The 59,046-nt window shown below is 44.0% G+C and overlaps 1 protein-coding gene across 1 annotated transcript; it reads left to right on the plus strand.

The window, feature by feature from the left end:
* The first annotated feature begins 34,871 nt into the window (after window positions 1–34,871).
* NFE2L2 (NFE2 like bZIP transcription factor 2) lies at window positions 34,872–58,298 on the plus strand. The gene is made up of 5 exons (XM_082241942.1): window positions 34,872–35,093; window positions 52,535–52,804; window positions 53,379–53,471; window positions 54,034–54,231; window positions 56,405–58,298. The coding sequence occupies exons 1-5, from the start codon at window positions 35,073–35,075 to the stop codon at window positions 57,599–57,601; spliced, it is 1,779 nt and encodes a 592-aa protein (XP_082098068.1). The 5' UTR covers window positions 34,872–35,072; the 3' UTR covers window positions 57,602–58,298.
* Window positions 58,299–59,046: the final 748 nt, after the last annotated feature.

Here is a 59,046-nt window from a genome sequence, read left to right on the forward strand (position 1 = left end):
ACCTAGTTTCACTGGTATTAATGAAACTGGAGCATTGATTCCAATCTACAGCAACCTGAAAGAACACCTAATTTCATCACACAAAAAAGATTATATCAAGCCATTGCACCATCAGATGTTTCCAATAACAGTTCACAGTATTAATTTTAATGATATCAAGATAGTAACTCCTCATATACAATGCAAAGGTGTTGGCATTCAAAGGCTATGTGAGAAATACTGCTGCCATAAATAACAATATAGTGTCCGTTTGTTCTCCTTTGGTCATCCATCCTCAGCCTTTCTGAGATAAGCTCCTTTATTTGTGTCTGTTTTTCCTTCCTCAAAAAGACAACCCATTTACACTGAAGCAGAATTGTATAGGGAGCGTAGGCTCCCATGGAATCCCAATGCAACAAACTTCCGCTGGTTTTTTAAAAACAAAACAGTGAAGGGAGTCAGCAGTGACGGAAACAATGGAATGGCAGGAGTGCTGGAGAATAGAAGAACATCTTGTGTTTTAAGAATTCTAAGGTCTCAAATATAGAATAAATATTAATAAATGCTGACATATCTAAATATACTGTAAACCATGTGTCTAAAATTAGTACAGGAGAGCATTCCTTAAGCCATTTTGACTCTCCCAATGACCTCAAATATTCCTCTGCGTAAGGAAGGCAAATGGGGAAAACCTTCCCATTATATTTTCGCCTACAAATCCTGTCTTAAGGGCGTATTTGTGTATTAGTAGGGTGCTGTGGGTTAAACCACAGAGCCTAGGACTTGCCGATCAGAAGGTCGGTGGTTCAAATCCCCGCGACGGGGTGAGCTCCTGTTGCTCGGTCCCTGCTCCTGCCAACCTAGCAGTTCGAAAGCACGTCAAAGTGCAAGTAGATAAATAGGTACCGCTCTGGCAGGAAGGTAAACGGTGTTTCCGTGTGCTGTTCTGGTTCGCCAGAAGCAGCTTAGTCATGCTGGCCACATGACCCGGAAGCTATACGCCGGCTCCCTCGGCCAATAAAGCGAGATGAGCGCCGCAACTCCAGAGTCGGTCACGACTGGACCTAATGGTCAGGGGTCCCTTTACCTTTAGGGTGAGCCTGTGACCTGGATTAAGGAACTAAAGTATTAACCATCACGAAAGAATGGCCAGACTGCCCAGGTAATGCAATCGGCAACCATTATCAGGTATCCTGGCAGGCACGATTTCTGCTGTAGACCGCCTCCTATGATGTATGTATGATGAATTTGAGGTGGCTAAGGAGGTTGAGCAATGTCAAAAGTCTTTAAAAGGCTCCTGCACACTTTTGTTCAGGGTCTCTCTCTTCTTGGAATGTGGGGAGGGGACTCTGCTGCAACAGAAAAAATAAATATCTGCCTTGCTTCCCACTGCATCCTGCCTCGATCCATTCTTCCCTGACCGATCATGGACTTAGGGGACTCAGAGTCCCATGGGGAGTTGGGCAGCAAAAGCCAAACCCCAATTTTTTATATCACTTGCAAGGAGGAAGAGGAACAGGTGGTCCAGAACGAAGCCCTTAGAAATGAACATTGAAGTCAAGCTCTTTGTTATTATAGGCACCCACAATAAAAGTGTTAAGTTGTGGGCGAACATATCAGACGACACAGTGATTCTTCCAAAGCAGCTCTTTATTTGTAAGCTGGAACAGAACTGAACTGAGGAGCTCAGTCAGCCTGCTTATATAGAGCTCCAGAACAATTGTAACTGTTGCAACTTTCTAAATCTATCCAATCACTGAACGTCACTTTTCGACCCTTCATTTGCATACAAACTATCCAATCACTGAACGTCACTTTTGATCCTTCATTTGCATAACTATCTACAGTATCCCCCTGCTGTCAGTACATAACAAAAAGTGCTGTCTGGAGGGGGCCTTGGAGAAGAAGCAGGAAGGAAGTAAAGCCTGAGAGAGGACAATCTACAGGCAGCTACTCAATAAGGAATCAGTTAAGGGAAGAATAGCTTGCCTTTCTGTCTGTTGCCCCAAGCTGGTTCAGGTAAGTTATTACACTTGTTCACCTCAACAGAAGTCCCTTCAGCAGTTGGTCCCTTCAGGTGCTATAATGTATGAAGTTGCTTTCACAAGGAAATTAAGGCCCACCCTACGCATGAAGTGTGCCAGACTGTAACCTTTTCTTAAATCTGGGCCTCCCGCAATAGGTTTGTGTATACAGTGGTGCCTCGCAAGACGAAATTAATCCGTTCCATGAGTCTCTTCGTCTTGCGGTTTTTTCGTCTTGCGAAGCACGGCTATTAGCGGCTATTAACGGCTTAGCAGCTAGTAACAGCTTAGCGGCTTTAAGAAAAAGGAAACAAACTCGCAAGACATTTCGTCTTGCGAAGCAAGCCCATAGGGAAATTCGTCTTGCGGAACGACTCAAAAAACGGAAAACTCTTTCGTCTTGCGCGTTTTCCGTCTTGCGAGGCATTCGTCTTGCGAGGTACCACTGTACCGTCTCTTATGTGGCCATCTACATTAACACACCCACACATCATTAGTGTAGTGGCAAATTCAGAAGTGAGGGGCCCTTTCATGAAAGTCATGACCACATCCGTCTCAGCCATGCCCCTTCTTAGATTATACAATTTAGATTATGCCGCAAACATATAATTATACAACCTTAGATTATACAACTGTCTTACAATTGCACAATACTTCTAATTAGGGATCCATTGCAACAATCCTGGCAAATCTCCGCACATTGCCTTTCAGCTAGATCTGTTATTTTCCATGAGCCAATGATTTGGAGCGCGCCATTGTTTCCATTCCGAGTGATTTGCGCTGTGTTTTCCACAAAGTTCCACAGTACGCAACAACTTGCACACTCCTCTATTGAAGCACCTTGCATTTTCAGAGTTCCTAAAAGTCTAGCTTTGGAAAATGCAGTGGCTTAAAAAGCCCCCCTTTCATGCTGATTGGGCATGAAATAGAACCACTGCAAAAATAGTACTGGGTCTTTGATTGCCCATTACCTCACTGCCACACTCACACAGAGAGGTATGTGTAGTTCAATTCAATCAAATATTTTTTAAAAAGCAATTCTACCCCACTCTTCAGCCCAAAGTCTCAAAGAGCAGCTTACATACAATTAGATGTATTTTACAAACTAAAAAAAGGCACAAAAGCGGTGGGGGGGAGGGAAGGGGGGTAAGCAAACTCAGGTGTCAATCCTTAAAGAACAGTTTTTTAAAGAATAACTTTTTATTTGGTTTTCTACACAAGAATAATGTTATACAAATAAGTATACCAAGTTTTCTCATGTCATTTGTATATCACAAAAATCAAAATAAATGTGGAGTGATATCTACAACATGGTTTATTATTAGTGTTCAGTGTATAAGTTCTTGGTTCATGAATTGGTTTAAACAAAGAGGGAACAGGGTAGAATAGAGGTGTTTTTTTTAATTCATAAAGCATTTATTTTTATTTATTTTTTGTTAGGAAGAAAAGAGGGAAAGAGGGGGAGAGGGGAATGGTAAGTGGGATGGGTTCAGATGGTTATGCTTCTATTCTTCTCAAAGAACAGTTCTTACAATGACCATCTCAAATGGAATCAGCTGAAAGGAGAAGATACCTGATGGAGCTGGTCTTGTTATAATGACTCCTTTCCAGGAGGCAGCCTGAATTGTAGCTACCAGATGACAATTAATCATTTCCCAATGTGGGGCTCAAACCCACAAGTCTGAGATCAAGAGTCTCATGCTCTACCAACAGAGTTATCCCGTCGAGGAGGCTGGATGGAACTGGCCTTTCAGTGGAACTGATAGAATGAACCCAGCTTCCCAGTCCATCTTCTACATTTTAGTTGTATATCTGTAATTTTTACTTATTTCACCTATAGGAGGACAAGTTTACTCCCTTGTAAGAGTGTTTAGGATTGCAGCCTGAGTCATTCAACTAATTGCCCTTGGATCAATACAGTGCTAATTGGAGCATAATTGCTTGGGTCCATCCTGCTAGCTAATTTCTTCCATACTGCATGATTAATGTCAGCAGACCAGATCCTTCCTAAGGAAGTTCTACAGAGAACCCTTCAGTGTGAGATATACCGACTGAAAATGTTTCTTAGCGGGCACTAATAAGTACCCTCCCTAATTACGGCTGGATCACAAAGTAGTTAATCATCATTATATGGCATTATGAATGCATTATTCTCCCTCTTTCCAAATGAGAACGGAAATATTTATCAAACACTCCTTCCTCTCCTCTACATCGCTATTTAAATATTCATATGCCTATCTAGTAATGACCCTATACATTATTATTAGGATTTCATTTGTTCTTGGGTACACTTTGAAAAACTCCAGTCCATTTTTGGTTTTCAATCTCATTTTAAACATAAGGGTGATTATTTCAAAATGAAAGGGTTTGGTTTGGCAGGGGGGGTTGAGATATTTGTACAGTGTACACCAGGGGTCCTCAAACTATGGTCCGCGGGCTGGATCCGGCCCGCCAGCCTCCTAAATGCGGCCTGTTCGAGATGCACGAGTACTGGCGAGGAGAATGTCCACAATATTACTGATGGCGCAGCCGTGTTGTTACTGAGCTCGGGCAGTGCTTGAGTGCCCTTGTGCATGCGCAAAGCAAGGAAAAGCCACGAGGCAAAACAGGCACAATGGGCAAAAGCGGAGCTGAGCCTTTGTGGTGGGAAGAGGAGGAGGAGGAGAATATGGTGGGCTGATTGGTCCTTTTTGGTGCGTGCGCACTGCGGTGTTTGTGTATTCTGGCTGCGTGGTGGCGACAGCGCCAGTGGCTCTGGGGGAGGAGGGGAAGATGGCGGCATCCTTGCTGGAGAAGAAGGGACTGCTTGCGGTAGGCAGAGCGCAGTGGGGTGGCTGGATTAAGTCAGAAACAGGTGGAAGGCAGCAAAGGAGCAAAGGAGAGAAGCTATCAAGGCTTTTTCACTGGCTCCCTTGTCTTTGACTCTCCTTCAACTGGTTTTCGGAGATCTTCGGCTCTCCTTCTGCTGTCACTTAGTGACAACTGTGTATCATGACTTGGATCAGTGATTCTCAGTGGGTATGGCACCCCGCAGTGCTGTAGCAGTAGAGCAGGGGTCCTCAAACTACGGCCCGTCAGGGTCCTAAATCCAGCCCGCCCAGCCATTGCAGAACTCCACCACGAAGCCGCCGTGCTGCGCCGGCCCCCAACAATGTCTGAGGGACAGTGAACTGGCCCTGTTTTAAAAGTTTGAGGACCCCAGTGTACACCAACCACATAGTCTATTTGGCTTACAAGACTAATAACTGAGTGTCACCTATTGGTAGAAGACGATAATTACACTATCCAGTGATGTCATCTTATGCCAAGTCAAAACATTTGTCCATATACAGTGGTACCTTGGGTTACATACGCTTCAGGTTACAGACTCCGCTAACCCAGAAATAGTACCTTGGGTTAAGAACTTTGCTTAAGTTCTTAAGTGGCAGCAGGAGGCCCCATTAGCTAAAGTGGTGCTTCAGGTTAAGAACAGTTTCAGGTTAAGAACGGACCTCCGGAACGAATTAAGTACTTAACCCGAGGTACCACTGTATTTCAGTACTGTGTCCTCTGATTGGTGTTGTTGTTTCGTCGTTTAGTCGTGTCCGACTCTTCGTGACCCCATGGACCAGAGCACGCCAGGCACTCCTGTCCTCCACTGCCTCCCGCAATTTGGTCAGGCTCATGTTTGTAGCTTCGAGAACACTGTCCAACCATCTCGTCCTCTGTCGTCCCCTTCTCCTTGTGCCCTCCATCTTTCCCAACATCAGGGTCTTTTCCAGGGAGTCTTCTCTTCTCATGAGGTGGCCAAAGTATTGGAGCCTCAACTTCAGGATCTGTCCTTCCAGTGAGCACTCAGGGCTGATTTCCTTAAGAATGGATAGGTTTGATCTTCTTGCAGTCCACGGGACTCTCAAGAGTCTCCTCCAGCACCATAATTCAAAAGCATCAATCCTTTGGCGATCAGCCTTCTTGATGGTCCAGCTCTCACTTCCCTACATCACTACTGGGAAAACCATGGCTTTAACTATACGGACCTTTGTTGGCAAGGTGATGTCTCTGCTTTTTAAGATGCTGTCTAAGTTTGCCATCGCCTTTCTCCCAAGGAGCAGGCGTCTTTTAATTTCGTGACTGCTGTCACCATCTGCAGTGATCATGAAGCCCAAAAAAGTAAAATCTCTCACTGCATTTCTTCCCCTTCTATTTGCCAGGAGGTGATGGGACCAGTGGCCATGATCTTCGTTTTTTTGATGTTGAGCTTCAGACCATATTTTGCTCTCTCCTCCTTCACCCTCATTAAAAGGTTCTTTAATTCCTCTTCACTTTCTGCCATCAAGGTTGTGTCATCTGCATATCTGAGGTTGTTGATATTTCTTCCAGCGATCTTTATTCCGGCTTGGGATTCATCCAACCCAGCCTTTCGCATGATGAATTCTGCATATAAGTTAAATAACCAGCCTTGCCGTACTCCTTTCCCAATTTTGAACCAACCAGTTGTTCCATATCCAGTTCTAACTGTAGCTTCTTGTTCCACATAGAGATTTCTCAGGACACAGATGAGGTGATCAGGCACTCCCATTTCTTTAAGAACTTGCCATAGTTTGCTGTGGTCGACACAGTCAAAGGCTTTTGCCTAGTCAATGAAGCAGAAGTAGATGTCTTTCTGGAACTCTCTAGCTTTCTAGAGAGCTTTCTAGAACTCCAGTGTATGTTTGCAATTTGGTCTCTGGTTCCTCTGCCTCTTCTAAATCCAGCTTGCACTTCTGGGAGTTCTCAGTCCACATACTGCTTGAGCCTTCCTTGTAGAATTTTAAGCATAACCTTGCTAGCATGTGAAATGAGTGCAATTGTGCGGTAGTTGGAGCATTCTTTGGCACTGCCCTTCTTTGGGATTGGGATGTAGACTGATCTTCTCTAATCCTCTGGCCACTGCTGAGTTTTCCAAATTTGCTGGCATTTTGAGTGTAGCACCTTGACAGCATCATCGTTTAAAATTTTAAATAGTTCAGCTGGAATATCATCACTTCCACTGGCCTTGTTATTTGCAGTGCTTTCTAAGGCCCTTTTGACTTCACTCTCCAGGATGTCTGGCTCAAGGTCAGCAACCACACTACCTGGGGTGTACGAGACATCCATTTCTTTCTGGTATAATTCCTCTGTGTATTCTTGCCACCTCTTCTTGATGTCTTCTGCTTCTGTTAGGTCCTTTCCACTTTTGTCTTTTATTATGGTAAAGATATTGCACATCACCTGTTATCTTACCAGTTTTTGGAAGGGGGGGGGAGAGGAGATGCCAGGAGTTGAACCTTACACATCCTACAGGCAAAGTGTGTGGTCTACCACTGAGTTATAGTCCCTACCTTCAAAAAAGTCTTTAAGATCTATAAAGCCTTATGCAGCTCAGAACAGGATTACCTCAAAGACCACCTATCCCCACATGAACCAACTCAGACCTTGCATTTGTCATCTGAGGCCCTACTTTGGATGCTTCCTCTGAGGGAGGTGCTGCAGCTGGACACAAAAATGGGCCTTCTCAGTGGTGGCTCCCTGTTTGTGGGATGCTCTGACCAGGGAGACACAGCTGTCACCATCCCTGTCTGTTTCTAAATGCTGGCCAAAACCATTTTAATCTACCCATTCTTTTGGCCCTTATTCTGACGGGTTTATTAGGTATGTTTGTGGCCTCTTTTTGTGACCATATTTTTTAGCGTGTTGGGTTTGGATCTGCCCACTCTGCCCTTTGACATATATTTATGGATGAGCATAATCCACAACATTGCAGAAAATTGCCACCCCCATCTTCTAGGGCCAAGTTTGGCAATGATGTCTCAGGAGGTGTCTCAACCTATAGAGAACAGGTGGATAGATGGCTGGACAAACCACTTTTCAAAATATACAGCAGATTTTGCTAGCATTTTGTCAACACAAGCATTTAAGCTTTCCAGATAGAACCATCGACCTTGCTCTCACATTTGCACTAGAGGAAACCCTTGTGCGCACTCCTTGTTGAATCTGGCGCTGCATCGAAATATATATCTGAAGATAACACTTAAGTCCCACATTCTCAGATGCATTAAGTTCACACAAGTTTGAACCCAGGTTATTTTCTGTAAAAATTCATTTGTTTTCCCCCAGTTACTGTTTTCTTTGCTTTTGCAGTTGTCACAAGCAATGGGTTTGCGCAAATGTCAGAGGTGTTATGAATGATGAGCTGAGCAGCCCAGTCATCACCTGCGTGCCAGTGCCCTTGTGTGTGTGTTTGTGTGTGTGTAAAATTGTTCTGACTTAATTTTCAGAACTTGTTTTTAAAAACAAATCTCTGTGCCTAGGAGCAAATCGTTTTGAAATCCCCACAGAAATATGATCTACCCGTGACACGACTATTATGTGCAAGCAGATCACTGTAACTTAGGCGTGCCACTGTGCAATGTAACGCAACATCTGTAGGATAGCTCGGTTGGTAGAGCATGAGGCTATTAATTTCAGGGTCACAGGTTTTAGCCCCACATTGGGCAAAAAGATTTCTGCATTGCAGGGGGGTTGAACTAGATGACCCTTGTGGTCCCTTCCAACTCTACAATTCTATGATCTAACAAGGGCTTTGAGTGTATTTTGAGTGACTGTGGAGGATGATACTAAAAGCTGAAGAGCAGAGTAAGTTTCTCATTCTCCTTTTTTCTCTCCAAAATTTTAAATTGATTTTCCATACACACACACACACAAATCTTAAGTATAATAATTCCATTTTTCTTTACATTGTTGTGTGATTTCCTCAACTCCCCTAGGCTGAATTTCAATGTGTATCATTGTAACAGTTTTCCAAAACTATTTTCACATGCAATTTACTTAATCAATTAACATCTTTCTTTCTTTTCATTTTTACTTTAAACATATCATTCTGTAACATCACTTATTTAAATCCTAGGCCAATCTAGTACTTGCAAGTATTTCTATTTAAATTATCTTAGCATATTTAGCTAAACAGTCTTTAAATTTCTTCCAATCCTCCTGGTATTCCTCCTCCTTCTGGTCACGGACTCTTCCGGTCAGGTCGGCTAGCTCCGAAAAATCCATCATCTGCCATTCCTCCACTGTTGGTACTTCTTGTGATTTCCAATTTTTGGCCAGCAAAGTTCTAGCAGCAGTTGTGGCATACAAAAACAATCTAACATCTTTCTTGGGCAATTCCAAACCTATTATTCCAAGAAGAAAGTTTCTCATTCTCCTTATTGGGATCACATTTTGCATGAACCAGTCCTACTTCTTAGACAACGGTAGCTCCTTTCTGACGAATGCAACAAGATTTATGGTAGCCTGGGTCCAGGGGTGGATAAACTTTCATTCTCCAGATGTTGTTGGACTCTTAACTCCCAATAGCTCTACCACCATGGACAGTGATCAAGGAAGACGGGAGATGTAACCAACATCAGGAGATGCCACAGGTTCCACACCCCTGGCCTAAAAAGGGATGGACAATGCCTTCTAGCACACTCCTCTGCCTGTTTATTCAGAAATAACACTCACTGCATTTGATGGACTTACTTAAAATGCACGCCGGACTGCAGAATAAAAGGCACGGTGGATGCAGATCACAAATGGGGAAACTGCATAGCTCATCAAAATGTGGGTCATCATCTCTGACAATCCCACCGTTTTACTTGCAAGCTAATTTACAGTGCCTTGTTATGTAGCGATATGGCTCCCTTGTGTGTTGATAGGGGGAAGGGTTAAAACAGAAGCCCTGACATTGGACAGCAGTGCTATTGCTTTTGCAGGCTGCAGAGAAAAGGGGAAGACAGCTCCTTTTGTCTGCTGGCCACTGCAGTATCAGAAACACAGACAGAACACTTGAAAATAAATGAATAGATAGAGGAAGGCTGTACCAGGCTTCAGATGCTACTGGGGGAAAGCCATTACAGCTCTGAAAAAGGAACATTCAAAAGGTTTGCAAGGCCATTGTCCATTAACTGCATCATAATGTTTCCAACCTAAAGGCTGTTTTCCACATAATGAAAACTGGAAGTGACTTCCCGGTGCAGATATATCCTTGCTGTGATTTATGCATGTTAATTCCAATATAGAAGAGTTTTGTGTGTGTGTGTGTGTGTGTGTGTGTGTGTGTAGGGGTTGGGGGAATTCTGCAATATACAAAAACCACCTGAGGGCACTTCCAGACATCATTTTTATTGTGCATTCATTATGATTTGTGTTCATGATGTTTTCTTTTTCTAATAGAGTCACAGAATTGTAGAGGAGGAGGAGGAGTTTGGATTTGATATCCCGCTTTATCACTACCCGAAGGAGTCTCAAAGCGGCTAACATTCTCTTTTCCCTTCCTCCCCCACAACAAACACTCTGTGAGGTGAGTGAGGCTGAGAGACTTCAAAGAAGTGTGACTAGCCCAAGGTCACCCAGCAGCTGCATGTGGAGGAGCGGGGAAGCGAACCCGGTTCCCCAGATTACGAGTCTACCGCTCTTAACCTCTACACCACACTGGCAAGACCCAACCTTATGCTTCATCCCCAGTTCTCAGTCCAGCCAGACAGTTCAATATATAGAATCACAAAGCCTCATCTAGTCCAGCCTCCTCTTTGCCCAGTGTGGGTCTCAAATCCACGACCCTGAGATGAAGAGTCTCATACTCTACCTACTGTTTCCATCCACAAAGGTGTTGGGGTGGACATCCGTGCTTCCCATTACAGCATGTCCTGTTGCTTCCTGCTGAAATCCTGAAACATTCAATATCACAAATGTTCTGGGAGTTCCTCTTGACCTGCTTTTATTATAGTGTAGTGCAAGAGTGTCCCTCCAGACAACAACTGTGCAATAATGTAGGGGAAGTATCACCAAAAAACTCCTAATAAAATAGAATGGTGAGCGGACAGTTCAGGATAAACCCATCAGAAATGCACTATTAGCATGCCAATGCCATGATGCATGATAAACTCATAAAAAAAATCAGTTTGGAGGGGCTCTGAATGGGGGAAACGATCTGCTTCATCACAACGAGAAATTAGCATTATGACACACAAGAGTGTTTCGTGACATCACATACGGTAAAGACACACAAGGTAAGACACACAAACTGTTAAGTTGTGGGTGAACATATCAGACGACACAGTGATTCTTCAAACAGCTCTTGTTTATTCACAGGCCAGAACAGAACTGAACAGCAAACAGCTCAGCCGGCCTGCTTTTATAGGCAGCCGGCTGTCAACATTGTAGCAACAACAACCCAGGGTTTCCCACCTAAAGTAACTGACGTGGACCTGAATGAAAACTATATACATAATACTCCTAGTGGCCAGGGTGAGAACCTCAATACATAACACCCCTCCCCACTGAGATAAGGCATTAGTTACAATCATAGTGGTTCCATTACATACAGCAAAGTCTTTGATTAGGCCATCACCCTCTGCGTCAGAGATGAAGTTGATGCCGGTGCAGACAAGGCAGACCCAGTGTCAGTCTCCATGTCACACGGAGCTCCTTCAATGAGCACGGTGACATGTAGCTTGTGATGCGTAGGCGAGTCAGTTTGGCCAATCATGGTTCCGGACGGGCAGTGGCAGTTGGTGAGGACGAAGCAGCTTCCCTTGGCGGACCGGGGAAAGACTTGGACTTGCGATATAGCGAGGGGGGTGTTGGACGGAGCCGATCGACAGACCTTAGCGATGTGGCACCTCCTGGAACATTGCCGACAGATGGCGTCTCTGAACCAGCACTTGGCACAGGAATGGTTCCCTAGCAAGACGCGGGCTACTGGCCGTGCGGATTTCCTGGGCAGAGAGTTCAGCAGCTTCTGAGGCCATGGCCTCCTCAATGGCTTTCTGCAGCATGAGGTCTGGCTTGGCAAGGAGACGCTGTTGCAGACAGATTCGATCCATCAGGGCATCATCTACAGTGGATGGGGAACCAAATACTGAGCCATTATGGGCCATTGGCAATGCAAAACAACTGTCCCCGCAGGAGTTGGCAGGGAAAGGAGAACTGGCAAGTTGCCAAGATGATGGAGACATAACGTCATGGGAAAATTTGTCTTTTTTGAAACCTGAAATGTTTGCTGGGAAGGAGTGGGGCAGAATTCCATGGGCTGCTGTGGAGGCAAAAAGGAAGAACAAATACATGGTATGTAGGATGTCTCTGAGCGCAATTCTGGTTTGCGGAGAAGGACAAGATCCTCCGGCGATAAGAAAGCTACAAACTGTGCACTCCCTTCATCTACACCCAGATTGCACATTTATGCTAATAAATCATATTTCAAAGACGCTGCAGATTCTGCCACACCTTATTTCTCTCCAAAGAGACATAGACCCTGGTTGTTGTTTTTTTGTTTTTTTGTTTATAAAATATTTTTTATTGCAAATTTCCAACAGAAAAAAGTCACCAAACATACATCATCCCTTCACCAACCAAAAACAAACAAAAAAAAGACATACAAAAACAAAAGCATAAATCTATAATAAAAAACAACATAACAATTCATAACACATTTTTACATAACTAACTGGACTTCCTCACATCTCCCTTCCCTGCGTTCTCAATATTAAAGTTATAAACAGCAATTTATTACCTTGTTTCAGCTCTTAATTTGTACTTCTCAAATATTATGTCTCAAACTTCAAATAATTTTTATCCAATACTTATCAATATAATTCAAACATAATATTACTTCAAATTTCATCTTTTTCTTAAACATTACCGTATTTTTCGCTCTATAGGACGCACTTTTTCTCCTTCAAAAATGAAGGGGAAATGTGTGTGCGTCCTATGGAGCGAAGACGCCGTAGCCCCGCGACCCTCTCCCGGCTGGAGAGGTGAAGCGCGGCTATGGCAGGAGCCTCTACAGCCCCACGTCACCTCTCCAGCCGGGAGAGCGCATGCGGGGCTAAAGAAGCACCTGCGACCCTCTCCCGGCTGGGGAGGTGACGCGCTGCTATAGAGGCTCCTGCCATAGCTGCGTGTCACCTCTCCAGCTGGGAGAGGGTCGCGGGAGGCTGCTTTAGCCCCGCGCGCGCTCTCCCGGCTGGGGAGGTGACGCGCGGCTATGGCAGGAGCCTCTATAGCCGCGCGTCACCTCCCCAGCCAGGAGAGGGTCGCAGGTGCTTCTTTAGCCCCGCGCACGTTCTCCCGGCTGGAGAGGTGACGCGCGGCTATGGCAGGAGCCTGTCCGCTGCGCCTTTCCGCTGCTCCCTGACCTGCTCTTTGGGGCTGGTGGTGGGCTTCCCCCCGCCAGCCCCAAAGAGCAGGTCGAAAGGAGCCTGAAGCCTGGAGAGCGAGAGGGGTCAGTGCACACCGACCCCTCTCACTCTCCAGGCTTCCAAGGTAGCCGCCTGAACGACACCTTGTTTTAGAGCGGGAAAACAAGAGGGGAAAGTTCTCCCTCTCTCTGTGCAGCGCCTCCTGCCGCTTCACTGAAGGGGCGCTGGGCAGAGAGGGGGAGATTTTTTTCCCCTTGTTCTCCCCCCTCTAAAACAAAGTGCGTCCTATTGTCCGGTGCGTCCAATGGTGCGAAAAATACGGTACTTAGTCTCTAGTATCAACTAAGTTGCTGGTACCATGTTCTTTTCAATCGTGCAGTTTGTTAACATTCATACAGTTTATACTGTTTTTGTAGATAGTCCTTAAATTTTTTCCAATCCTCTTCCATCGTCTCTTCTCCCAAATCTCGAATTCTGCCAGTCATTTCGGCCAACTCTATCAGTTGCGTCTGCCATTCTTCCAGTGTGGGCAAATCTTGTGTCTTCCAGTATTTTACAATAAGTATCCTTGCTGCTGTTGTTGCATACATAAAAAACGTTCTATCTTTCTTTGACACCTTCTGGCCGACGATGCCCAAGAGGAAGGCCTCTGGTTTCTTAGGGAAGGTATACTTAAATACCTTTTTTAACTCATTGTAAATCATTTCCCAGAAAGCCTTCACTCTTGGACAGGTCCACCAGAGGTGAAAGAATGTCCCTTCAGTTTCCTTACATTTCCAACATTTATTGTCATGCAGGTGATATATTTTTGCAAGCTTGACTGGGGTCATGTACCACCTATATATCATTTTCATAATATTTTCTTCCAAGGCATTACAAGCCGTGAACTTCACACCGGTGGTCCATAACCGTTCCCAGTCCTCAAACATAATGTTGTACCCAATGTCCTGAGCCCATTTTATCATGGCTGACTTAACTGTTTCATCCTGAGTATTCCATTTTAACAGCAAGTTATACATTCTGGAAAGTACCTTAGTCTTTGGTTCCAACAGTTCTGTTTCTAATTTTGATTTTTCCACCTGAATCCTATCTTTTTGTCCAAATTAAACACCTCTTTAATCTGGGCGTAATGTAACCAATCTCGCACCTTGTCCTTTAATTTCTCCAAGCTCTGCAACCTCCAAGTATCTCCAACCTTTTCTATTATTTCCCAATATTTCGGCCATACGGCCTCCATATTGAGTCTTTTCCGGGCCTTAGCTTCCATTGGTGATAACCACCTTGGGGTCTTATTTTCTAATAAGTCTTTGTATTTTGTCCAGACATTAAACAATGCTTTCCTGACAATATGGATCTTAAACGCCTTATGAACCTTTACCTTGTCGTACCACAAATATGCATGCCATCCAAAAGTATTGTTGAACCCTTCCAGATCCAGGACATCAGTGTTCTCTAGCAGTAACCAATCTTTCATCCAACAGAAAGCTGCAACTTCATAATATAACCTTAAGTCCGGCAGGGCAAACCCCCCTCTTTCCTTTGCATCGGTTAGTATTTTAAATTTAATTCTGGGCTTTTTGCCCTGCCAGACAAACTTAGAGATATCTCTCTGCCACTTTCCAAAACATTCCACTCTGTCCACAATCTGTAGGGTTTGAAACAAAAACAACATCTTTGGCAATACATTCATCTTTATAGCAGCAATTCGGCCCAACAGGGAAAGTTTCAATCTTGACCAAGTTTCTAAATCCTTTTTGATTTCTGACCAGCATTTTACATAATTATCTTTGAATAAATTCAAATTTTTAGCAGTCAGATTAACCCCTAGGTATTTCACCTTTTTAACCACATTTAAGTCTGTCTCTTTCTGAAACCTTTCTGATTCCAAAGGTGTCAAGTTTTTCCCCAAAACCTTAGTTTTTTGCTTGTTTAATTTAAATCCCGCCACCCGACGACATAGACCCTGGTTGAAGGCCAAGACCCCTGGAATCTTGTGCACTGCTCAAGTAGAGGTGCACTGTAGAGATTAGGGCGGCTTGCAACAGTACTAATAAGTAGTACAGCTAAGTACCATACTTCAGTTTTAGATATTGTCTCTTAAACTTCTTTCTCAACTGTTAGTGGCTTTGAAAAGTATAGTCTTCCAAGTCTGAAATGAAGTTAACACTTCCACATATGGTAAAAGATTATATGCTTTAATGTTGCTAAGATATCATCATGCCCAGATTTCAAGCAACAAGAAATGAAGCTGCCCATTAATTTAGGCAAGTGCTTCCTGCGCTATGGGAGCGGTGGCGTGGGTTGCCTGTGCCCCGTGGCCGCACAGAGGAGGGGGGAATGTGCATGCACATTCAACTGCCTAATGGCGTCCATGTCACCCAGAAGATCACAGCTGCAGAGATAAGAAAACATGAGTGGCTGGGGCAACCCAGCCAGATGGGCGAAGTGTAAATAATAAAATTATTATTATATGAGTCATTCCATTGTCTGGAGACATCACTTCCTGGTTTGCATGGAGAAGCTGCCTTCAATGTAGCCCAGTGACAGAAGCATGCAGCTGTATCAAGGCAGCACTGGGGGGTTGAAATTTTGTGCCCCCTAACAATTTTGCATCCGGGGCAGCCGCCACTCCGCCCCCCCCAACACTACGCCGCTGTGTGGGAGAATTGCTCTGCCCTCTTTAGTCTCTGTCCTCACCCACCTTTTTATGTGGCCCCTGGAAGGTTGCGGAAAAGCAAATGTGGACCCAAAAGTTTTGTAGATATTTCAGCTTGTTAAGAACAGTAATTAGCATTTCTCATCCAATAGTTTTCCAAGGGAGGGGGAGAACAACCACAGTGCTTTCATTTTTTCAATATATTTAGAAGGCTGACTTAATTCTGATAACAAGACAATAAAATATAAGCAGAAGCTTGCTTGCTAACAGTTTATAGCCCCACAGATGGGAATACTAATAGGAAAGACAGCTTTGTTTACAAAACAGGACTAATTTGAATTTTAAAAACTAATTTCTTTGGTACTTCCCCCTCCCCAGGGGAAATTTCATTCTTGTTTTCCTAAAAGAGAGGGCTTGTTTAGATACAATGCATTGCAGACTGTGGTTGTAGTGAAATGTGCTTTGGTTGTAGCCCAGCCTCCCTCTGGTCCTCCACACTTAAGTTTTAAAATATAAAATAAACTTTTAGTAAGATTTTAGATCAGGGACTCTTGCCCTGTACAATTATGTAGCCTAACACACAGAGAGAGAGACAGAGAGAGAGAAAGAGCTATATGAATGTCATTGCAAAACCCTATAGGAGGATTTTGCATGAAGTAAATATTAGGTTAGGGGAGCAAAAGGGAAGGCCAGTTGCACAACAGCAGTGGCCATGGCATGGGAGCAAGAAGGGAAGGACACGGAAAGGGGGAAAGTAATGGTTTAAAATGGTAACAGAAGTTTACGTAAATCAGGGATGGAGGGAACTGAGAGGAAAATTGTGATTTTGAGTAATGGCTGAGGTTTGTGCTGGGCTAGCCCAATACATTTTTTCTAGCACACAATGGCACTTCCCCAGCCAGAGAAGGAGGATTTAGTGAAGATCTACGTCAGGAACAAGGAGGGAATAAAGATCTACATCGAGAACTTGGGGTGAGTGAAGATCTACATCAGGAACAAGGGTGGGGAAATCTAATAATAATAATTTATATTTATACCCCACCCATCTGGCTGGGTTGCCCTAACCACTCTGGGTGGCTTCCAACACACATAAAAAGAATAATAAAACTTCAAACATTGATAGTAGCAATCAGATCCTACATAAAAAGTCGCAATAATCCTAAAATAAACAACCTACATCAAACAAAGCAATACTTAACAATCCATTAGGATCCAATACTCAACAGCAAAACTAAACATCAACAAATAATAATCCAACATTCAGGTAGGTAGCCGTGTTGGTCTGATGCAGTCAAAAAAAAAATTGTCCAGTAGCACCTTAGAGACCAACTAAGTTTTTTCTGGGTATAAGCTTTTGTGTGCATGCACACTTCTTCAGATACACTGAAACAGAAGTCACCAGACCCTTATATATAGTGGGAGGGTGGTGTTTCTCTCAGAAGGGTAGGCAATCACCCATCTGAGAAATGGGTTTCTGGCTCCCAAATAGCCTCACACAATATTATTCCAGTTGGAATGACATTTAGGGCCTGCTTGCAGGAACACAAATAATGTGGTGTGTCCCTGTGGTGGCTGGATTATTCCGGTGGCATTTTCCACCCTCTTCTTGAAGAAACAAGCATAATGGTAGTGGTAAGTGCTGTGCATACTTACTTGAGTGATCTCAACAACGGTTTATGAACTGTAGTGTGAAATTAAAAATTGAAGGTCACACACACACACAATGTTCATTAATGTACCAACCAAGCACGTACATAGATATGTGGACCACATGTCTGGAGCAGCACAGGAAGACTGTCCTGAACCCATTTTGACTCCCAAACTGTCCAAATGTTTTCTCTGCAAGGAAGGAGGGGGTGAGGGAACCTTCCATTGTCTCAGGAATTGGGAAATCACCATCTCAAAGGAATGGCCAAACTACCAGGAAAGAGAATCAGATAAGGCATTATCAGATAACCTGACAGACAGGAAAAACGACAACATTCAAATTTCTGTTGTAGACCACCTTTTCTGTGATGTAGGTATGATGTTTGTGGGGGGTGGTTTTGGGTTACACCCCTTCTGTGATGTATGTATGATGTATGGAGGGGTGGTCTTGAGCTCCAGGCAAGGAATTTAAAATGTCTAAATAATAATAATAATAATAATAATAATAATAATAATAATAATAATAATATTTTATTTATACCCCACCCTCCCCAGCTAAGGCCGGGCTCAGAGCGGCTTACAAGCAATAATAAAAACAAATTGAGTGATTACAACTTAAAAACAAAAATAAAATACAACATTAAAATAATGGAACATTAAAATATTAAAATGAAGCCTCATTGCAGGAGAAGGAAAAGAAAAAAGAAAAAGGGGGGCGGAGGGAATCAAATTGGCTCCAATCCAAAGGCCAGGCGAAACAACTCTGTCTTACAGGCCCTGCGGAAAGAAATCAGATCCTGCAGGGCCCTGGTCTCATGAGACAGAGCGTTCCACCAAGTTGGGGCCAGTGCTGAAAAGGCCCTGGCTCTGGTTGAAGCCAATCTAACTTCCTTAGGGCCTGGGACCACTAGGGTGTTGTTATTTATGGACCTTGAGGCTCTCCGTGGGGCATACCAGGCGAGGCGGTCCCGTAGGTATGAGGGTCCTAGGCCGTGAAGGGCTTTAAAGGTCAAAAGCAGCACCTTAAATCTGACCCTGTACTCCACCGGGAGCCAGTGCAGCTTGAAAAGCACTGGGTGAATATGCTCCCATGGCAGAGACCCCGTGAGGAGCCTCGCTGCAGCCTTCTGTACCCGCTGGAGTTTCTGGGACAGCTTCAAGGGCAGCCCCGCGTAGAGCGAATTACAGTAGTCAAGCCTGGAGATGACTGTCGCGTGGATCACTGTGGCCAGGTCGGGGCGGGAAAGGTAAGGGACCAACTGCTTGATGCGGCGAAGGTGGAAAAATGTCGCCTTGGCTGTTGCTGTGACTTGCGCCTCCATGGAAAGGGAGGCGTCAAGGATTACACCTAAACTCTTAACGGAAGGCAATGGCACTAATTGGGCCCCCGCAAGAGAAGGGAGTTGGTCCCTCATCCCCATGCTATCCCGACCTAGCCATAGGACCTTTGTCTTCGAAGGATTTAGTTTCAATCGGCTCCCACAAAACCATCCAGCCACAGCTTCCAAGCATCTGGTCAGTGTGTAAGGGGCCGAGTTGGTGTGGCCATCCATCAGCAGATAGAGCTGAGTGTCATCAGCATATTGATGACAGCCCAGCCCAAAGCTCCGGATAATCTGGGCAAGGGGGCGCATAAAGATGTTAAAAAGCATTGGGGAGAGAATTGTGCCCTGCGGCACTCTACACATCAAGGAGTGGCGTGACGACATTTCCCCCCCTAGTGCCACCCTCTGTCCCCGACCAGAGATAAAAGAGCACAACCAGTTACGGGCTATGCCCTGTATCCCCACGTCTGCAAGGCGATGGTCCAGAAGATCATGATCGACCATGTCAAAGGCTGCTGACAAATCTAAAAGGATCAGCAGTCCTGACCCGCCTCGATCCAGTTGTCTACGGATATCATCTGTTAGGGCAACCAGAGCCGTCTCCGTCCCAAAACCAGGACGGAAACCGGACTGAAATGGATCTAATGCCGATGTTTCCTCCAGAAACCTACCAAGCTGTTCAGCAACCGCTCTCTCAATTACCTTACCCAGGTATGGAAGATTTGAAACTGGGCGGTAATTGGATAAGGGCAGGCACACCTTTGTTCTGGGTCCTCCTCCTTTCCTGTGTGTGAGGGGAGCACCCTGTTGCAACAGTTCAGTAAAGATCAGGCTTACTAGCTGCTTTGCAATATTCTCTGGTTGGCCTCTGTTATTTTCTCCTACCAATGGAGAACCTGCAAAGGACTCTATAAGGGCTCTTGTGTCCCCCATAAGGGAAGATTTTGTTTACAACAAGTGGATGATCGGCAACTTGGAAGAGAATCATATCCATTGCTCCCCAAATTCTGGCAAGTAGGGAAGCATATCAGTTAAGCTTAGATAGGCAGGAAGTTGGTTCCTGGTTATGCATGTTGTGACCTGCTTCTAGAACTGACAGAACTCCAATTCCTGTGATATCCAAAGTCAGAGGTATTGCAAAACAAATACCGCAAAAACTACCTTTTCATGTGCAAAACCAGGTCAATGTCACAGCAGGTACAACAGGGCTGTTCTATATATTATGCTATCAGCCTTTGAGCTGGACGTTGACAGAAGCTGAACTGAAACAGAATCTCTGTTGGAGCAGCACACTTTGCCCTCAATACAATTGCATTGAGACTCTGTGTTTAGGAAAACAAGAAAGCGAATATTTATTACTTGAAATGTTATGTATTGAAGTTCTCACACTGGCCACCAGGAGTATCGTGTATATAGTTTTCACTCAGGTCCACGTCAGTTACTTTAGGCGGGAAACCCTGGGTTGTTGTTGCTACAATGTTGACATTCGGTTGCCTATAAAAGCAGGCCGGCTGAGCTGTTTGCTGTTCAGTTCTGTTCCAGCTTACAAATAAAGAGCTGCTTTGGAGAAATCGCTGTGTCGTCTGCTATGTATACCCACTATCTAACACTGGTGACGAGGATGGGATCAATGGACATCAGAGCACAGCCAGACATCAGAGCACATCAGAGCGGCCACGGAGCTGAGCTGAATCACGGAGCTGAAACACTGAGCGAAATCACAGAGCAGAACCAATTCAGAGCTGACTGTTCTGGCTCCATCCATCACCTCCACGTCGGCATCGGAACCATGGCTTCAGTCGTGCCTCTACTGCCGTCTGCCCCAGCCTCTGAATCATGGGACTCCTACCTCGCTCAGTTTGACTGCTACCTCCAAGCAAATGAGCTGACAAAGGGTCTGTAGAGCAGAAGCGGGGCCTCTTCCTCAGCCTTGTGGCCCCAAAGTGTTTGCGACGGCCTGAGCATTGGTTGCGCCTCTAGCAGTCCAGGCAGAGCCGTGGGACACGATTCAAGAGAAGCTCTGCAACCACTACGTGCCAAAGCCGTCCAAGATTGCTGCCCGCCATGCGTTCTACCACCGGAACCAGGCAGAGGGGGAGTTAATCAACAACTACACCGCTGCCCTCCGACAGGCTGCAATGCACTGCAAGTTTCGAGACTTAGACGATGCCCTGATGGATCAAATCGTCTGCAGGGACCGGGACATCCATCTGCAACGGCGTCTCCTCACCAAGCCAGACCTCACGCTGCAGAAAGCGATTGAGGAGGCCGTGGCCTCAGAAGCTGCTGAACTCTCCGCCCAGGAAATCCGCAAGGCCACACAGACTCTGGTACTGGCCCTCGGGGATCCAGCAGGGTTTCCAAGTGCCCAGCATATTTAAGAGACCCTTTCTACCCTTTCTCATGCAGATACATCAGCTGAGTCACACCTTGACACTTCCAACAAACGAAGCACAAGGTGGTAGAATTGTAGACTAAGCCACTTCAAAACTGCAGCATGCAAGTGCAGTATGTATATGTTTTAATGCACCACCATATAAAAGGCTTTCTGCATAAGATGTGTTAAGGGTTGAGTTAAATCTTGCTTCCTGGTGAACTACATGCAGAGTTTCCTCCCTCCCTTTGTAAATGTGAAGAGTCATTCAAAATTATCACTCACCCTCACAGACACAATATATTATATGTAATATATTGGATAATGACCCAGGGGTCATCCTTGGTGAGGCCAATACGTAGTAAATGTATGGATACAGTGGTACCTCGGGTTACATACTCTTCAGGTTACAGATGCTTCAGGTTACAGACTCCGCTAACCCAGAAATAGTGCTTCAGGTTAAGAACTTTGCTTCAGGATGAGAACAGAAATTGTGCTCCGGCGGCGTGGCAGCAGCAGAAGGCCCCATTAGCTAAAGTGGTGCTTCATGTTAAGAACAGTTTCAGGTTAAGTACGGACCTCCGGAACGAATTAAGTACTTAACCCGAGGTACCACTGTAATGAATGCACCTACGATTATGGGACTCAGGACAGACATGAACTCTCATGATGCAAACCAGTGGCTGATTATTAATGGTAAAGAAGAAGAACATTCCCATCAAAGTACTGAGGCGTTTTTCTTAAATATTTTCATTGCTATTATTATTATTATTATTATTTTACTTTCTCCATAGCATATGTTTGACACTTACGTTGGGTCACAAGGCTGCTAGTGCAGTTTCATTTAATTCAGGGCGCTGTTCCAGTTTCTGTATGCCTTTGCTTTCCTTACCACAGCATTCCTGACCCCTTTTAATCATAGCGAACTTAAGTTCAGTTTACTTTTTATTCTCTTCCTCTCTCCGCACTCCCCTTACACCATAAACTTACTTGAACTTGGCACAATTTAGAGTTAAAATGTTCCCAAGAAATGCAAACAACATTCCTGTAAGCAGATTTTCAGAACAAACCTGGTTTTCTTTACTAAAGAGACGGGGGAGAGTAAAGAATCAGGTTGCCAGTGAATGCTCATCACTAAATGTGGATTAAGCTAGCTGCATTTGAGAAGAAAAGAACATAAAGTGGATCGGACAGAGGACTGAGCATTTCTGAATTTTAAAAGATCTATGGAAGTGACTTGACCATAGGAACACAACCTTCATACAATTCCATTACCATATTTTATACAATAGCCTGTACACAGACTCAGCCCTTAGCTGTTAAATCTGCTGTGTATTTCCTTCCAGACATGGAGCGCCATTCTAGCATGGAGTACCGTTTGTACAGAGAAATCTGTTAAGGATATTCCGGCAAATTCTATAGACTGTGGAATGTAGGTCCAGAGGGTTTTGCTCAGAGGCTAGCTATAGTCGCACACTCATTTATGCTCAGCGCAACAAGAATTAGGATTCTAGTCAGCTCAGGACTGCAGACCAGGTCATATATTACCTACAGACACTAGGATATTAAAACACTCAAGCTATTTTTTCCTCACCAACCAGTGAAATGAAGTAGTTCCTTAATACAATTACCTCTGTATAATTGAAAGTTAAATCAAGGATGACTGTATGATTTGAATATTAATTTTAAAAATTTCATCTTTATTGCGCTATTCCGTTTGTACATTGTACCGCCAGATGGGTTATTCATTTCCTAGTTGATTCTGATTTGCATGTGTATGGTTTAACAAAGGAATACATGAAGCCCTTTCAAATCGCCAAGGGGACTGGCTGAAATCCTGTTAATTATCTGGGCCACAGTTCACAAACCACTTATTTATACTCGTCCCTTGGCATTGCTAAGTACACAGCTTGTGCAGTTGGTGAACTGCAGCCTATATGGAAATAACACATTTTTGCAGTGCATACCGCATAACTGGAAGTCATACAGGAGGGGGAAAATTAATGCATGAACTAAAGCCCCCATATACACAGCAAAGATGGAATAACCATGACTAGCGTTTAGCTTCCTTAAAAGGACCCAGTGAGTGGTCTGGAAACAGGCTGTATGATTGCTGAAAGGATGCTGGGTGTGGGCAGTGATATTTTTCTAGAAAAAGAGGTGCCAGAACCAGTGTTAAGTTGTGAGTGAACATATCAGATGACACAGCGATTCTCCAAAAAGCTCTTGTTTATTCACAGGTCAGAACAGAACTGAACTGAAGGGTTCAGCCAGCCTGCTTATATAGAGCTCCAGTACAACGTAACTGTAACAACTTTCTGTAACTATCCAATCACTGAATGTCACTTTCGATCCCTTATTTGCATATGTGGACCTGAACCATCTACAGTATCCCCCTGCTGGCCCAGGGTGAGAACTTCAGTACATAACACTCCCTGGTTCTCTTATAGTGGTAATGGCGCCCACCTGAGAGGTGTTGCAACTGAGCTCTGGCAAGTTCTGGCTGGGAAAAAATGCCCTGTGGTGGGCCTGATCAATACATAAATGGAAAAGCTCAGAATATAATTTGAAAATGAACTCTAGATAGCAGGGCTTGATCTTTTAATCATTGTCACTGTAAGGAAGCCTTTGTAGCTTCCTTCCAACACCTGTCCTGAAATCAGCACATCTGGTTAAGGCTGTTTGTTGATGAAGTAGGAGGAGAAAGAGAGAGTGGGCGCTTGCGTGTCTCTTATTTTTGTGAACAATTGTGAATATGCAGGCATACACAGCATCTGATACAGAGAACATTGAAGTTCCACCATTCAGAGATTATCTGCTAACCAACCATAAGCCCCAAAATAAAGGGATAAAATAAAATAAATCTGAGGAACTTGAGAAAATTTCACACAACATCCAAATTCATTCCCAGTCAGATGGTATAGTACCCTGTTATGTACTGAAGTTCTCACCCTGGGCCAGCAGGGGGATACTGTAGATAGTTTTCACTCAGGTCCACATATGCAAATAAAGGATTGAAAGTGACGTTCAGTGATTGGATAGTTACAGAAAATGGTTACTGTTGCGTTCTAGTGGAGCTCTATATTAGCAGGCTAGCTGAACCCTTCAGTTTAGTTTAGTTCTGTTCTGGCCTGTGAATAAACAAGAGCTGTTTGAAGAATTGCTGTGTCGTTTGATATGTTCATCCACAACTTAACATACCCCATACCGGTCATTTTGGCACCTAAGGCACTAAATCACACAAGTGCATCTTCCCACATCCCAGCAAGAAAAATACAACAGAGCAGCAATGTATTATATAATAATAGTGAGGTTTCTGGAGTGGAAGCCTTTGGGCAGGCTTTTCCCACAATTTGAATTCCTGTCACTACTACTTGTTACATTTGTAGCTGAAATCTGTACAGTAATTTGTTTACCAGTGTTCTAATTTCGCTGTTTAATTTTGATTTAGATTGTGCATATTTTTGCCTTTGGGTGAAGAGATTAGAAATACTGTTAATGTATACAGAAATAAAATTTTGCTGGTCTTTCATTATGCCCAGGAATCAACTGATTGAGACCAGGCAGTGATGCTCATGAAACCTCAAGATTCCAGGAATCCTTAATAATAATAATAATAAGAATAATAATAATAATAATAATAAACAAACCTGCTTTAACCCTTTCCCTGCTCACAATAACCCTCACCTTAATTCATATTCAGCCATCTAAGACTCCTCTGAAATGATCCGTTTTCTTGATGCAGTGAAGAGATCCACAAAGCCACCCCACCCTCTTGTTCTGATATCTTCGGGAGAAGAAATGGCTGAGTTGTAAACCCTACACAAATCCAGAGTGGAGTCCCTAAGGTGGTTGGATGGTGTCTTTTACACATCTTTCCAGCAACTCATAAAGCCAAGCTGGTGCCAAACATATTGCTCTGCTTTCCTTTGAACTACAGTCGTACCTTGGTTCTCAAATGCCTTGGTACGCGTACATTTTAGCTCCTGAACGCCGCAAACCCAGAAGTGTTCCGGTTTGCAAATGTTTTTTGGAAGCCGAACGTATGACACAGCTTCCGCGGCTTCCTACTGAGTGCAGGAAGCTCCTGCAGCCAATTGGAAGCCGTGCCTTGGTTTTCGAACATTTTTGGATTATGTTCGAGAACCGAGGTACAACTGTACTCTATCCAGTGAGCCATATTGCACATCAACTGTTACCTTACCAGTTTTTGAAGGAGAGAAAAAAGGAGTTGAACCTGACACCTTCTATTTATTTTTATTTACTTATTGCATTTATATACTGCCCTATACCTGGAGGTCTCGGGGCGGTTCACAGAAAAGATCACAATATATAAAATCAAAATAAAAACAATAACCCAATAACACCCCCACAAAAAGAGCCACATTCTAAAAGGGTATAGGGTGTCGATCAGGCCAACCAAAGGCCTGGTTAAAAAGGAACATTTTTGCCTGGCGCCTAAAAGTGTACAGTGGTACCTCAAGTTACAAACACCTCAGGTTACAAACGCTTCAGGTTACAAACTCCGCTAACCTGGAAGAGTTACCCTGAGTTGAGAACTTTGCCCCAGGATGAGAATGGAAATCGTGTGCTGGTGGCGCAGCGGCAGCAAGAGGCCCCATTAGCGAAAGCACGCCTCTACAGTGATACCTCGGGTTACGTACGCTTCAGGTTAAATATGCTTCAGGTTACAGACTCCGCTAACCCTGGGTTAAGAACTTTGCTTCAGGATGAGAACAGAAATCGTGCGGCGGCAGCGGGAGGCCCCATTAGCTAAAGTGGTACCTCAGGTTACGAACAGTTTCAGGTTAAGAACGGATCTGTGGAACGAATTAAGTTCTTAACCCGAGGTACCACTGTAAGAAGTTTCAGGTTAAGAATGGACCTCTGGAACGAATTAAGTTCGTAACTAGAGGTACCACTGTATAATGAAGTCGCCAGGCAAAGTGTGTGTTCTCAAAGTGTGTGTTCTACCACCCTGGGGAGGTCACTTTGGTGCAGCGGTTTGACCCCCAGAAGAACACTCCATTGTCTCTAGAGACAGACAGATGCCAACAACAAAGCTGGGGATGACAAGGGTCATGCTCTTTGTTTACCACGAGGTGGCAATATCCATCAGAAATCCAGTGGTAGGGCTCTGGAAAAGCAAAACTGCCCTGTCTTGTGTGATTACACAACAGTAGTCTCGAATTACATTTGCCATACATCTGGAATTTCCCGGACATATGCAGAATACAGACGTCGGAAGCAGTGTGTGGGTGGAAACTGTCTAAATGTTCGGGAAATCTGGCAGCCAATGATTTCCCTTAAAAAACGTCCCTTAACAAAACAAAACAAAACTCAACAACTTTTTTACTGTTTGAAATATGGCAATCGTACTTAAGTCTGCTTGGCAGCACAAGGAAGCCTTTACAGCAAGATACATGAAGCATGTATTAGAAGGGCAACGCACTGAAAACAAACTTGTTATAATGCAAAAGGGCCTTGTGGCACCTTACAGATGGTGGCTGCATATTCGCCATACATTTAAAGCACACAAACACCAAGTATAGTAAGAATCATAGTTTGTGGGGAAATGATTGCTTGTACATAAGAGCATGAGCAGAGTTCTTATTATTGCAGAGTGATTTTACAGCACGAGATATTGTTAAGAGCATGATGAGCGCGTGAACACCTCATACTAGACTAAATGATTGGCTCACGTAGCATAACACTCTCTTTGTCTGCCGGCAGAGACAAGGTTACATTCCTTTGGTTTTTACTCTTTTGGGTATGGGCAGAACAAACGCTGTGCTGGAGGAGAGAGGATGAATTATTTTTTACTCCAACAATAAACATTGCTGCTGCAGCCAAAGCTTTTTCTTCAAGTCATCTTGGTGTGAGACTGATTATTTCGGATGTCGAGCAGGTTCTCGACAATAGTTTGTTACGAGTGCTGGTAAATGTAGTTCTGGGAGGAGTAAACTACAATTCCCATGATTCTTTGGGGTGGGGAAATATGCTTTAAATAGGTTGTGTGCATACATAAATTTATTGTGACATAACTTTCCTGGAGTACAGTCCACTTCAGTTTGGTGACCTCCAGTTCACCAATTGATTGAAGACCTACCCTGATTTGTTTGCACAAAGCTTACGCTGAGGTTTGATTATATCTAGTGTTTAATAAGCACTTGTTCTAACTTATTGTGGTTATATAACGGGCATTCATTCTGCATTCAATACAGTTTGTTTGCTGTTTACATATCTTTCCGTTATTCGTTCACACAATACTTTTTAATGCATTTTCCCATTATTTTCCAAAGCACACCCTATACCCCTTTGGTATTTTAAGACTAGAATTGTTGCACCAGTGCTTTGATCCACTTTAAATGCTCAAACTAGTACCTAACTCTTGCAAAACCCTTGCAGTCTGGAGCTGCTCTTTTCAGTTGCATGGAGTGATCCTCAGTTTTCAGGTATGCAAACATACAGTGGGAGGGTATAAACAGTCAGGTCAAGTCAGGGGAAAACAAAGTGCACAAAAGTACAGTAATATTTACGTAATTAGCGGTGGTAGTTTCTGTGTTCAACTAAAAACACTACTTGGGTGGATTTTACCTCAGCCTTCCTCATTTTCAGGCTTCCCTATTTCACAAGTTTTCACACTTCCTCCCAGTTTTGCAAGAGCCTGAACTTCCTTTATAGAAGTCCTTTGGTTTCCATGCTTAACGTTTTCTTAACCTAATGCCTTGGCGTTTGTTTTTGCCAACTAGTTTCTCTGTATTTCTTTTCATATCGGATGAACGTAACGATAAAGTATTTTCATCCGATGCTAAATTGTTCTGAAATTTATTCCCTATCATGCGGTGCCCCCTCACACATTCTCTCTCATTCCATCTTCCTTATACAATACCACCCCCGTTTTAAATAAATCTTTGACTCCTTTTAAAACACACCTCAAAATCAACGCAAACATGCTTTATGGCCTCAATACTTCATCTTCTATTTCTGTGAAATAACCTTGGCCAGGTTGTTTGCTTACACTGTGCCTGAGTTTATTGTACTCAGTTGAACTCTGTTTGGGCAGAACAAACAACACATTCTGGGTAGTTCTGTAATTGTTTTAAGTTCTGTCGTTACTTTACCCATGCCTTTCTTTTAATATTGAAAAGCAGCTTCATGTGGCTTCATGTTGAGTATGGGAGACAGACAGACAGACACACACACACACACACACACACACTTTTAATCTATCCTTTTTCATCCCAGCCACATCTTTTCTCTTCAGGCAACACAAGATCTGGTGGTTGACAGAGTTTAGGATTACAGAAAATAAAATGGCTTTGGTATAGCTAGAGTTATGGATATGGAAAAACATCATGAGGCTTCTTTCATCATAAAGGGGACTAAAATATCAAGGAACAGAGCACCAGGGAACCAGTTTCGTTCCACTGTGCACCTAACATAGGGGATATTTTCCTATAGACCAACCTGCTGTTTTTTATTCCTTTACCCGCCAAGTGGGAGCTATTTCTTTGCTGATAACATGCAGTGCCCAAAATGAAATACTTCCTGACAGATTTAATTGCTCTGGTATTCCAAGCTCTTACTAAAAAATTTAAAGAAATCAAACGATGCACCACTTATAGTACTGCTTATCAAAGCAAGAGGCCAAAGACTGTCTCGCAGTGATATGTTCTGATTTGGGATCAATGGGGTCTGTTTGTTCACATGTAAGCAAAATCTTAAGCCTGTCAGGGCCAAACTCAGGATTTTCAAATTTCGGATTAAAAACCACAGGCCCTCCTGAAGGCAATGGGAATGTTGTTAAAATAGCGTTTCATCCCATGATTTGCTTATTGCTCTAATTAATTTTGCACTGTATATGTAACTACAAACAAATAAAGGGAGCTATGTTGCCTATCTTAGCGTACAACCAATTCAGCTGATTTCAGTGTTCTATAAACTGCACAGCTGCGTCACGTAAGCACATGAAAAATCATTTTTAGGCAGATGTTTGTATGCTGTTGTTAAGCAGGCAGCCTGGAGGTTGCAGCGGAACCGCTTGAAACTATACTAAAAGAACTGCACAGATCCCACCCACTCCATTTCCCTCTAATGTTAGCAATCAATTTGTTACCTACAAAAGTGCTAGTATTAGCAAAAGAGAATTCTGAACTTGTTGTTGCTGTTTAGTCGTTTAGTCGTGTCCGACTCTTCGTGACCCCATGGACCAGAGCACGCCAGGCACTCCTGTCTTCCACTTCCTCCCGCAGTTTGGTCAAACTCATGCTGGTAGCTTCGAGAACACTGTCCAACCATCTTGTCCTCTGCCGTCCCCTTCTCCTTGTGCCCTCCATCTTTCCCAACATCAGGGTCTTTTCCAGGGAGTCTTCTCTTCTCATGAGGTGGCCAAAGTACTGGAGCCTCAGCTTCAGGATCTGTCCTTTCAGTGAGCACTCAGGGCTGATTTCCTTCAGGATGGATCAGTTTGATCTTCTTGCAGTCCATGCAAAAAGTCCATAGACAAATAAAGCGTCTCAATTTTAGGCAGGTTTATCGGTGGCTATTAGTCACAATAGTTATGAGGTACCCCTGTAATAGCAGTTGCGGGGGGTGGGGAGTAGAAACAGGGGAGTGGCGTTATCTTCAAGACCTGCATGTAGGCTTCTTGGAAGCACCCTGGCTGGCTACTTCTGGAAACAGAATGACTCCTGGATGTGTCCAGACAAGGCATTTACTCCAGAAAAGCTATATAATGTATTCACTTGCTTCTTAGGGGGCATCCACATGACACTTGAGCCTTTTAATACTGCAAAAATGAAGTGGCATTGGAATGATTTTACACAACACCAGGGAGAGTGCTGTTTTCCTTATGCACTGCAACATAGGTTTAAACCTGATTTTACAGGGAATTAGAGCAGGGGCACTTCCTGAGTTTTTTTAAAATTAAATAATTAGTGCAATTTTGCTTTAACAACTGGGCAACAGACCAGGAAAGGTGATTTCCCAGAAAACAGGAAGTGCCATTATCTGTTGCCACACATCCAACTGCTCTAGCCCTCTGGGATCCTGTGAAACTGCCTTGCCTCCCCAACCCCCTCTCCCTTCAGCATCTCTGAAAAACTGCAAGATATCTGCGGAGGAGAGCGGGAACTCACAGGGACTTACCAAAGTCTCTCTACCTCTGGCTGGGCAATAAACCTTTTCTCTCTCTCTTGCCCAGCCCGAGGTTCTGAAGAACCAGAAAATCCAGGCAACCTGTACCGAGAGGTGAAGCTAGGGCAAGACTGGGGGTCAAAAGAGAGGAAGGCAACCACAGCTGCTTTTACAGCCCAAACTTGTACCTTTTCTCGGAAACAAGTCCCACCACATAATAATAATAATAATAATAATAATAATAATAATAATAATAATAATAATAATAATAAAATTTATTATTTATACCCCACCCATCTGGCTGAGTTTCTCCAGCCCCTCTACGCGGCTCCCAATCAAGGTTTAAAAACAATAAAGAATTAAATATTAAAAACTTCCCTGAACAGGGCTGCCTTCAGATATCTTTTGAAGATAGGATAGCTGCTTATTTCCTTCACATCTGAAGGGAGGGTGTTCCACAGGGTGGGCGCCACTACCGAGAAGGCCCTCTGCTGTCTGGTTCCCTAAATGAGGTTTATTCTTATGCAACTCTGTGGGAGTAAAGAGACTCAGCTTGTTTATTAATACATGGTGGTGAGAGAAGCAACCCACTATTCCAATTATGCGCAAGCTACTGATAAGTTAGGGAGTTAAGTCAGGAGCTATTTTTACTGCATGATTAGCAACGATGCCTGTTTTTGTTTTCTTTAATGCACACTCAGTGTGGCTCTTCCATGTCTTATCAGGATCACAGCACAAAGGGAGGGGAGGTTTAACCCTGTGATCCTCAGCTGTGATCCAAATGAAAATCCCCTCTGTGGCAATTAGCATTAGGGGAGAAGCAACTCTGTCATATTGGCATGTGTGATAGGGGGCTAAGTGCTTGCCAGCATCGTAGTAGGACCACGTCATACAGATGTCCATGCTGGTCAAGTGATTGACGACATGCGGCAATATCAAAGAACAATTACCCAGTTCAAACACTCTGTGGGATATGCTTTACTTGCGTTGAGTCTGGTGGCATGCCTCACTGAGGATGTTCCGGGCAGGATGAGGAGACCAGGAACTGAAGGTGTTAAAAGTGATATAATAGTGCTATAAGCCTGTGTTTTACACCACCATGTATACAAAAAGAGCACATTGGTTCATGCATTTAATGGCAAATTAAAATCCCAGGGGTGCATCCAGAGGATAAAACAGGCTGGCTGAAAGAGTACTAATTCATACTAAGAGTAATGTCAGGGACCTTGTAAGCCTCCCAGAAGTAACTCAGATTAACCAAAGATTAACTCCTTTTAACCAACCAGTCATAGATGTCAATAATCAAATTGGTGTTGTTGTTGTTGTTGTTTTTAAACAAGCCCTTTCCCCAGTCGTCCAGCACACATCACATATGGTTGTTTCCTAAGTTTGTGTTGCAGCTGAGGTGGCACTAGGTTGCGGGTTCGATCCTCATACGGGACAGCTACATTTTCCTGCAATGCAGGGGGTTGGACTTCCAGTCTACAATTCCTATGATCATGAGTTATACCAAAACTATACTAGCTGCCATAGAAATATTTCATATATTAAGTGGTGTGCAAATTGTGTTACTAAATACCGAAATTAAGAGACTTTGCCCTTCACATAGATATAGAAAGTGCTCTTCACATTGACTTTTAAACTGCAAATCCCGTTCTTCTGAGTTAATGGGTCAAGCAGAATGAGGGTTGCTCAGCAGTCTACAGATAAGTTTACAATGGTGAGAACTCCCTCGTAAACTGGGTGGAGAGCCTTTATCCAGACCGAGGACTGAATTTCCATCTGGGGAATATTGGGTGGGATTGGGGGGCAAATGCCACAGGTGGGCAGGGCCAAAGTGGGCAGAACAATGAATGTCAATGTTACCTTCTTTGGGTAGGTTGGTTTCCTGCACACCCCTCTCTATCTTCTATCCCGGCAACCAACTGGCATTATCAAGAGTACAAGGGCACATTCCAGCTGGGCAAAGGTACTCAAGTGGGGGGGGGGACGGAACAGGGCTGCTTAAGGGTGGGGCCTGGGGAAAGGGGTGTGGCTTGGAAGGTGGTGTATTGAGGGAAGTGGCTAGTCACAGCCACTGCCCCAACTCACTTGTTTCCGCTTGGGAAGCGCAGCAGGCTCAGTCCCAACAAGCCCCACACTGGCAAGTGAGAGAGAACAAGCTTGCAGAGGCAGGGCCAGTTGCTTCTTGCCACCTCTTCAGCTGTCCTGCAAGGAGTAGCTACTCATATTTAAGAAAATGGATATACCTTATGATTGAAAACAGGCTCTATAACATAGCTGTCAACCGTCCCTTATTTGGTGGGAAAGTCCCTTATCCCAGTGGTGTGTAGCACTGCTGTCCCTTACTGATGATGTCCCTTAAATTTCCCGGGTTTCAAAGGAAGCAGCTCCTCTCCCTCCCTCCCTGCCGGTCAGGGAGGAGGGAAGCTCCAACTGTGTTGCTTGGCTGCATTGCTCACCCAATAAGGAGTCTAAGAATGACTGGGGGTGGAGCTTGCCTGCCTTGTGCCAATCAAATCGGCCACATTGCCTGGGGACTCCAGCGGAGAGGGGACGGTGGTTTTCCTTGTTGCATCCCCTTTGCCGGGTTGCTGTGCTGTGGGAACCACCGCTAGAGGCATCGTTTGGCTGCTGGCTGGGCTTTCTGCCTTTGGCTCGGAGAGGCTCAGAAGTTGAACAAAACCTGTGCTCTGAAAATCCCTTATTTTGGCTGCTGATCCCTTATTTTCGAGGCTGCTGGTCCCTTATTTTAAAATCTGTAAATTGACAGCTATGCTCTATAAGCAGTTCACAAAAACAAAGCTCTCTCTCTCTCTCCACATATATACATACCAGCAGTCAAACTAAAAACTTATGTTGATGCCTACATTTCTGAATAGGCACAATGGAAGAAAAATGTTTGCAGCCGGTGCTGAAAAAAGCACGGCAAAGGCTGACATCAATAGGCAGTGAGTTCCAAAGTGGGGTGCTGCCACACTAAAAGCTTGATTTCTTACAATTGCAGAATGAGTATTGTGCTGCACTTGTAACAGGGCCAGTTCAACCAATCAAAGCAGTTGAATAGGCACATACTATACAGGGTAATCCAATTCTCCAAGTAAACTAGTTCCAAATAAGTTAAGGGCTTTATACTGCTAAAGACAAGTTTTAAAATGTTTTTTAAACAACAGTAGAAGTTTGAATAAAGCAGGGATGGACACATAAAGAGGCTCTATGGGGATATGGAGGGGTGGCGACAAGGGGAAAGGTGGGGCTGGCAAGCAGGGGTTGCAGACCCTAATATAAGTTACTGGATTTGTACCCCACCTTTTTCTGCAAGAAGCCCAAGGTGGCACGCACACCCTTCTCCTGTGAAAATTGGGTTAGGCAGAGAGGCAGAGACTGGCCCAATGTCACCTGGGCTTTGAACCCTGGTCTCGCAAGTCGTAGTGGGATGTGAAAGTAGTAAACTTGTAGAAGAAGAAGAAGAGTTTGGATTTGATATCCCGCTTTATCACTACCCGAAGGAGTCTCAAAGTGGCTAACATTCTCCTTTCCCTTCCTCCCTCACAGCAAACACTCTGTGAGGTGAGGCTGAGAGACTTCAGAGAAGTGTGACTGGCCCAAGGTCACCCAGCAGCTCCATGCGGAGGAGCGGGGATGCAAACCCTTGAAGGATGTCAAAATCATGGGATTCATATTAAGAACGCTATTTGTGCCATGATGAAATAAAAAGACATCCTAGATATTTTGCACGTCATCCTCTAGTTTAGCATTCCACCAATATACCAATTCACCATTATTTATCCATCTAATTTGTAGCATTTCCTGCCCACCCCAGAACTTGCCAAGGCAAAAACACCCCCCTCCGCGACTCTGAAGGACACAAAAGCGGGGAGGGACCGGGCAGCAGCCCAGCGGTCATGGACAGGGCCGGATTTAGGTTTGATGAGGCCATAAACTACTGAAGGTAATGGGGCCATTTATATGTCCCGCTGTCCTTTGTCAACAACAAATTGCCGCTGTTTTTTGTGCTGAATATATGCTATATGGTAATATATGGAACTAATAGGTATCTAAAGCCATTTGCACATGCAGAATGTAGGCACCCTATATAGAGAAATGAGCAAACCAGTGATATTTTAGGGAGCAGGCTTGCAGATGGGGCCTATGACTTACATCATAGGAGCTTACACAATACAAAACACTTGCTGTATGTAGGTTTTATTATCTTATATTTTGGAAATTACATCCAGTTTTTTTCTTCCTTTAAATTTTTTTGGGGCCCCCAAGAGTGAGGCCCTAAGCTACAGCTTGTTTAGCTTATACGTCAATCCGGCACTGGAGAGCAAGGAAGGACCTTTCCTCTCCTTGAAACCGGCCGGACTGGGGTTTGTTTTCCTCCCGCCGCGCCTGCTGAGCTTATCTCGCCACCGGCGCGCCCGCCTGCCTTCCCCCAAGCCTGGCTGCGCTCCACGGAGCAGAAGGGGCCGTCCTCTCCGCCCTCCTTCCTCCTGCTCCTCCCGGGGCCCGTGAGTGGCTCGGGAGAAGGCGGGGCGGAGCAGGGCAGGCGGCGGAGACTTTCCCGGCAGCGCGGGGCGGGCAGAGAAGGGGACAGCGGGGAAGCGCGACGGAGCGGACGGCCGAGCCAGCAGAAGCTTCCCAGCGCGCCCGTGGACCGTCCATCCGTCGGGGAAGAAGCCGAGCGCTGCCCAAGCCAGCCGCCCCGGGAGCCTGGCCCGCTGCGCCAACCTCCTTCTCGGCACTATGGAGGTGGAGGCGCCGCAGGTGAGACCCGCAACGCCCCCGCTCCCCGCCTTCCTTGCGACGGCACCTGGCTGAGCAAGGAGAGGGTCCCTAAGGGGCAGCCCCTTCCCCACCGCAGGTCCCTAAGGGGCGTGGGAGGGGCGAGCCAGGCCTCGTCGCGCCTTCTCCTCCCGTCGGCTCGGGGCGGGGCGAGGGCAGCCGGCGCCACCCACTTCCCCGCTTGCGAGGGCGGCTGTCAGCTGCCGGCTTCGCTTCGGCGCCGGCCCGCCCCGTCCTCCGTGACGCAGCGCACACGAGCGCGCTGACTCACTGGCGGGCGCAGCCAGCCTCGACGGCGAGGCCGGGGCAGCTGCTGGCGGGCAGTCGGGTGCTTTAAGTTGGAAAGACCCACGGGACTCACCCGGGGGCTTTGTTTCTTCTCCAAAAATAAAAAAACGAAACCAGGACCACCACCTGGGGCAGAGTGCAAATTTGTAAAAAGAAAGGAGTGCTTCTGGGTATGTGCAGAGTGCTGCTGTCGTCGGCGGGGTGTGTGTGTGTGTGCGCGCGCGCGCACCACGGGCTCTGCGAATTTGGGATTAGGAGATAACGCACCCCGGATGGGTTCCATAGCTGCCAAGGTTTCTCGTTTTTTAAGAGAAATTCCCTTATTCCGACTAGGATTCCTCATAAGAAAAAGGGAAAAGTTGACAGCTATGATGGGTTCTGAAACGGCTTGAGTCTTGAAATCAAGAACACTTTTGGAGGCTTGGGCTGCAAGCTTTGATTCCTAAATTATTTGAAGGAGATCTATGGAAAAGAAGGGAGGAGGGGAGGAAACACTTGAGTTGACTGTCGGCCCCCCCACTCTAGTGCCTATGGTCATCTTGGTCCCCTTTAAAGGTAAAGGGACCCCTGACCATTAGGTCCAGTCGCGGATGACTCTCGGGTTGTGGTGCTCATCTCGCTTTACTAGTCTATTATTACTATTTTTTAATTATTATTAAAATTTCTATACCTGCCGTCATCTGAGGATCACAAGGCAGCTTACAGTATAAAACCCTCCAAAATATATACCACAGTAAAAAAGTTACTGCCCCCCCCTCCAATTTAAAGCACCACAGATTATTTAATGAGGCAAAGGCCTAGGAGAAGAGGAATGTTTTTGCCTGGCACCTAAAGATATATAATGAAGGGCCCAGGCGAGTTTCCCAGGGGCGGGCATTCCACAAGCGGGGAGCCAATGCAGAAAAGGCCCGTTCTTGTGTTGATGCCTTTTTGATCTCTCATGGCGGGGGTACATGAAGAAGGGCCTCAGATGCTGATCACAGGGGATTCGAGTTGGTCCTTGAGATACTGCAGTCATGAGCCATTTAAAAGTGGACTGTTGCTGATGGTATAACTAATTATAAGGATTTTTTCAATGTGTAAATTGTCACCTATGAATACAAGTCACTTGTTTATTTTGCTGTGGTGACATGGGTCTGGAAGGAGGCGTGTGCTGTGGTGTTTTCAGATGTTTTCTATTAAAACATGGCTTCCCACCTTGGGATCTGGTTCTTTGTGTGGTGTTTGGCCATAGTGTATGTGTGCAAACATGAAGTGTGCGTTTTTGGTAGTTTCTAGGAACATGCTTAGACTTAACATCATGCCACTAAAAAAAGGAAGCTGTAAGCGCTTTTCAGTGGCAAATTAACTTGGCAGCACAATCCTATGCTTGTTTACTCAAACGCAAGCCTCACTGTGTTCCATGGGACTTGCACACTGGTTACGGGATTGTAGCCCATACCAGAGTTACCAGTGCTAGTACTCAAAATAACCGTTAGCAAATGCTTTGGGCATTTATTTAACGTACTTCAGTGCTACTTAACTGTTAAAATACCAAAATCCACTTGCAACAAATAAATTTGCATGTGCACACAAAAATCACAGAAATATAAGTTAAGTTTGGAATTGTAAAGTTGGAAGGGACCACGAGGGTCATCTAGAAACATTTTTCAAGAAATCGCAACCACCTTATTGTAGAAGAAATGTTTAAACAGCAGAGTTCCATGCAAGCAGCAATACAGTCTAACGGCATAAAGCCTTGGGGAATGAAAATGTCTTAATCTGCCATCGAAATGAGGAAAGTGTTGGCGACTCTTTCTTCTGAGATGCATGAGTATCATCTCTGAAAAGCTCCTCTCCCTAGTTAAAACCCACCATTTCACTTCTGATAATAGATTCCTGGATGAGGCCTCAGACTGGCTGCATATGCACCACAAATTCAAAGCACCTCCACTCAAATCATCACGGGAACTGTAGTTTACAGAACCACAATCTGCAGAGCCCCCAAGAAACTTCCATCCTGAGAATCGTTGGGGGGAAGCAACATACTTTTAAGTGTAAGGGTGCGTATGCAACAAAACTTGCAGTTTTGCCAAGCACTGCACCACACCCAAAATAGTTGTTTCTTGGGGTTGTTTTTTTTACACACGTTCAAAGCTGTCCCGAGTCTTGGAAATTTATTTCTATTTTCGAGACTCTCCTGTTGACGGTAACAAAAGGAAAAGTGCACGCATACTTCTCCCTGGTTTCCATGCACACAATGCATGATGTTACATAATTCTTCATTCATGGAGTGAAAGTTGTGGCAGGTTTGGACTTGTATAATATCACTAGGCCTTGGGATTAAGCCTCACTGAACTCCGTAGGACTGGCTTCTGAGTAGATATGTATAGGTTTGCACTGTGTGTGTTTTTTTACTAAGGCCACATGCACACCATACATTGAAAAGCACTCTTGCACCACTTTTTAACAGTTACGGATTCCTCCCAAAGAATCCTGGGAACCGTCAAGGGGGTTGATGGAGCTACAATTCCCATCACCCTCCACAAAATACAGTTCCAGCATTCTCCAGGACTGTGGAGCGGTGCAAGAAAGCTTGAAATGTATGGTTACTGAGGCAACTTAACTGTTTCCAGGAGCAGACAACTTCAGATTAACACCTGACGTTTGGGTAGCACCTCTTCTGTGTTTGCTTTTTAAAAACGGGAGCAGCGAAGATGCCCTCTTGTTTTCCCAGGGTGGAAACAAATGGTGCCGTGGTATGAAAGTGTTTTGCTTTGTGTGGACTCCTGAAGCTCAGGGCATGGTATATTCGCGGCTCTGGGTGATGTACCTTCGATTGGCACTGCAAGCAGGAGAGGGCGAAAGACGAGAGCATTAAAAAAAAATAATCCCTTGGCATCTCTCGACATCTCTTTCATAATCACCCTCTTCCCCCACCTTCTTCTGGTCTGTCAGGGCTCGGCCTTACATTTTACAGGACTGTTAATTATCTGCATATCTACAAGTGCAAAGGTTGCAAGGCTTGTGTAGGGTTCTGTGGCTTTGGGGCACTGTACAGGCACAAATGGATCTATATCGCCATCTAAGTATTTTTAAGGCATTTTGAAAGTCAGCGCTCTGGGCAGAATGGAGGATCTGGCATGCAGATATCACAACTACAAGAAAACAAGCGTCCTTTTGAGGTTTTGGAAGGCTCCAGAAAGGGGTCTGTGGCAAAGGTGTGTGAGGCTTTCTGTGGATACCTCCAGCCTTTAATCTCCATTAAGTTCAAACTGAAATGTCAGTACTGTTCTGTACTTGCTCTCAAGTGCCTCTAGGAAAAAGGAAAAAAAAAAAAAAGATTTAAGGGCCAGTGTACATGATTCCCTGCTGAAGGGGGCCACTTCGGAAAAGGTGTTTCTGCAGTGGCTGCACCAAGCAAACAACTTGTCAGGCTACTTTGCTTTGAAGGCCCCCCCTCCCCCTTTGCAATTTTGCCTGCCGCTGCAACAAAAATATTGATGAAGTTTCAGGAGTCCTGTTCTCCTTTGCTTATGGTCGTTCTAGCTTTATCAGAATTAAGTGAAATCTGTTTTTGGTGTGTGTGTTTTATGTTTATTTTTATGGCGTGTTTGCTACATCATCATCATCGCCAACACAACCTCTGTAAGCTTCGGATAACTACCACCGCACTAGTTTAACCTCGCAAAATCTGGTATTGGGCTGCTGGGGGCACAGTGCTGTTGCAAGTTTTTTCAAAGGGAGATACATAACAGAGGTTCGGGAAGCATGAAAGCATGCCAATTGCTGTGGAGGAGAGAAAAAGACAAGAACGTTCAGTAGCAGCAGCAGCAGCAGCAGCAGCAGCAGCAGCAGCAGCAGCACTATCTCTGAGATTCAGCCTTACTTAAGCCTTACTATCGCAGGGTGATGTTGGGAAAGTTAGTTAGTACCTTGGCTCAGCACTCAAATCTGAAATGTTGTTGTAAGTCAGTGATGAGAGCTGCAACCTGATTAAAGTCGATTTAATTGATTACTCCTCCTGGTTTTTCCTCTCTCAATCAGTGGATGGTTAATGCATGAAGTATATTTTCTGTATTTTTTGGGGTAATGCACTCGCTCAATGTAGCAGGAAAGCATTTCCAGGATGAGAGCAGGGAGAATGGCTCTTTGAAGATGGGAAGCAGTCATCTTGAGATTTTGTAAAAGTTTATATTAAAAAATATATATTATTTGAGGCGTCTCTGTATTTGAGAAAAAGTTCTGAAATTAACCAATTCACTGATTAAGGGAGCAATCGTATACCTATTTACCTGGGAGTAAGTCCCATTGAACTCACTGTGGCTCCTCCTGAGTAGAAACATAGGATGGCTGTGTTAATGTTGCAACCCTGTTTTGTTGGCGCAATAAGGAAAATGATTTCATCCTGAGGAACAGGTCACATTTACTTTATCTTACCCCTTTGTTTCCCGTCCCCAACACTCATAAGGCAATCTGATATAATGCCAAAAGCAAACTTGGTAAGGCATGTCTAATTTCAAAACCAGTCTTAATTTTTATCCCTAAGCAGAAGTGCAGGTATCAGTGTTGGCCTAGAAACTTATTCCTTTTTTTGGGGGGGGGGGAGGGGGAGAGACAGAATCCAAAAGCAACTGTGGCATCATACCATTACTATTTTTGATCTATCTAAAAAAATGCTGAAAGAAATGAGCATTCTTTCAGCAAAGCTCTTAATCGGGCTAGTAAAATATGGGGTGTAGGAAATAAGAGATGTTGCAGGGTATGATTGAAAACTCAAACCTTTTGTTTGTAATAGTTTAAGGTGGTATATGGAGGAGGTGTAACACATTAAATTAGATTTAATTTGGTGCTCTGTGGGAAAAAGAGAGAGTATATTATTTCCCCCCGTTTCTAAGGCACATGTCGAAATGGCATGCCTACTGCAGCTTTGGAGATCTTGACCGAGGAAATGAAATACTTGAATAGATTTAGAAAAATTGTGTTTGTATTCATTACGGTTTTGACAACACCTGATCATATTGCAAATGTGAGTAATTTGTCTGGTGTCTGTAACATGGAACTACTTATCTTTGAAGGATACTGTCTGCATTCTCCTTTTGGACTTAATGAAAGGTGGCAGTTGCCTGTCATAGTTTCCCTAAAAGGGCCCTTTCTGTTCTTTATAGCGTGCAAACTTCAGTGCTCTGAAAGCCAGAAAGAAGTTGGGAGTTGTGCAATCATTTATTTCCCCTCAAGGCAGCTGCTTTGGTTTTGGAATGAGACTTTTCTTGAAGTCAGGATCCACTGGTTACCAAGGGTAAAGGGACTGAGGGGTGCAACTGTTTAAAATTGATCTATTTCAAAAAATTGATTTTGCTGTTAATTTTTGCCTCTTCTAACAGTGTAACTGTAAATATTGCCAGCAATTCTCCTTGCAGGAAGTTTCTCCCCCAAGACACAGAAATATACAGCTCTTTCAGCAGCTTGTGCAATGAGGAAATAAACTAATTTCTTTTTCTTTTCTCAAAAACAACAACAACCTATTTTAAAATAATAACATAAAGTACTGCTGTTCACTTGTTAGGCATTTCCTATTTTGGATATTTCCCATATTGACCTTGTGGGGAAACTCTTTTTGCTTTTTTATATAGCATAAGGATTTCAATGGGGCACCTCAGTTACCAGGAAGAATAGTATGAGGGCAATATGGGGCAGAGAATGATATGGGATAAAGATTACCTGTTTTTCAGCCCATTTCCCATCCGTTCTCAATTGCCCCTCTTATCCCCTGGGTTCCAGACATGGGTTTGCAATGTTTGTAGTCCTGCAGGAGAAGCAGGGGAGAGATAAAGGTTAAAGCAGCCGTTGCTGTTTCTCTTTTCGAAATCTCTTCCTCTCCATACTGCTTTGCCATAAAGAAAATGGCCATGCAGTGTATATGCAGGACCTTCGTGATATCCAAGCCTGAGCAACAATCTGTTGGCACTGATTAGACATTAATCTTTTGTAGGCGTGTTTTGCAATTCGGCCAAAATGAAAAAGTAGACCACAGATTAACGGCCTAGTTAAATTTTGTTTTGGCCCCAGTTATTGCATTCCATCCCAAAGCAGCCTATTTCTTCGAGTTTAGAAGGCCCTTTGAAAACTTGGAATGACTGCATAATAATTTTTCATTTTTGCACGAGAAAGTATACTGAAATGTTTGAATTGTAGTTAGGAGCACTAAAAGTACAACAAGATTAACAGTCTCTTGGAAACATTTCTGTACTGTTTATGCAACTGACCGGTTTTATAGCAGAGAATAATCAGGCAAGAGTTGCCTGCACGTAGAAAAAAAAATTGCTAACAGGACTTAGAAAGTCAGACTTTGGAGTCCATATAGCCGAGAAAACAGAACCGCACAGCTTAATAGTTTTATTACATGCTTGTTTTAATAAGATAAGCAATTGAATTGGCTTTTAAGAAAGAAAATAGAACCTTGTGTAGTATAATAATAGAGAAAAATCCATAATGTTTTGAAATTTCATTCTGACACAGTTCATAGTTTTAAGGCAATTGTACTGTACTTCGATCAGAGCCGTCTTAACTATTGGGCTTACTGGCGCATTGCGCCAGGGCGCTGGCCTGTCAGGGGCACCCCAGCGAGTGGGGGAGCTGCACGGCTTTGCCGGCGGCCTCCCCTTTCCCTGCATGCCTACCAGCTGTGCCCCATCAACTACATGGCTGGCGGGTGTGCAGCTTCCTTCCCAAGCCTCCGCGGGAGGAGTGCGATCCCCGCAGAAGCTTGGGAAAAGGTCAACAACTCTGGGAAAAGGGGGTGGGGGTGGCGGCGCCGGAAGGATCTTTGCACCACAGCACCGGATGTGCTTAAGACGGCCCTGACTTCGATCCTTGAGTATACAGAGCCTGATTACAGCATCTCCATTTTCTAAAATGGAAGGAAGTTTGAAAACGTGCTAAAAATCAAGCCGGAAACCCAAAGGATGCTCAGGCAACACCTGACGCAAATCACCACATTTGGACTATCATATCGCAGTCACCTCTGATATGGGTCTCTGTTTAGTTTAAACACAGACAGCTAATTCAAACACACTTTCCTTTGTTTCTGCAGATCTGCTTTGTTGACTGAAACCAGGGTTTCACAGTGTTGAACAGGCTTGTTCCGTATGCTTGACATTGACAAGCTACATGGGGTGTGTGTATGCAAATAATAATAATAATAATAATAATAATAATAATAATAATAATAATAATAATAATAATAATAATAATAAAATATATATATTATTTGTACCCCGCCCATCTGGGCGGCTTCCAACAAAGATTAAAAAATACATTAAAATGTCACACATTAAAAACTTCCCTGAACAGGGCTGCCTTCAGATGTCTTCTAAATGTTAGGTAGTTGTTCATCTCTTTGACATCTGATGAGAAGGCATTCCACAGGGCGGGCGCCACTACCGAGAAGGCCCTGTGCCTGGTTCCTTGTAGCTTTGCTTCTTGCAATGAGGGAACCGCCAGAAGGCCCTCAGCGCTGGACCTCAGCGCCTGGGCAGAACAATAGGTATTTGCTGCTGGTCCAAATGAACTTGGGGTCTTGCAGGATCGCTGTCCCTAAATGTGGCTGTTGTGGGAGAACCTTGTGCAGCTCGATACTGCTTCCTTCCTAACACTTCTTGCAGTAAATTGGTATATGGCAGAGCTTTCCAAACAGTGTGTTGTGACACATTAGTGTGTTGTGCTGCAGTGTGTAGGTGTGTTCCTCCTGGGGCTGGAGAGGGGTTAGTGTAACTTCTGGTTTGCTAGTAAAACTGAATTACTGTGTCGTGAAATGATGCATGTCTAAAAAATGTGTCACAGAAATGAAAAGCTTGGAACACTCTGGTATATGGGAAGCTGCTGTCTGGACCTAGTCAGTAAAGGCGGTTTTAAATACAGTTAAAGGCGAGATGATAGACCCCTTATTGCCTGTGAAGAAAGCACTTCCTTTGATTTATTGCCTCTGGCCAGGCTAGCTCTGCAGGTTTCAGAAGCTCATTTTAAGGCGTGCAGGAAGGAAATGGGTCATATATAAGGGCGTGTGGAAGACCATGGCCGAACAGCAAATACTGGGGTTGTCTGTGCCAAGGACAGACATTGCGAACATCTGAAATGAGAAAGAACATGGGGTTGTATCCAGTGGGGGCCTTGCATTTGCGTATGGTGGAGCACCCAACTTTCACCAAGTCCCCAATCTTTTGCAGTCTTCGGTACCAATGTTCTGCAAGCTTGGGTCCCTCCGATGGACTACAACTCCCATCATCCAAATGTGCCCAAGCTTTGCCTTGGTCTCATTCATGTCACGCTAAACTACATTGTAGTGATACCCAAATGTGATCACAAACTTGTCACAGTTTAGCATTGCACCCAAGTACAGTCTGTCTAAATATCACACATGTCATATGCTACTTTTATAAAGGTAAACTGTATCACCATAAATAAATATTTCTGAATATTTTTTCCACAACCTGGAGATGTTACAGTAACCCAGAATGTATGTATCGCTGGTTGAATAGATGTACGCATGTAGACGTTTGTTGAATTGTCCCACCTTTCTATTAGCATGCTCAAGTGTTTAAAGAAGTTATCGTTATAGCAGCTCGAGAGATTTGACCTCTCCCTTTTGCTCCTGTAAGTTAAAGGTCTTTCAGGGAAAGACCAACAGTGATGGAAAATGTAGGAGCAAGTTTTGGCTTTCCTGCTACAGCTGATGGTCGTCTTCAGCAGCAGCAGCAGTGATGATGGAGAAAATAAGGGTGCTTCAAAAACTCTTTTTTTTATAAAACACACAGCAACTTGGAAAAATGCCAGGAGTTGGGTATTAAACCGATTCTCTTCCAATAAAATGTTTAGGTTTTCAAGCTTCCCATTCTGAACTGAGTGATAGCTTTTTAATGGAACACTTACACCAGGTACAGTTAAAAAATGGCATTTTAAAAAAGCTGGTGTTTCAGTGAGAAAGGCTCTTTCGTGAATGTTTTATGGAAGCATTCCCACCAGATGAAAATTATCTTAGCCACCTAGTTATAATTTTGTTATGTGCCTCTTGAATTCTCAGAAAATACTTGAGTTAAAACCATTGGAGCGTGTGTCTTATGCTCCCCCCCCTTTTTTAAAAAAAATTGAAGCACTCAAAATTGTTGGGTAATGCAGAGCTGGTCGTGATACATAACTTCCAATTGAGAACATTGCATATATAATTTGTGATGAGGCCTGTTGATGATTACGAGCTAAAAACCACTCAAGGAATATGATAGCGAGGGCCAAGCCCTTGTTTTGATGAATAAAATAACACAATCAAAATGACTTTTATCGAGGAGCAAAGCTGCTGCAAGTAGCTCTAGACTGCCCCTTCCTCACCCTTGTACTTTTGAGCTTTTACTCACAACTGATGCAAGATTGGGTGGGAAGGTTTGCAGATCGGTCTCTTTAATCGTAGGGTGCGCTTAGAGAGAGGCAAGGACCGTGTACTATGTAAGGTAAACCGTAATACTTGCGTTTATAGGTTCCTTGCATGCAGGTACGCTTCCTGCTCCCACAATGTTTAGATGTGAATGCTGGGATACTTCATTTCCATTTTTGCATATAAACAGAATGTTAGATATGCACGGACTCGCTGATTTTAAGCTCGAGGGTGTCGGTTTGCATCCAAAAAATATGCTATTTGCTAGCAGATGTAGCAAAATAGTGTTCAAGTGCAGCAGAATGAAATCCGTAGGCAGTTTTTCAAAAAATTGTTTATTATAAGGAAAGTAGGTCACGCGGAATTTAAAACATTCGGGGTGTGTGTGGTGGTATTCAATCTGGTGAAAAGCAAACCTCATCCCACGATGGTATAAAAGCATATATTCTTCAGTTACCCCTTTTCCATGAAGCCTTTTGTCTGGATAGTTTTGAAATGGCTGCGTGGGCAGATGCCTCTGGGTTCTGCCTAGCAAAGTGGGAAAGAATTAGAAAGAGAACAAGGGGGAAATAAGCTATTGGCTTTACACTTAAATAAAACTGAGGCATAATGACAGTCCAAATCATGGGTAGTGACAGCAACACTTATTGCCAGAACCATACAGCTCATCCGGTGCCACTAAAAGAAGACCTGTTTATTTTTTTTAAAAAAGTGAGGAACCCTTCTGACTTGGCTCAGTTACCTTCTTTCTGAGGTAAACAGTGTGATCGGCTTTTGAGGCTGTTTTAAGACATACGATTCTGAGGGATTCTTCCACTCACCTCAAGATCTTACATGCCTTCCTTCATAGGCATGAGATAAATATGCTTGCTTCGTGTTTGTTTTAAATTTGAAGGAGCTGCTTCTGCCCCACTTTGGTCAGTTGGGTTTCATTAGGGTCACAATGCAGTAGAGCGTGTATCATCATCATCATCATCATCATCATCATCATCATCACTATTATTAAGATAAACTCGTTCGAGCCAGAGAGTTGGTGGCACTCAGTTTGAAAAACCCTGTTTTCCTTTTGCCCCCCAAATTTCATTGCACGCTTTCCTGTAAAGATCTTTTATAATTAATTTATTTTTAAGGCCTCCGGGCAGGGATTTAAAACATATTTGGACCACAGAACGCTTTTGTTATATACACCTAATATAAAATTCTAAATATGGGGCCCTTGCCTTGCTCCTTTTGTTTATCCTGATGCAAATATGTTTGCTAAAGCGCAATAAGAGTTAATAGCCAAACTTTACAACGCACACGGAGAGTTTCACATAAAATCTATAACTGACTACCCAGATGGCAAATGCTGATATGTAAACCTAAAACATGAAATTTTCCGTTGGGGTCCAGATGGCTGCTTAATGTGAATTGTTTAACATTTATGTTTATCTTATTAAAACTGCCTTTTATAAGTCCAGACTAGGCTTAGCAATGTGGCTCGGAACAGGCTCTGGAAAAGCGTATCAGTAAATGAGTAAAAACACCAAATGCCAGTCAGCATTTGATTTCGAAAAAGAGAGGGCTTCATCCCTAAGCCTGCTGGGAAGCCATATCATTTGCCTGGGTAGCTCTGGTCTTGTAAGCGTGAGTGTGGGGGGAGAGGTAGCGATTACTCAGTGGTGAGGCAAAGGCACTCTGTGCATGCCATGGGGCAATTTTATTTCTTGCTGTTTCAAAGATTCCTGGGCTCAGGCTGGTGCCGAGGACAGCTTCCAAGCCTGAGCGCTCAAACCAACCCCTGACACTAGCATAAATGCCTGCGTTTCCTACCTGTACTTGAACGGACCTTATACAATGGTACCTCGGTTTTCAAGCATCTCGGAAGCCAAACGGTTCAGAACCCAAATGCCGAAAACCCGGAAGTAAATGCTTCTGTTTTTGACAGCGCCTTGAAAGTTGAGCGGCTTCCGCTGCGTGTTTTTCAGTTTTCTCAATTGAATTGAGGCTTCCAAAGTGAGTTTTTGGTTCTCAAACGTTTCAGAACTCGAATGGTCTTCCAGAACGGATTATGTTCGAGAACCGAGGTTCCACTGTAGTTGTTTTAAGCACATTAATATCTGTGCTCTGAGAAATAAAGACCTGAGCCCACCATTTCCCAGTCCTGCACAGGCCATTATGGAGACTCGGGGTGGTATAATAGTTAGACCAGGCTTCCCCAAACTCGGCCCTCCAGATGTTTTGGGACTACAACTCCCATCACCCCTGACCACTGGACCTGCTAGCTAGGGATGGTGGGAGTTGTAGTCCCAAAACATCTGGAGGACCGAGTTTGGGGATGCCTGAGTTAGACCAACGTTTCTTAGACTTTGGTCTCCAGTGTTGTTGTTTTTTTGGACTACAGTTCCCATCATCCCTGACCACTGGTCTTGCTAGCTAGGGATGATAGGAGTTGTAGTTCAAAAACTGCTGGGAACCCAAGTTTGGGAAACACTGAGTTAGACCGTTGGATTGCAGTTGTGGACACTCAAATCCCCAGTCAGTTATCAAGTTCATTGGGAAACCTTAGGCCAGTCTTTATCTCTAAACCTCCCTCAACAAGGTTGTTGTAAGTGCAAAAGAAGAAAGGGGCCACGAGGCGGTATTCAATTGAATAACTGAGTTAGCAAACTGATTTCTGCATGCACAATGGGACTCCCCCCTCCTAATAATAATAATAATAATAATAATAATTTACACCCCACCCATCTGGCTGGGGCTCACCAGCCAGCTGGGCGGCTTCCAACAAAAGATTAAAAATACATTTAAACATCAGTCATGAAAAACTTCCCTAAACAGGGCTGCCTTCAGATGTTTCTAAACATCAAATAGTTGTGCTTCCCCTCAGCTTTTGGTGCAGATTTGGGGTGGCAGAGTAGGATGGGAGGAAAGACTCATTGTGCAAGCAGAAATTGTTTTGCTTGCACCAATGTTTAGATGAATACCACCCGCGGTCACCACCCTAAGCTCCTTGGAAGAAGGGCAGGATAAAAACGTAAAATAGTAATACTTATTAATCAAGCCCTGCTGAGACTAGCGTTAAACTACTTAATAACCAAATTATTGTTCAATGCAAGTGTTAGTTGGTTCCCATCACGATTAAAAACAACATACATTTTGATTACCAGTGTTGGTTGGACAGTAGTGAACGTCTCGCATTAGGGGTGTTCCCGAGTTACGGGGGGGAAACAGGTTTTAGTTGAAAACCCTTCTTATCCAAAACACTTGCTTTCACAGGTGTTGAAAGCCTAGTCCTTTTCCTTGGGCATTCCCCTTTCTTGGATCTGCCCAAACAGCTATTTCCTCTGACATAATGTGGGAACTTGCACAACGAAAAAAGAGAACAAAAGTCTTCTTATGGAGCAAGTCACATGATAGACCATTGCGTTGTTTTTTTATCAGCAGTAAATTTTTCTGAAGGATGTGGTTAGCGAGACATGTGTTATGTGTTATGTACTCTTTATTAATCTTGTGTAGAATTATCAACACATTCAGCCACATTTTGACATTCATCTGAACTTGGCAGTCGATGCAAGCATTTACAGGAACCTTAAGAAATATTTATGAACATAAATTTGTAGAAATCAATCTAATTGGAACGTAGCCTTAAATACTTTTTTGATGGGGTGTGTGTGGAAGCTTTATTTAAAATTAATGAAACAGAGCGCCTGCAAATTATCATATTAAGCATATTCCAGTTAATGAAAAAGTCATTGCATCGTAAAACCAGAATCGTAGGATCGTCCAGTTGGAAGGGACGCCGAGAGTCACCTAGTCCAACTCCCTGCCATGTAATGTAATGTAAGATATAAAGCATTTAAAAGGGAGTTGCTCTCATCTCATTTTGCATAGATTTGGCTTATTCCCCGCCTTCCCAACTACTCCAAACAGGCTGTGCAATGACTTTCATGCCAACAAGTCCCCTCTATTTCAAAAGCAGCTGTCGTCGTGGCTACGGCTTTAAAGCCACGCTGCTTCTCAAATGCTGTTTTCTGTACGATTGTTTTCTATTCATTTCTACTGTCGCAGCCAGGGCTGTCTTTAGCAGATGTGGCGCTGGGGTGCAAATATTCACCCAGCGCCCCCAAATTACCACGGATAGCGTTGGGGTGGCCAGCCTTATGGTTGGCGGGGCGCAGCTGGTGGGTGTGCAGGGAAAGGGGAGGCCGCCGGCAAAGCCGCGCAGCTCCCCCACTCGCTGGGGCACCCCTGAGAGGCCGGCGCCCTGGTGCGACGCACCACTAAGCCCTATGGGAAAGACGGCTCTGGTCGCAGCTCAAAGCAAACTCGGGAAAGACATGTAGTTAATCTGACATGCTGAGGACCGTGGATAGGCACTTGATCTGCGCATCTCGCTTTGGCAGAGGCAGCAGCCCAGACAATGGCACTCTGAAAACGACGAGCAACTTAGAAACGGAATCTCAAATCCAGATCCTGCCGTTTTTATCCAGAACATATTGCAAATGCTCAGAGATGAAGGAGCCGTTTCCAAATCTGCCATGAGAGAAGAGGGTGAGCAGCTGGTAAACTACTGGCCTTTAATGAAGCCCGGCCATATTGCAGCATCCTCCATTATTGCCAGACTTAATTAGTTCGTTCTACCATGGCAGTCTGGAGGGACCAAACCCTTACTGTGGACAGCCGTAATAACTCTTTCCGCTTCTCTTTGTTTTTACCCCTTTCCTAGTGAAATTTGGCATCTCCGTGGAAGAGGTTTAAAATATACTTTAATTAGAAAGATAGACGTTAGAGGGAAAGCCTGGAATTTGGTGAATATAGCCATGGGCACGCAGGAACATTACAATCACCTTGTTGGAGCAGATCAATGGCCCATCTGGTCTAGAATTCTGTTTCCTGTAGTGTCCGTCCAAATGCAGGACAGGAAAGCAATAACCCTTCCCTGTTTGTCCCCAGCGCCAGGTATCCGAAGGAATGCTACCTCTGAATGTGAACGTCCCATCTAGCTATTGTGGCTGTAGCCATCGTAAGCCAGCATCCATATTGTGTAATGGTGAATTGCTGTGCTGTCCACAAGTCTTTCCCTTTGTGTCTCGAACCTAGTGGCGCTCCTGCTTTTCCTTGGGCAACCCTGAACTCTATTCTTACTCGTGAGAAACTTTTCTCCACCCAATTTCTTCTTCATGTGAATCCCAGTCCAGATGTTATTGGCGAATACATTATCAGAAAACTTAAGATTCAGTGGGTCAGGTCCAGACTTGCCCTTCTGCAGATGGAAAGGCTTTTGTTTGTAAAATGGACCAAGATGCAGTAGAGGTGATATTTGCCAGTTCCCCCTGCAGCCGCCAGTGCTACTTCCTGTGTTCAACAAGAGGGTCCCCTGACTTTCTGGAACAGCTGTTTTTTTTAGGCAGGTGGTGCACAGAGCAAACTGCAGAGGGAATAAGTTAAAACTGTTTTCTCTTCCCCCCCCCTCCATTGTTGCCTTGTGCCTACAACATAGACTTTGTGTTTGAAGCTTTAACTGCTAGTACAGGGAGCAATATTACTGCTTTGATCCTGCTGGTCTTAAGCACGTTAAGAGCATTTTATGGCTTACTTTTATGACAAGGTAATTTGCCCTAAGCTCACCCTTACACCCTGTTAAAATGTTCTCCAAGTCATACAAGAAAAGTAAGTTGTGTCGGACCATTCACAAATCGGGGAAAATTCACAGTTTAACAAAGACTTTTGTTAGGGTCCACCAGTGTTACAGAATAGGGAGCAAGCTTCACTGGACTGGGGGTTAAGCAATAAGAGTAGAACACTACACTCCAGGGCTGTTGTGCACTACTGTCTTTGCCCACCATGCAGTACGGAGGTAAAAGCAGTGAATAACAATGTACTTTCATTGTTCGTTAATCTCAACTTCAGCCCAGCTTTCAACCTGGAACAGGGGGTCTAATTCACCCAGACAACATTGCAGAGTTGTTGTATCCCACTCAGAACCTGATCTGCAGTATGAAAACTGCAAGGCTGCTGCTTCCTGGCCATAGCCCCTTGCAACTTGCAGTATGGGGATAATGACTTGTCAGTGAAACTCTAGAGCAGGGGTAGGCAACCTAAGGCCCGGGGGCTGGATCCGGCCCAGTCGTCTTCTAAATCCAGCCCGCAGACGGTCCAGGAATCAGCTTGTTTTTACATGAGTAGAATGTGTCCTTTTATTTAAAATGCATCTCTGGGTTATTTGTGGGGCATAGGAATTTGTTCACCCCCCCCAAATATAGTCTGGCCCCCCCACAAGGTCTGAGGGACACTGGACCGGTCCCCTGCTGAAAAAGTTTGCTGACTCCTGCTCTAGAGAGCCACTTGTCAGCATGACCAATATTGAGCTAGATGGACCAAATGGTATGATATAAAGGATCTTCCTGTTTTCGTGCTTTTTAAAAAACCTGTTAAGGCCAAGGGTGCTTCCAGGTTGTTGCTATTTCTGGGTGGGTTTCAGTCGCTTACTGACCAATTCAGCTTGTGCCACTATAGCTGATTAAGAGGTCTTGTGCAATGAACATGCGTTCCCCAAAGACCAGACTTTTGGAGGACCACGCACTGGAATGTGCTTTGATGCAAGGAGATGAGCACCACAACTCCATAGTCGCCTTTGACTGGACTTAACCGTCCAGGGGTCCTTTATCTTTTTACCTTTACCATCTAGGACTAGGTTCCCAACAAATCAGGCTGAATGCTCATTTAAATAGCCGATGTTGTCTGTTGTTGTTGTTTAGTTGTTTAGTCGTGTCCGACTCTTTGTGACCCCATGGACCAGAGCATGCCAGGCACTCCTGTCTTCCACTGCCTCCCACAGTTTGGTCAAACTCATGTTGGTAGTTTTGAGATGTTTGTCTAACCCCCTGCAAACAAATCCCCTGATAAAAACTCAATAAACAGGTCCCTCTGGAAGCGCTCGCTCAAAAGATATCAGGTTTCAAAGACAACTTTCCCATTGCAATTTTGAATAAACAGCACCTCTAAAAGAATGAGTTTTTTCAGGGGGGAGGAGAAACGTGACACATTAAGATGTTTACGTTTTATTTAAAGCATTCTGTAATATTCTTCATCTGTAATATAATCCTGTAATTGCGTTTTGGAAACTGTATGTCAGTGCTAATTAATGCATGTCCCTGGTCCATTACTTCGAATTTGTAATGCATATTTACAACGCAGGCAACCTGGGTTTCACTTACAAGGAAGTCCCATTGAGACAATCGCTAGTGCTTACAGCCAAGAAGTTGCTACTGTGCATGTTTACTCACAAATAAATCCTACCAATGTGGGGACTGCTACATTAATCTGAAGCTAGTGCTCAGGACTGAAATTATGATGCCACTAAGTCACATCTTAACCATTTTTTGGGAGTGGGGAGGAAGTAAAATATATCACGAATTTTGTATCAGCATGCAATGGAGAATACCCAGAGTGCAGTTTGAGGTCTCAGACCACCAGTTTACAGTCCTTTGATTCCATTTAAAGCAGAGTTTCCCAAACGTCGGTTTCTCCAGCTGTTTTTGGACTACAATTCCCATCATCCCTGACCACTGGTTCTGCTAGCTAGGGATGATGGGATTTGTACTCCAAAAACAGCTGGAGACCCAAGATTGGAAAACCCTGATTTAAATCAACTTTAATGAGACGGCACCTGTTTTGAAAACTCTGTAAAAAAACAAAGTTTGAAGATCCAGTATTATCATCTATACTGGTTTGGTTTTTTTTACACACACAGGATATGAACCTGATCGACATTCTCTGGAGGCAAGATATAGATCTTGGAGCAAGGCGTGAAGTGTTTGATTTTAGCCAAAGACGGAAGGAATACGAGTATGAAAAACAGAAGAAGCTTGAGAGGGAGAGAGAAGAGCAGCTTCAGAAAGAGCAAGAAAAAGCCTTCCTAGACCAGCTGCAGCTGGATGAGGAAACAGGAGAATTTGTTCCTATTCAGCCTGCTCCAGCCATTGAATCAGGAAATACCATCACATCCAATAATTATTCACAGGTAAAAAAACCTCCCCGACTTTTTGTCATGTGATCTACATTCCCCCCCCCCTTTCCTAAAGGTTACTGCAAGTCTCCTGAGCAACTATCTGAACAGCAGGGGATTGATACAATTTGTGAGACTATGGCTATATACAAACTTATTCAGGAAGTAAGGAATCCCTTTTTGTTTTTATCATAGTGCTACGGTTTCCATTTATTGCTCCATGGGTTCTCTTGAAACTTCTGATGAAATTCCAGAAAGTACAGATGCCTATATATTTTCTGATTGCTATCTGTCCAGCATAGAACTTGTAAAGCCAGTCTTTCAATATTTAATGAGAGTCTTCTTAGATTACATTGTCCTTTATTCTAATCCTCCCACAAGCACACCCAGGAGATATTAATGATTGCAACCAGCAAGTTTGTTTCTTTAATGATCTTGTTGCATTGTGGTGTGCTTTTTTGTGCCTTTTTTATTTCAAAATAAAATTCCATGGAGAGATCTCTCTCTCTCTCTAAAGCTATAAAGAAACAGGTTGTCTGAACATAGTAGAAGTATTACATATTTGCTATTTTTTATCTTCAATCTACAGAGCGTTCACATCTCCAAACAAGATGCAGATGACCTGTTCTTTGATGACTGCATGCAGCTTTTGGCAGAAACTTTCTTGTTTGCCGATGACCAGGTAAATCTCGCAAGTCTGATGTTTTTAATCTGGCCTGTCCTTTACAAGAATTAAAATCCCTTTTCTGTCTCTTTATCGGGTGCTGGGATAGCTCAGTTGGTGGAGCACGAGACTCTTTAATCTCAGGGTTGTGGGTTCCCCCACCCTGGGGGGGAAAGGTTCTTGCATCGCAGGGGGTTGGGACTAGGTGATCCTTGAGGGAGCTTCCACCTCTACAATTCTGTGATTGCAGTGTCCTTGTTAATGGCATGCATTATGCAACAAACACATTTGAATGTACAGATTGTCATACCAACATACTGCTTTGCAGGTAGGTCTCTGGTTCCATCCCTGGCACGTCCAGGTTGGCCTAGGCAAATTGTGGTCTGAAATCCTGGAAAGCTGCTGCAAGCCCGTGTAGACAATACTGTGTTAGATGGACAAGGACAGGACTTGCTATAAAGCAGCTGCCTATGTCCCTACTACAAAATACCTCTTTCATTGCCAACAGCCAAGCCAAGAACCAGCGGGTTTCAAGCATAACTGACCAATAAATAAATAAATCTGTTGCCTGGTATTCCAGGTTCCCTCTGCTGAATTTCTGCCAGCGGCACCTTCTGAGATGGACAGCAACCAGGTCTTTGTTGAATCTGATCGGATGATCCCACTTGATCCGGCTCTCCTTCAGTCTACCATTCCAGAGTCAACAGCGGTAGAGGCTGAGACCACACAAGACATAGAACAAGTTTGGGAAGAACTGCTGTCTATTCCAGAGCTGCAGGTAACAGCAGCAGTCAGCGCTTGAACGAAATACTAAATAATCAAATTTATTATTACTATTAAATAACACTTCAATAAGCAGCCAGATACTGGGGGCAAATATTTACAGTGGTACCTCGGGTTAAATACTTAATTCGTTCCGGAGGTCTGTACTTAACCTGAAACTGTTCTTAAGCTGAAGCACCGCTTTAGCTAATGGGGCCTCCTGCTGCTGCCGCGCTGCTGGAGCACGATTTCTGTTCTCATCCGGAAGCAAAGTTCTTAACCTGAAGCACTATTTCTGGGTTAGCGGAGTCTGTAACCTGAAGCATATGTAGCCCGAGGTACCACTGTATACTAAAAAAAGGCCACACTTTTGACATTTTTGCCCTTGGACAGCGAGTCCTCCTGTCGTCTTGCAACTACTGTATATTTACAAAATTTTGGGTTTTTGAGGTTGAAGGTAGCGGCTTGAAAGGTTCAGTTACGTTTACTCATCAGTCAGTATTTTTTAGAACATGAAAAGCAAAATGTTTGCCCGTGTTGGCAGTTTCCCTTTCAGTCCAAACCTTTGCATGCTTTTTATTCAAAAGCAATGCCTGCTCTGTTTGAGACGTTTGTGTCGAGTTTCTAGCCTTACAATACAAATCTAATATTGAGTCTCAGGGCTGGCACTGGACTCAGGGTGGGGTCTTTTCTGGGTATGCTGATGCCCCCAACCCAACTAACCAGTACCAAGAAGTACTTCTGGAAGGCCTCCGAAACATGCTTCCGTGGGGATGCGCTTTTTTTGAATTGTGCCTAGGCTTGACTCTGATCCATTCTAGCAGGCCACCATCTTGTGTTACCCAAAATGCAATGCGCTGGCCAATAGATCTAAATTTTATAGCTCAACAGGCTGGGGTCTTACATATTGTGTAACCAAGATGGTGGGCAGCCGCTGCCTGATGGAAAACTGGTGACTGATAAAAGCAGCACTATTGCCCATTGCTGAAAAGCATCTGGGAGCCTGGCAGGGAGAATGGTGAATGGCTGGATCTTCAAAGCACCTGACTTTGTTGACTGGAGGCCTAGTGAGTTCATGTAAATTTATCTCCACCAAGCTTGGGGCTTATTCTCCCCTAGTAAGGTTTGCTTTACTGGTTTTCCTAGGGTCTGTACAGCGAGGGGAATAGCGTTTGTTTTTCACTTCCAAGAAGCTGAACAGAAACCCCAGTTCAATATGTAGCACTTTTCTCTACGAACATGCAATTTGCACAATGAATGGGGTGATTAGCATTTCTGCCAAGGTATAGCTATGCTTCCATTTCCATTTACCTCTTTGGATAAACAGCTGAAGACTTCTCTGAAGCCCTTTTTCAGCTTTATCCAGCCCATGGAATGTTAACACAGTAGACATGGAAGAGAAAGCATGCAGCTTTTAAAAAACTGTGTGTGTAGTCCAAAGCAACAGTGACTTCCACAACTACCAAGGAAATTAAAGCAACTTTTTAAAACGTGGGGGCAGGAATGTCAATGGCACAGAGGCTGGGGGATTATTGCTGCTCAGCAGGTCTTTTAACTGTCCAAGACACATGAACAGTTATATTTCATAGGTATCCCATGCACGGTAGCTGGGGGGGCGGGGGATTGCAGCATTTTACCAAAGGCAAAAAACTTAAGTGTGAGAAGATGCAAATTCCTAATGCAGAAGTGTTTACTTGAGGGAAGATTGCCTGCAACAATTTATTTGTCGGACTCATCAGATATAAGTGCATCCAAACCAGCCAAGGGACTAGGCACATTCTCCCCCTTTTAAATATATAGCAGGCATCTTTGTAGAACGCAACTTCTGTATAGTGAAAGGCAGCAGGTGACTGAAAAAGCAAAATGCTGCAAGCTATAGTTTCTGAAGTCTCAGGTGCCTCTCCCTTTCCCCTTATCACATCGTAGAAGTTTACACAGGCTAAAAGGGAGTGTTTGCAGTTGCCACCATTTCTCCTCTAATTCCTGTTTTGTATTGCCAGCAATTCTGGCCCCGTTGGGTATACAGAAGCAATAGAAAAAAAGGGAGGACAGCCAAATGTATCACTTCCAAAGCACAAGAAATGCATTGACTGGCTAGTTTGCTAGGTGCACAATGTTAACTGTCACACGGTAAAACTTCATCACGTGTATATATCATTGCTGAACTTCTCTCTCCTATTTCCTTATAGTGCCTTAACATTCAGAATGATAACCTGGTTGAAGTAACCCCAAACGCATGCTTGGAGAACGCATCAGCAGAGGCCGATATGAACTTTAGCTTTTATGATTCATTACCTGCTATGGAGAAAGAAGTTGCTAACTGCAGTCCAGAGTACCTGAGCCCTCTGGAAGCTTCCTTTTCCAGCATGCTACTGCCGGAAGATCTTAGCCAAAACAACACATCATGCACAAGCACTGATTTTTCTGAGGATTTCTACTCTTCCTTTGTCGGTGTGAATATGAACACGTCTCCCCCACCGCCAAATTTTGTGGACCAGGCAATTGCTGGCTTTTTAAACGAACCTATCGATCTTTCAGAGTTTGCTCAGTGCAAAGCTTTTAACCGTGACCTTTCAGGAAATGCCCCAGAATGCAACGATTCCGATTCTGGCATTTCGCTGAATGCGAGTCCCAGCACAACATCTCCCACTCATTCTGTTGGGTCATCTTCCATCTCTAGAGATACAGGATTTGGATATAGTGATTCTGAAATGGAAGAGATGAATAGTGCTCCTGGAAGCGTGCCACAGAGCAATGCTAAAATGCATTCATTTCAGTTCTATGCTCCGCTGTCTCCATCCCCAGGACAGAGTGTCTCAAATCCTGAATTGCAGCTCACAAGCGTACCCAAAAAAGAATTGCCTGAAAACCCTGGTCATGCTGAAGCTCCGTTTGTGAAGGACAAGTCCTCCAGCCAACTTGATGCTCATTTCAGCAGAGATGAGCTTAGGGCAAAGGCTCTGTGTATCCCTTTCCCCGTTGAAAAAATAATCAATCTCCCTGTAGATGACTTCAACGAAATGATGTCCAAGGAGCAGTTCAATGAGGCACAGCTGACTCTGATTCGTGACATACGAAGGCGAGGCAAGAACAAAGTGGCTGCTCAGAACTGCCGCAAAAGGAAGCTGGAAAACATAACCGAGCTGGAGCATGACTTAGGTTATCTCAAGGATGAGAAAGAGAAGCTCCTCAAAGAGAAAGCAGAAAATGACAAGAGCTTGCAACTGCTGAAAAAGCAGCTGAGCACCCTGTACGTCGAGGTCTTCCGCATGCTTCGGGATGAAGATGGCAAGCCTTATTCACTTAATGATTACTCACTGCAGCAAACAAGAGATGGCACCATCTTTCTTATTCCTAAGAGCAAGAAGCCAGAGACTAAAATATGAAGATCAGGGAGACTAATGTTCTCTCAACAACTATTTTTTCAATTTGTATTTTCTACTCCTAGGACTTCCTAGGATGCAAAATATTTCCTTTCCTCCCCAAGTGACTTTACACAAATGTCTCTTTAGAGTAAACTATATGAATACACTTAAAATCGGTGTAAGGCAAATATATGCACAATGGGTAGTACTTTTATAAGACACTAGTTCCTTTTTTTATATAGTAGCAACTCAACTAGCTCCTGTTCTAGTGTAAATATTTCAGAATTTCTTATTTATATACTGTTCCTATAATTTGTTTTACCTAACTGTATATCAAGGGTGATTTAAGACTTTTAATCCTAATTACTTACAAGACCAATCTTGTTTTCATGAATATTGTTTGATAAAATATGAATGAAATGTTTGCAGTTCCTTGAAAATTTTTACTTGCTTTGCTTTAATATGAGATTGAATGTAGTGTTAGTAAACACACATACTAAAGGAGTATTTTTAGGGCTCAGCCCAGCCAAAATAACTGAACACTCATTACAAGAATTAAAACTGTTCTTTCATTGAAAGGAATGGAGTATCAATATGCTTAATTTGGGGCTGGATTGTGTCCTTAAAGCTGAAATTTTGCTTTGCATACAAATGTATGCTCCAAGTAATGCTAATTTTTAGATTTTGTACATTAAAAAATAAACGGCATATACTCTTGGCCTAGATTGTTTCATTAGAATGTGGCCTTAACACAAGGGTTTCAACTTGGGCTAATATACCTGTAGAGCAGGGGTGGCCAACTCCTGATCTACTTTCAGAATTAAAATCTGGCAATGATCTACCCCCTGGACTGGATGGAGGGGTTCAGTTGTTGAGCTTTTTTAGGAAGGAGAATAGCACCGTTTTGTGGGGGTTCGGGTCAAAGTTGCTGAGCTTTTTTTAGGGAGATCTACCAAAACCTCGCGGTGAATCTACCAGTAGATCACGATCAACCTGGACATCCCTGCTCAAAATCTAGTGGGCGAGACATCCAACTTGTCTCACCGCGCAACAGCTTTTTACTTAGTGGAATGTTTCCTTCTTGCCCTTATTGACTACTGCATGCCCCCAAAATCTGTTCCAGAGGGTCTGTCAACCCTTTGGAGCAGTATTTAGGAAAGGGAAGCCTACTTACACGATCACAGAGCTGGAAGAGACCACTGCTACAATGAGTCTAACTGGTAAGAAGAAAATGTCCAACAGTTCTGTTGGTATGGCACAAGACTCTTAAATCTCAAAAGTCATGGGTCTGGCCATGTTGGGCAATATCCCTACACTGAAAGTTGGTCACCCATTATGAAATGGAGTACAGGATACAGATTTTATTAAGAAGAACAAACAGTGCAGCAGCTCAAACTATCATTGGAAATGGCAGTAGTTACTTAATCTCACTGGAAATAACATTCCTTACCTAATATCCAGCTATT

This window comes from Podarcis vaucheri (assembly GCF_965113315.1).
Source record: "Podarcis vaucheri genome assembly, chromosome: 1".
Taxonomy (NCBI): domain Eukaryota; kingdom Metazoa; phylum Chordata; class Lepidosauria; order Squamata; family Lacertidae; genus Podarcis; species Podarcis vaucheri.

What these genes read in the sequence shown, in the direction of transcription:
- NFE2L2 (XM_082241942.1), top strand. Translation starts at nt 35,073, where the DNA reads ATGGAGGTGGAGGCGCCGCAG. An exon ending in TGGAGGTGGAGGCGCCGCAG is followed by an intron (nt 35,094 to 52,534) that starts GTGAGACCCGCA and finishes TTACACACACAG; the next exon opens with GATATGAACCTGATCGACAT. An exon ending in TGTCTATTCCAGAGCTGCAG is followed by an intron (nt 54,232 to 56,404) that starts GTAACAGCAGCA and finishes ATTTCCTTATAG; the next exon opens with TGCCTTAACATTCAGAATGA.